Raw genomic sequence first — 71,936 nt, 5'->3', positions numbered from 1 at the left:
TGGGACTAACCTATTAACCGGAGGCCCAGCCCAGAATTGCTGTTTTTTGCCTGTTTTAGGGTTTCGAAGAAAAGGAATATCAAACGGAGTCCAAATGGAATAAAACCTTCGGGAACGTGATTTTCTCACCGAATACAACTCAGGAGACTTGGATCCTACGTCAAGCCAATTAACAGGAGGCCACGAGGTAGGGGGGCATGCCTGCCCCCCCAGGCGCGCCCTACACCCTCGTGGGCCCCCTGTTGCTCCACCGACGTACTTCTTCCTCCTATATATATCCACGTACCCCCAAACGATCAAATACGGAGCCAAAAACCTAATTACACCGCCGCAACTCTCTGTATCCACGAGATCCCATCTTGGGGCCTGTTCCGGAGCTCCGCCGGAGGGTGCATCGATCACAGAGGGCTTCTACATCATCATCCAAGCCCCTCCGATGAAGTGTGAGTTGTTTACTTCAGACCTACGGGTCCATAGTTAGTAGCTAGATGGCTTCTTCTCTCTTTTTGGATCTCAATACAATGTTCTCGCCCTCTCTCATGGAGATCTATTTGATGTAATCTTCTTTTTGAGGTGTGTTTGTTGAGACTGATGAATTGTGGGTTTATGATCAAGTCTATCTATGAATAATATTTGAATCTTCTCTGAATTCTTTTATGTATGATTGGTTATCTTTGCAAGTCTCTTCGAATTATCAGTTTGGTTTGGCCTACTAGATTGGTTGTTCTTGCCCTGGGAAAATGTCGGATTTCGGGTTCCGGCAGACCCTTGAGGTTCGAACACTGGGGTGCGCGCGGAGATCTCTCCCCTACCGATCTACGTCCGATCCTCTCGTGCGAACCAAGATGAAAATGATGAACAACACAAGAGACACGAGGTTTATACTAGTTCGGGCCACCGTTGTGGTGTAATACCCTACTCCAGTGTGTGGTGTGGTGGATTGCCTCTGGGGCTGATGATGGATAGTACAAGGGAAGAACAGCCTCGCGAGAGGTGTTCTTGAGCTGGTGCGATGAACTGCTAGGGTGAGTTCCGTCGCCTCTCTCTCTCTCTACTAGGGCTCTACCAGATCTCTCGCCGTCTTCTCGATGTCTCGAGGTTTTTCTAGATGTCCCTACTCTGTGGTGGCTAGCTCTATTTATATAGAGGCCCTGGGCCTCTCCCCGAATAATTGAGCGGGAAGGGCGCCAACAATTGGCCATTTTGAAGGGGAACATCTAGTACAAGTTATCCTGACCAAAGGTGGTCTTCGGCTGCCAAAAGCACTGGTGATGACGCCGTCTTGGGCTCCACGGTGACCTTCGTCCTGCCGCTCTGCAGGTCTTGGTCTTGTTGCACCGGAATGGCAACCTTTGCCTGATACCTTGGCCTGTGCTTGCCCCCTTTGCACCAAAGGGGAAACAAGGACCCTACGCAGGCTGGCACCTGCCTGGCCTTGATCGTCATGGCTTGCGTCATGGGATCCTCGCGAGGTAACCTTGCATTGATCTCTCCGCCTCCTCGCGAGTCTGCCTGATGAGGCCGCTCTTGAGGAAGCTTCCCATCGTCCGCCCCGCGAGGCTCGGCCCCTCGCGAGGGTCTTGATCTTGGGCTGATGAAGATGGGCCACACTGGGCCCCTACTTGAGCCACGCCGCAGGCTGCAGGCAGGCAAGTCTAGGGACCCCCATTCCCAGAACGCCGACAGTAGCCCTCGGGCCCAAGGCGCGCGGGGGCTTGGCTTAGCAGAGAAGCGAAGGGGCAAGCGCGAAGCGCCGCGGGCCCTAACAGCCTGCGGCCTTGGGCGCCATGTGGCGGTTGATTGGACATGGGCGTCTGCACTTCCCATGACGCCTCGGCAACTGCACGACTGACAAAAAGGGGGTTCCCGAGCCAGGCTTACTTGCCCTGCTCTCGTCCGTCTTGCCCTAGATCCCCTTTCTCGCTTTCCTCCCTCTTACTCCCGAAATCCTCCAGATCCGTCTCAATCCTTCGCATCCGGGACGCCATGGCGACTCACAAGTCCCCGGCTGATGCTTGGTACTCACCGGCCCTGGATTCCCCGAATTTTTCAGAGAAGAACCTCGCCCTCACGCGCCTGATGATGGTGGCGCAGGGCAGCGAGGGGGCGACTGTGCTCAAGGTCGGCTCTGACCAGCCCAAGGGCAAGGGGAGCACCTTCTACCCGTTCTTCGTGAGCGCCATTGTCGCCGGTCTGGTGCCTCCTTTCTCTGAGTTCTTCCTTGCCATTCTCCGCCAATAAAACTTGCAGGCCTTGCATCTCCACCCCAACTCTGTCCTTCTCCTAGCGATTTTCGCCTACTATTGCGAGGCTCATGTTGGTGTGAAGCCCTCGGTGGCCTTGCTACGCCACTTTTTTTCCCTTCGGGTTTCTGGCGCTCAGGTCTCCGCATGCGTGAGCTTCATTGCATATTCCAGCTCCAACGCCATCTCGAAGCCTGGGAAGAGGATCGAAGGCTACCGGAGCAAGTGGGTCATGATGGATGTCGGGCGCCTCCACCCTCGTCTGGTATTGCCCATGGGGCAACCTAAGTCCGTTGACTCATGGTACCGCGCGGAGCTCGTCGACCCTCGCATGAAGGCGGTGTTGAAGTGGATGAACGCGGACCTGAGGCCAAGCAACTTGGGGGCGGCGAAGCTGACCGGGGCCACGCTCCTGAGGGAGTTCTTGGAGCACCGGGTGGCTCCGCTCCAGGAGCTCTCGCTCCCACTGTGGAGGCTTGGAGGAGCAGACGCCGCCCTGCGCCTGAGCTCCGAGGCCCTGACCGACGAGGATCTGACTGTGGCCCTCCATTCCTTGGTTGGGGGAGACGTGGTGAGCCTGGTGGGCGCCCCCGTCCCCCTGTTCCTTCGTGACGACTGGGAGCAGGTGGTGAACGCCATGCCCACCTTCAACGGTGAGGGGCTTGTGCCCGCGGCAGCTCCCGAAGATCTGGCGGTCCTGGCGACGGTGAACCTGTCCTTTGGCAGCTCCAGCAGGGGAAAGGAGGAAGAAGAGGCAGAGGAGGAAGCGTCCGACTCGGAGGAGACTGGCGAGGATTGGAGGGAGTCCTTCCCTCGGTGCAGGTCCCAGGCCCTCCGCTCCATGCCGGACGACGATGAGGCCAGCGCCAGGCGAGGAAGGAGGGCTCTTCCTCGGTCACAAGGAAGGGCAGGTCGAGCCTAGTTCCCCCAGGGTCTGCTCTGCTCCCTGGAGGGTCCAAGGCCAGCTCCATCCCTCCTGACGCGCCTTCTGCTTCCGCCCCCCCAAGGCTGACCCCCGCTGCAGGCTCTTGGGCTTCAAGTTTGGCCGGAGGTTACTTGAGTCCATGGACGACGTCCAGTAAGAGCTCGATTCATGCTCTGCTTGGTTTCTACCGCTGAGGCTTGACGTTTGCGCTCTTTTACCAGGCCGGCACCTGCGGCCAAGAGGTTGAAAGAGGCTTCTGCGGCCCCGCTTCGGGCGAATCCGTCTGCCGGGGCGACGCCTTCGGCTGTTGGGGGAGAGGACAGCGAGGCCCACGCCTCTCTGACCCAACCACCCTCGCGAGGCCAACTGGGGCACCCCGGCGAGGAGTCAACCCCCGTGGCCCCGCTGGACCTGGAGTCGACTATGCCCGACGCTGCGGTCGTGGCGGCCAAGGCTCAGGAGGTCCCCTCCTGCCAAGCCGTGGTCATGCTGCCATCTTCTCTGCCTGCTCCACAGGTCCTCGTCTCTTCTGCTCCCTCCGCCACTGTCCTGGACCAGGTTGCCAATGAGCTGACCCAACTGCGGGAGGATCTCCTGAGCGTGGACCCTCGTCTGGTGGCCAGGCGCCTGGAGTTGGCCTCTGGCTGGGCCCGTTCTGCTACTTCCGTCCGAGCGGTGCTGAGCTAGGCCGTGTCGTCCTCCGACGAGGAGAAGTGGGCCGCTAACCAAGCCAAGGCCGCTCGCGACGCTGCCCTGGGCGACGCTGCAACTGCCCAGGGCCGTTGCAAGACGCTTGAGGCTGAGCTGCAAGGCCTGCGCGACGAGCTCGCCAAGGAGGTGCACAGCCGCCAGGAGAAGGAGAAGGAGATGAAGGCTAGGGAGGCCGCCGCCAAGGACCGGGACGCCAAGCTTGATGACCGCCACAGCCGACTGGAGACGCTGGAGCGGTCGCTAAAGGCGGAGAGGACCGAGCTGGACGCCAAGGCGAAGGTCCTGACAGAGGACCGGGTGGCCTTCGCGAAGCTGGAGAAGAAGGCTCGTGGCATACTGAAGACACTGTATGAGAACGGCCGGGAGGAGCCGTTGGCTGATGCGGAGGACGGCCCCGCCAAGCTGCTCCCCTTCCTAGTTGATGCGCTTGAGGACGTCGCAGACGGCCTTGGCCCCACGGTCGAGGCCGAGGCGCGTACCCTATCTTCTGCGGCACTGACGCATGTCCTCAGCCATGTCTACCTGCGCGACCCCAACGTCGACTTCGACAGCCTACTGGAGCCCGTGAGCGGCGACCGTGCCGCTGCCGCCGCTGAGGCCGAGCCGAGGTTTTGCTGGGGAAGTTCCGCTCCCCCAGCGTCCTGCCCAGGCGCGGTGCCGCCGGCCTCGCGACCTCGAGAGGCGAAGCCGTCCAGCGTGACTCCACCACCGGTGACGGAGTTACTGTGGAGTGATCCCTTCGCGCTTCCATCCTGTTTTATTCCTGCACATGCACCATGCCTCGCGGATGCGTTTAAACTTGTATTTGGCATCGTGAAACAATCTTATGGCTTGTAATATTTGCTTTGAATTTCCTAGAATTTGCATTTTCCTCTCCTACTTGCTTACGCTCTGCGTCGGTAGGGCCCGGCCCCGCGCGTACCTCACCCAGCGCTAGCCCCGACTGGAAACCATGGACGGGACTAAGGAGTGAGGGGCTACGTGGCAAGTTAGGCTCCTGAGTCGTGATGCTTAGGAGTCCCCCTTGACGCTCAAACGAGTTTCGTACCTTGGCTCCGCTCGGGGAGTGGCGCGCGACGACCAGGCCCAAGGGACCTGGCTAGGTGGCGTGCACTCGGGCGAGGCCCGGGCGTAGCCCCCGTGTCCAGCCCCCTCGCGCGGCACTCCTGAGGGGAGGCGTTGCGATGGTGCCAGACACTGAGCTCTGGGCTCCCTGATGTTGGTACGGCCGTGGGCCGCCCTCAGTTGTTTATCACCAGCGCGGAGCATAGCGCTTCCGTATGTGTACGGGCATAGCCGCTCCTCGGCAGTGTCGTCAGCTAGCGCGGATCATGGTGCTTCCACTGGTGCGTGTGAGGGGGCTCCCCTCTGGGAGGAGCCCCCGGGGCATGTACAGCCCCGCCCTGACATGTGGCCGGCACGGTAGGGCTAGGAGAGGTGTATCTGGGCACCCGTGAGCCAGTGAGAGCCCATGAGTCGCGATGCTCAGACGCCCCCCTTTTAACGTGCAAGCGCTTTGCATGACGACAAGCAGTAGGTGATAATTATGGGAATCAGATTAAGCGTGAGAGAACAACTTCATCCTAAGGTACATGCTGGAAAAGCAACTGCCGCTGGGTCGGGCCCGAGCGGCGTGGGGATGATGCAGCCCGAGGGGCGCCCGCAACAAGGTAAATAAAGAGCTTAACCAAAATGGATACATGCCGCAGGGACGGACCCATGCGGCCTGGGAATGGTGCAGCCCTGTGGGCGCTCTGTAGGATCGAAAGTATGTCTAGAGGGGGGGTGATTAGACTACTTGACCAAATAAAAACTTAACCTTTTCCCAATTTATTTCTTGGCAGATTTTAGCTATAGTAGGACAAGTCAAGCAATCATCACACAATTCAAGCAAGCATGCAAAGAGTATATTGGCAGCGGAAAGTAAAGCATGCAACTTGCAAGAACGTAAAGGGAAGGGTTTGGAGAATTCAAACGCAATTGGAGACACGGATGTTTTTCCCGTGGTTCGGATAGGTGGTGCTATCCTACATCCACGTTGATGGAGACTTCAACCCACAAAGGGTAACGGTTGCGCGAGTCCACGGAGGGCTCCACCCACAAAGGGTAACGGTTGCGCGAGTCCACGAAGGGCTCCACCCACGAAGGGTCCATGAAGAAGCAACCACCCACAAAGGGTCCACGAAGAAGCAACCTTGTCTATCCCACCATGGCCATCACCCACTAAGGACTTGCCTCACTAGCGGTAGATCTTCACAAAGTAGGCGATCTCCTTGCCCTTACAAACTCCTTGGTTCAACTCCACAATCTTGTCGGAGGCTCCCAAGTAAGACCTAGCCAATCTAGGAGACACCACTCTCCAAGAAGTAATAAATGGTGTGTAGGTAATGAACTCCTTGCTCTTGTGCTTCAAATGATAGTCTCCCCAACACTCAACTCTCTCTCATAGGATTTGGATCTGGTGGAAAGAAGATTTGAGTGGAAAGCAACTTGGGGAAGGCTAGAGATCAAGATTCATATGGTAGGAATGGAATATCTTGGTCTCAACACATGAGTAGGTGGTTCTCTCTCAGAACATATGAGTTGGAATTGTGTATGTGTTCTGATGGCTCTCACCACGAATGAAGAGGAGGTGGAGGGGTATATATAGCCTCCACACAAAATCCAACCGTTACACACAGTTTTCCAATCTCGGTGGGACCAAATCAACAAACTCGGTTGGACCGAAAATGTAAACCTAGTGACCGTTAGAGATTTTCGGTGGGACTAACATGCAACTCGGTAGGACCGATATGGTTAGGGTTTGGGCATAACGTAATCTCGGTGAGACCGATTACACAAACTTGGTGAGACCGAATTTGGTAATTAGCTAACCAGAGAGTTGGTCAGGCAAACTCGGTGGGACCGATTTGCTCTTTCGGTGAGACCAAAAAATTACAAAAGGGAAACACTGAATTTACATTGCAATCTCGGTGGGACCGATTCGCTCTTTCGGTGAGACCGAAAAGTTACGAAAGGGAAACAGAGAGTTTGCAATCCCATCTCGGTGAGACCGAGATCCCTATCGGTAGAACCGAATTGCTAGGGTTTGGCAGTGGCTTATGACAAGTGAAACTCGGTGGCGCCGGATAGAAAGAATCGGTAGGACCGAGTTTGGCTTAGGGTTTAGGTCATATGTGGATATGGGAAAGTAGTTGAAGGTTTTGGAGCATATCACTAAGCACATGAAGCAAGAGGCTCATTAAGCAACACCTCATCCCTCCTTGATAGTATTGGCTTTTCCTAAAGACTCAATGTGATCTTGGATCACTAAAATATAAAATGAAGAGTCTTGAGCTTTTGAGCTTGAGCCAATCCTTTGTCCTTAGCATTTTGAGGGTTCCACTTTCACATCCATGCCATGCCAATCATTGAGCTTTCCTGAAATAATCATCTTGGAATAGCATTAGCTCAATGAGCTATATGTTGTTATGAATTACCAAAACCACCTAGGGATAGTTGCACTTTCAATCTCCCCCTTTTTGGTAATTGATGACAACATATAGATCAAAGCTTCGACAAATGATAATAAGCATGAAATATATCGTCGCTTTGAGAAGTATGTGATAAGTAAGAGCTCCCCCTAAATTTGTGCATATTTAAAATTTGCTTTGGACTGCAAATGCACAAGGAGTTAGAGTCATGGGTTACTCTTCCATGTCACATACATCTTGGTGGAGCGCTTAAAATGATAAGAATGAAATACATGCACTCATCACCAAGAATAGTGAATGATCACATAAGATAAATAGCATTCATCAAGCATTAAGTGTAGCTTATGATCAAACACATGATCATCAATGTCTCACGAGCAATGACATAGTATCTCAAGCACTCAAAAGCAAACAAAGTTCGAAAAACCACCAAATAAAGCAAGAGAGAAAAAAGCAACACTCTCTCTCTCTCGATGCTTACATTTTTCTCCCCCTTTGGCAACAAGTTACCAAAAAGTTCCTAGAAAATACATAGTGCTAGATCGACGCTCAGGCTTGATCTTCTGGTGGTGGTGGAGTCCGGATCACTCCAAGGACGAAGGCTTCTATAGACGCTGAAGTAGACGCTGGAGTTGGAGCTGAAGTAGACGCTGGAGCAGGTTGGGCTGGTGCTACGGCTGGAGCTGAGGCAGTTGCTCTTGTGTTAGGAACTGGCACTACAGACGACCTCGGACCTCGTGGCACTTTGGCAAAGGCATCAGTGGTTGTCTTCCCTTTCCTCTCCTGCATATCATCTTGGAGCTGCTCCACTGCAGTCTGAATCTCTGCCACCTTGACATCCAAGTCATAGAACTTTTGTTCCATGATTCTCTCTAGGCTTGCCTGGTTCTGAGTTAGGGTGGCTAGTCCTTTCTCAATCCGCAGGGTGGATGCAATCAGGTAACCAAGCTTCTCTTGTTTGGTTTTCAAGAAATACTCAGATGCCTCCTCTTGAGTTGGCATCTTGGCAGCTTTCTCCTTCCTTGCCTTCTCCTTCTTTGCTTGTGCTTGTGCAGACGATGGTTCATTTTCAGTCATCACAACTTGATTGTCCTCAAAATTTGGACGGATGGGCAGGTGTTCCTTGTCCAATAAGTATATGCCCGTGCCCATCTTAGAGTTGATGAGCTCCTGAATCTGAGGGGCATATCCACAGCTCCTCTTCTGATCTGCTGCAGTCCTCTTGATTGTCTCTACCATAAGGCTCATCACCTTGAACTTCTGTGGCACATCAAAGATATGTAGAAAGTTGATTGCATGGCCTCTGATCATCTTGCGATCTCCAGACTTGGGCAACAAGGTGTGCCTCAGTATCCAATTTATAGTTGGTAGCCCTGACAGAAGATAATGCACTGAGCCAAATTTGAAAGTGTCAAGTGCTTCATTTGGAATTTCCTTGTACATGTTGGACATAGAGTTGTGGTCCATCTTCTTCTTGGCATAAATGTCCAAGTCATCTGCTTGCTCCTCTGGGGCATTAATGAGCTGTGCCCACCCAGCAACTGTTGACTGATATCTGGTTCCTTCTGACATCCATACAATCCTCCCATCTGGATAAAAATGTGCTGTGGAGTAGAACTGCATGATAAGCTCCTCGTTCCACTTTGTGAGCTTCTGCCCAACAAAGTCTGCAACTCCACAAGCACTAAAGCTGTCTTGCACTCCAGGATAGTGCTCTTCGTTTTCCTTGATGTATTGCCAGTCGACCCATCTCATATCACAGACTATTGGCTTCTTATCAAGCAGCACTGTCTCATAGAAGTCCTGCTGTTCCTTGGTGTGAAATCTATAGTCAACAGCAGTCCTCCTTCTTGAAGCATACAGATCTGCTTCTCTCCATTTCCTCAGCCCTGAGTCTCTCTTGAGCTTCATATCCTCAGCCACAGGATGAGCATCGTTGTGGTCTGGGATCTTGGGCTTGAGCTTTCTAAGAACTTGCTCTTCATCATCTTCTTCTGCAGCTTCAGGCACTGGGGCCTTGTTCTTCTCAGCTGCAGGTATGCTCCTTGTATTTCTCTTTGGTGCAGACTTGGGCTTGGAGGCAGCTTTGGGTGCTTCTTTGGGCTTAGATGTGGCAGCCCCTGTCCTGATAGCATCACCCATAAGCTTAGGTGCCTTACATGCCTTAGGTGCTGGTGCAGCAACCTCTTCTTCTTCCTCTTCTTCCATGATGGAAGCCTTTCCAAGCACTCTGGCTACGGTCTTCTTGACCCTTTCCTTCCTTTTCTTGCCTTCAGCAGCAACTGGCTCTATGGGAGTGGACTTCTCAGGAATCTTAGTTGAAGCTCTGGCCTTTGGCATAGGCTGCCTGCCTGCTGGCCTTTTGATTTTCATCCCTGGCTTTGTGCCTTGTGCTGAGCCATGTTCCTTCTCAAGCACTACTCTCTTTGATGTGGCTTCCTCCTCTGCCACATAATCTTCATCCTCAGAATCTGAAGTTCTTTTCTTCCTTTGTCTGGTGGCAGCTTTTGGCAGATTGCTAGGAGTACTCCTGCTGCCTTCATCAGAAGAACTGGAGGGACTAGTGCCCTCACTCATGTGCACTTGCTGTTCTGACACATTCTGGCTGTCACTCTGGTCTGACATGATGAACAAGCTGTCTGCTGACCCTGTGAATAGTTTATAGATGAGGTAGAATAGATGAGCATCACAAAATGCAGAGATTTTTGCAAAAGAATGATCCAAAAACTTAGTTTTAGTTTCCCACTGAAATCATCTCGGATCTACCAATTTTTAAACTCGGTGATACCGAAGCAGTTTTGGCACCTAAACTAGTGAACTTGGTCAGACCGAGTTACAGTTTGGTGGCACCGAGACTGCTAGGGTTTCACAGAGTTCCAAAATCGGTCACACCGATAAGTAATTCTCGGTCAGACCGAGTCTCACTTGTGCAATGGCATAAGCCAAATCGGTGGGACCGATTTTTTCAACTCGGTGGGTCCAAGATGGTTTCGGCGGAAACCTAACCCTAAATTTTTTGAATTAAACCTAATCTACGAGCGCATTGACTGGATAGGAGTGTTTCAATCGTGGCAAGAATCATGAAGAACACAATGTTCTAGGAATCGGACGGGGAATAGCACTGTGATCGAGTCCATACCCTAGTTCGGCGGAGACTCGCTACGGCGGCAACGGCGGGGTAGAATTCTGTTGACGGTGATGGAGACCAGCGACTGGAGGCGGCTGGCGGCGAGGAGACGATCCGGAGACCAAGTTGGCAGAGCAGGCTATCGCGCGGGCGAAGGGGTTCGGAGAAATTTCCAAATTTTTGCCCGTGACTATATATAGCCCGACACTGTCGGTGTGACCGAGTGGAACGACTCGGTGGCACCGAGATGCAAAACTGTATACAGTTGTTGCAACTCGGTGTGACCGAATGGTTCAAATCGGTTGCATCGAGATCGAAAACATAGATCAACTTAATGATCTCGGTAGGACCGAAAGTGGGGTATCGGTCAGACCAAGAATCATAAAGAGGTTTTGGAAGTTTAAGTCTATGATGAATTGGGGACTCCGAGCGCTCCTCACACAGAGTGGTTCGAATCTGACTTGATCAAATTTTGTGATGTAGCATGAATAGAGTTTGAGACGAGAAAAGCATAGATAGCTAGAGGGGGTTCTTAGGCATTCTTGTCCATCCACTTGGCAAAAGGAGATAAAACCAAACAATCAAAACAACAAGTGGATGTCCTCGAATGAGTAAAATATGCAACCAGCATGCTCACACAATAAGATGGCAAATGAAATATGTGACAAGGCATGCACAACCAATTCTAGCATCTATCAAGCAATTTGCAATGACAAGGTCATCTATATATGAGTATATTGACTTAGGAGTCAAGTGAGAACACTTGATCATAGGTCATACTCATCGTTTAAGCTCAAGTGGGGTTACCACTTTTACATAAAGCATTGTTGTGTTCACATCTTTAGAGTTGCTTTAGCTCAAGTCTTAGAGTAAAGCTCCCCCTAGATGTGATATCCCCCCTTAGAGGGATGAACTAACCTCGGGTTTTGTCGATGATGACTTCATGTAGATGTTGAAGATGTGGATGCTCAATGTTGATGTAGATCACTTGGAGCTATCCATTTGAGTGAATTGCACTTTCAATACCTACATGGGTTAGTCCCACAAGGAACAAACAAGGATATCCATAGACATAGAGTGATGCACACACAAGATGATGTCCATGAAAACTTTTAGGTTACCTTGTCCCTTGTCTTACCAACAAGAGGGTTTGTGACTCCTTGAACTAGTGCAAGATGTGGAAGTTGATTGCACTTGTTCTTGCCAAAATGATAAGAGTGAAGTATGTTGGCGGAGTCACCCTCAAGAACTCTCTAGTTCTTCTTCTTTTGGATCCACACCATCTTGATGGGAATCCTTGGAGTTGTAGTCGTACTTGATGAAGTGGAACTTGAAGTAGTCTTGGGAATCCACTTGACTAAGGTCTTAGGAGCTTCTTCAAATGCATCAATTTCCTCTTGAAGCTTGTCCTTGCCTTTTTGCTTGTAGTCTTGTGGTGGAAGATCATCTTGAGCTTGTGTCCCCTTGAAAGAAGTATCATACTTCTCTTGTTGAGGAACAAACTTTGTCTTGGGGTATTGATCTTCTTCCCACTCAACTCCATTGGCATTGAACTTTCGTTCAAAACCAACACCTTGATTCTTCCGGTGCATTCCTTGCTTGCGCACAATTTCCTCGAATTGCTTACTCCCGGCAAGGCTTTTGTACACTCCTTTCTCTATAATTCCCTTCAATAAGCTATTTTCTTGCTCAAGTGTAACTTGGCTAAGAGAATCATTAGTGGAATCAAGAGAACTACTAGAAGCAACAATATTGGATTTAGCATGATCATTGTTACTGCTAGAGGAAGAATCTTTCTTGTTCTTGTTACTAGACTTGACTTGAGGCATGTAAGTGGATAAGAGTAAACGCTTGGCAATGTAAGAAGAACTTTTCTTGCGGAGATCATCATTGATTGCTTTTAAGAACTCATGCTCTTGCTCAAGATTGAGCTTTTCAAAGCGTAATTTCTCATGAGCTCTTAAAAGTTCTCGATGATCTTCGAAGATAGTTTCATGAGCTAACTTAAGAGTGTTTAGTTCTTTAGTTAGAGCCTCAATCTTCTCCTTATCATTGTCATTCGTTTTATCTTGATTAGCATGATTAATTGACGTTTCATCATAGTATTCATCACTAGAGTTGTCAACAAGCAAATCATCACCTAACAAGTCATCTTCATCACTATTGAAATCAACATACTCGGGGTGTGTTACCTTAGGACCTTTGGCCATGAAGCATCTTCCAATTCCTTCATTTGGTGAGTCAAATATGTCGTAGGAGTTGGTTGACACAAGTGCTAGACCGGCAACACCTTCATCTTGAGTATCTTCGGAGTCGGAGTGATAACTTCTCTCGGAGTGGCTGTCGGAGTCGGAGCCGGATACCCATTCACCAACATGAGCTTGATGTCTTCGTTTTGTGTAGCTCCTTGATGATTTTTCCTTCCTTTCCGAATCCTTGCTTCTCCGTGAGTATCTTCGTTCATAACGATCATCTCTACTCCTTCTCTCTCTTGGTGGTGATTCTTTGCTTCTTCTTTTTGGAGAATCTTCTCTTCTCTTGTAGGGAGCCGTACACTCATTGGAATAGTGTCCGGGTCTTCCACAACTGTAGCAGTTTCGCTCTCGACTAGAAGATCTTTTGTCATTGTAGGACCTTGACTTGAAGCTTCTATCTTTGCTTCTACTCTTGTAGAACTTGTTGAAGTTCTTCACCATTAAGCTCAATTCTTCATTGAAGTTTTGTTTCTCACTTGATGATGTAGGGGCTTCACATGAGGCTTTGTAGGCACCACTTGATTTGTTGTGAAGTTCCTCTTTATCCTTAAGTGACATCTCATGAGCAACAATTCTTCCAATCACCTCCGTTGGCTTGAGATCTTTGTAATTGGGCATCATTTGGATCAATGTGCACACGGTATCATATTTTCCATCCAAGGCTCTTAGAATCTTCTTGATGATGAATCTATCGGTCATCTCTTCACTTCCTAAGCCGGCAATCTCATTTGTGATGAGAGCAAGCCTAGAGTACATTTCAGCGACACCTTCACCATCCTTCATTTTGAACTTGTCAAGTTGACTTTGAAGCACATCCAACTTGGATTCCTTGACGGAGTCGGTACCTTCGTGCATATCAATCAAAGTGTCCCAAATTTCCTTTGCATTCTCAAGACGGCTGATTTTGTTGAATTCTTCGGGGCACAATCCGTTGAAGAGAATATCACAAGCTTGAGCATTGTATTGCAACATCTTCAACTCATCCGCGGTAGCTTCACGGTTTGGTTCTTTCCCATCAAAGAAGTCACCTTGCAAACCAACACACACAATAGCCCAAACGGCGGGGTTATGTCCAAGAATATGCATTTTCATTTTATGCTTCCAACTAGCAAAATTAGTACCATCAAAGTAAGGACCTCTACGGTGATAATTTCCCTCGCTAGACGCCATACTCTCCTAGGTTGTGAAACCAAGGCTATGACCACCAAAAGCTATGGAGATCAAAGCAAATGGAGACCAAAGCTCTGATACCACTTGTAGGATCGAAAGTATGTCTAGAGGGGGGGGTGATTAGACTACTTGACCAAATAAAAACTTAACCTTTTCCCAATTTTAGTTCTTGGCAGATTTTAGCTATTGTAGGACAAGTCAAGCAATCATCACACAATTCAAGCAAGCATGCAAAGAGTATATTGGCAGCGGAAAGTAAAGCATGCAACTTGCAAGAATGTAAAGGGAAGGGTTTGGAGAATTCAAACGCAATTGGAGACACGGATGTTTTTCCCGTGGTTCGGATAGGTGGTGCTATCCTACATCCACGTTGATGGAGACTTCAACCCACAAAGGGTAACGGTTGCGCGAGTCCACGGAGGGCTCCACCCACAAAGGGTAACGGTTGCGCGAGTCCACGAGGGCTCCACCCACGAAGGGTCCACGAAGAAGCAACCACCCACAAAGGGTCCACGAAGAAGCAACCTTGTCTATCCCACCATGGCCATCGCCCACGAAGGACTTGCCTCACTAGCGGTAGATCTTCACGAAGTAGGCGATCTCCTTGCCCTTACAAACTCCTTGGTTCAACTCCACAATCTTGTCGGAGGCTCCCAAGTGACACCTAGCCAATCTAGGAGACACCACTCTCCAAGAAGTAACAAATGGTGTGTAGGTAATGAACTCCTTGCTCTTGTGCTTCAAATGATAGTCTCCCCAACACTCAACTCTCTCTCATAGGATTTGGATTTTGTGGAAAGAAGATTTGAGTGGAAAGCAACTTGGGGAAGGCTAGAGATCAAGATTCATATGGTAGGAATGGAATATCTTGGTCTCAACACATGAGTAGGTGGTTCTCTCTCAGAACATATGAGTTGGAATTGTGTATGTGTTCTGATGGCTCTCTCCACGAATGAAGAGGAGGTGGAGGGGTATATATAGCCTCCACACAAAATCCAACCGTTACACACAGTTTTCCAATCTCGGTGGGACCGAATCAACAAACTCGGTCGGACCGAAAAGGTAAACCTAGTGACCGTTAGAGATTTTCGGTGGGACTGACATGCAACTCGGTAGGACCGATATGGTTAGGGTTTGGGCATAACGTAATCTCGGTGAGACCGATTACACAAACTCGGTGAGACCGAATTTGGTAATTAGCTAACCAGAGAGTTGGTCAGGCAAACTCGGTGGGACCGATTTGCTCTTTCGGTGAGACCGAAAAGTTACAAAAAGGAAACACTGAATTTACATTGCAATCTCGGTGGGACCGATTCGCTCTTTCGGTGAGACCGAAAAGTTACGAAAGGGAAACAGAGAGTTTGCAATCCCATCTCGGTGAGACCGAGATCCCTATCGGTAGAACCGAATTGCTAGGGTTTGGCAGTGGCTTATGACAAGTGAAACTCGGTGGCGCCGGATAGAAAGAATCGGTAGGACCGAGTTTGGCTTAGGGTTTAGGTCATATGTGGATATGGGAAAGTAGTTGAGGGTTTTGGAGCATATCACTAAGCACATGAAGCAAGAGGCTCATTAAGCAACACCTCATCCCTCCTTGATAGTATTGGCTTTTCCTAAAGACTCAATGTGATCTTGGATCACTAAAATATAAAATGAAGAGTCTTGAGCTTTTGAGCTTGAGCCAATCCTTTGTCCTTAGCATTTTGAGGGTTCCACTTTCACATCCATGCCATGCCAATCATTGAGCTTTCCTGAAATAATCATCTTGGAATAGCATTAGCTCAATGAGCTATATGTTGTTATGAATTACCAAAACCACCTAGGGATAGTTGCACTTTCAATCTCCCCCTTTTTGGTAATTGATGACAACATATAGATCAAAGCTTCGACAAATGATAATAAGCATGAAATATATCGTCGCTTTGAGAAGTATGTGATAAGTAAGAGCTCCCCCTAAATTTGTGCATATTTAAAATTTGCTTTGGACTGCAAATGCACAAGGAGTTAGAGTCATGGGTTACTCTTCCATGTCACATACATCTTGGTGGAGCGCTTAAAATGATAAGAATGAAATACATGCACTCATCACCAAGAATAGTGAATGATCACATAAGATAAATAGCATTCATCAAGCATTAAGTGTAGCTTATGATCAAACACATGATCATCAATGTCTCACGAGCAATGACATAGTATCTCAAGCACTCAAAAGCAAACAAAGTTCGAAAAACCACCAAATAAAGCAAGAGAGAAAAAAGCAACACTCTCTCTCTCTCTCGAAGCTTACATTTTTCTCCCCCTTTGGCAACAAGTTACCAAAAAGTTCCTAGAAAATGCATAGTGCTAGATCGACGCTCAGGCTTGATCTTCTGGTGGTGGTGGAGTCCGGATCACTCCAAGGACGAAGGCTTCTATAGACGCTAAAGTAGACGCTGGAGTTGGAGCTGAAGTAGACGCTGGAGCAGGTTGGGCTGGTGCTACGGCTGGAGCTGTAGGATCGAAAGTATGTCTAGAGGGGGGGTGATTAGACTACTTGACCAAATAAAAACTTAACCTTTTCCCAATTTTAGTTCTTGGCAGATTTTAGCTATAGTAGGACAAGTCAAGCAATCATCACACAATTCAAGCAAGCATGCAAAGAGTATATTGGCAGCGGAAAGTAAAGCATGCAACTTGCAAGAATGTAAAGGGAAGGGTTTGGAGAATTCAAACGCAATTGGAGACACGGATGTTTTTCCCGTGGTTCGGATAGGTGGTGCTATCCTACATCCACGTTGATGGAGACTTCAACCCACAAAGGGTAACGGTTGCGCGAGTCCATGGAGGGCTCCACCCACAAAGGGTAACGGTTGTGCGAGTCCATGAAGGGCTCCACCCACGAAGGGTCCACGAAGAAGCAACCACCCACAAAGGGTCCACGAAGAAGCAACCTTGTCTATCCCACCATGGCCATCGCCCACTAAGGACTTGCCTCACTAGAGGTAGATCTTCACGAAGTAGGCGATCTCCTTGCCCTTACAAACTCCTTGGTTCAACTCCACAATCTTGTCGGAGGCTCCCAAGTAACACCTAGCCAATCTAGGAGACACCACTCTCCAAGAAGTAACAAATGGTGTGTAGGTAATGAACTCCTTGCTCTTGTGCTTCAAATGATAGTCTCCCCAACACTCAACTCTCTCTCATAGGATTTGGATCTGGTGGAAAGAAGATTTGAGTGGAAAGCAACTTGGGGAAGGCTAGAGATCAAGATTCATATGGTAGGAATGGAATATCTTGGTCTCAACACATGAGTAGGTGGTTCTCTCTCAGAACATATGAGTTGGAATTGTGTATGTGTTCTGATGGCTCTCACCATGAATGAAGAGGAGGTGGAGGGGTATATATAGCCTCCACACAAAATCCAACCGTTACACACAGTTTTCCAATCTCGGTGGGACCGAATCAACAAACTCGGTCGGACCAAAAATGTAAACCTAGTGACCGTTAGAGATTTTCGGTGGGACTAACATGCAACTCGGTAGGACCGATATGGTTAGGGTTTGGGCATAACGTAATCTCGGTGAGACCGATTACACAAACTTGGTGAGACCGAATTTGGTAATTAGCTAACCAGAGAGTTGGTCAGGCAAACTCGGTGGGACCGATTTGCTCTTTCGGTGAGACCGAAAAATTACAAAAGGGAAACACTGAATTTACATTGCAATCTCGGTGGGACCGATTCGCTCTTTCGGTGAGACCGAAAAGTTACGAAAGGGAAACAGAGAGTTTGCAATCCCATCTCGGTGAGACCGAGATCCCTATCGGTAGAACCGAATTGCTAGGGTTTGGCAGTGGCTTATGACAAGTGAAACTCAGTGGCGCCGGATAGAAAGAATCGGTAGGACCGAGTTTGGCTTAGGGTTTAGGTCATATGTGGATATGGGAAAGTAGTTGAAGGTTTTGGAGCATATCACTAAGCACATGAAGCAAGAGGCTCATTAAGCAACACCTCATCCCTCCTTGATAGTATTGGCTTTTCCTAAAGACTCAATGTGATCTTGGATCACTAAAATATAAAATGAAGAGTCTTGAGCTTTTGAGCTTGAGCCAATCCTTTGTCCTTAGCATTTTGAGGGTTCCACTTTCACATCCATGCCATGCCAATCATTGAGCTTTCCTGAAATAATCATCTTGGAATAACATTAGCTTAATGAGCTATATGTTGTTCTGAATTACCAAAACCACCTAGGGATAGTTGCACTTTCACGCTCCCAGCTGAAAGTAGAACTCTGAAAGATGTCACCTGGTGCTATTGCAGATGAAGTGATGCCGAGGAAGTGAGCGATGCGCAGTGAAGACGTCGGCCCTCATGAGCCCCCAGGCCCAGGGGCCTTGGGAGGCTCCGGTGGCACGTGCAGGTCTTCGGGGACCATCGCCACCTCCGCCAGGACCCCGCGATGCCTGACCTCCTGAGCCTCCAGAATGCTCCTCAACAGGCGCTGATGTGCGGCGACCGTGCTTGGCAGGCCGAAGGGCATGCGAACGTAGCTGTGGGGTGGTCCCTCGCAGCGCCCTACGGCCGAAGGCCATAGGCGCCTTTGGGACGCAGCTCGGTTGAGCCCTGGTACATCGACGCAGATGCGCAGTCCTCCATCCTCGCCTAGATGTGGGGCCACGACAGGTAAGCGGCGGCTGCCGCGCATGACTCTGGGTGTTCCTTGCGATGAACTCCTGAGGGTTTGGTCTCCTTTGACTTGTACCTTCCTTAGGGAAGCGTGCTTGAAAGTACCCCTCCAAGTGGTGCCCGAGCGCCTCCCCCGCGACCTTGGCAAGGTCGACGGCTCTCTAAGAGAGATCCCCCGAGCCCTGCCTGAGGAGGGTGCCAGGCACGCCTTCCTATGTGTGAGAGGGTGGCGCTCCCTGATCGGGCGCGAATCCTAGCGCGGTACCTCCGGAGGTGCCTGCCTCCTTGTGGCTCAGGCCAGGTGAGGTCTTCTTCTTCTTGAGGGTCACCTCAGGAGGCCTCCCGCTGTCGTGATCTGGCTCTTCAATTGATGTGGCTTGGAACACATGCTCAAGCGAGCACACTGCGTCCCTTTCTTCACAGGGTACGGTGATGACTCCACCGCTTCCTGGCATCTTGAGGACATTGTTACCATGGTGATACACTGCCATAAACTTGGCTAGGGCTATGTACCCGAGGATGGCGTTGTACGGCAGGCGGATGTGAGCGACATCGAAGTCGATGAGCTCGGTGCGGTAGTTGTTGCATTGCCCGAAGGTGACCGAAAGGCGAACCTGCCCAATTGGAATAGTGGAACCGTTGGTGACTCCTGAGAAAGGCTTGGTCGGCTGAAGCTGGTCGTATGGCACTTGGAGATTGTCGAACGTTTCGATGGACAGGACATTGAGTCCTGCCCCGCCATCGATGAGGGTCCTGGTGACCTGCACGTTGCTGATGACTGGGGAGCAAAGCATCGGGAGGACTCCGGCCGTTGCCGCACACTTGAGCTGGTCTGCGGAACTGAACATGATCGCGCACGAAGACCACCTGAGAGGGCGCGTGGCCTCAAGCTTGGGAAGGACTGCATTCACCTCATGAGCAAACTGCTTGAAGATGCGCTGTGAGGCTGGGGCCTGGGCGCCACCCAAGATGCAAGCAATTGCATGCGGCTCTTGGAAGCCCCCAGCCCCATCGTCTTGGTGTTGGTCTTCGTTCCTCCTTGGTGGAGGCGGCAGAGGAGGGAGGCCTGCGTTGCCGTGCGGGTGGCCCTCATGAGGTTGGTCCCTCCAGCCTCCCTCGCGAGGCTGGTCCTGCCAGTGGTCCTCGCGAGGGCGGTCACGCGCGCCATCCCTGGCGAAGGCCACGGTCTTCCCATCGTCCGCCACCTCTTCCTCCTCCTCGGCCATAGCCCATGTCGTTGCGCTCTGGGCGTCGGCCGATTCGCCCATCTCGCACGGCTCTGAGCTCTTGACATTCGTTGGTGTTGTGGGTGTGGAGGTCGTGGTACACGCAGTACCGTCCGCCCTTGGATGACTCACGCTGATCCCTGCCTCGCTTGGTGTCCGGTTCCGCTGCTAGCACAGTAGCCCCCTTGCGCTTCACGTCTTTGGCCTTGAGCTTCTTTTCTTCTGGGTCGGCTGCCGGGAGCTCGAGGAGGGAGAGACGCCCTTCCTCGGCCCTGGCGCACTTGGTCGCTGAGTTGAACAGCTCCAGGGATGTGCACATGTCTTCATGGATTGCTAGTTCTTCCTTCATCTTGACGTCGCGCACGCCGTCAGAGAAGGCTGAGATGATAGCTTCTTCAGTTACCTTGGGGATCTTGAGGCGAGCATAGTTGAAGCGCTGGATGTACTTCTGCAGGGTTTCTCCTGGCTGTTGCTTGATGTGGCGCAGGTCGCTCACGGCCGGGGGCCGGTCGCGAGTGCCTTGGAAGTTGGCGATGAAGCGGGTGCGCATCTCGCTCTAGGAGGAGATCGTGCCGGGAGCCAGGTTCAGGAGCCAGGTGCGGGCGCCGTCCTTGAGCGCCATGGGGAACCAATTCGCCATGACCATTTCGTCTTCGTTGGCGGCTACGATGCCCAGCTCGTAGAGCTGCAGGAACTCTGCGGGGTCCGCTGTGCCATCATAGCGGGGAGGGAGGTCAGGCTTGAACTTGCCTGGCCATGTGACGCCGTGCAGCTCGGGGGTGAAGGCGAGGCAGCCCGCCGTGGCCACCGGTGCCCTTTGCTGGTGCTGGACTTGTTCTTGCGGGTCACGACGTGCCGCCACTGGGAGCAGCGCGGGGTTTTGTGTGGAGGCGCTGGGGCACGATCCTGGCGCGCCGATGCTGGGAGCGCACGAGCACCTTCACGGGGACGAGGGATCTCTTGGCAGCTCCCTTCTTGCTGCGCAGGCGCCGGACGTGGAGAGTCCCGCCCTGGGGTTGCGCGCCTTGGAGCCAAGGCACCTTCTTGGGGAGGAGGTGGCGGAAGGGCCTCCTGATCCTTGCCCCATGCGCGGGACGGAGGGCGAGGCAGTGAGAGGGACCACAAGGGGAAGCCCCCTGCGGCACTGACGAGCTCGATGATGCGGGCGAGCTAGTTCTTGTAGAGGTCGTCGACGGGGCGATAGTGCAGGAGCTCCCACGCCAAGAGCAGTGAGGCGTGCGCATCCATGGGTGTGCGATGGGCATGGGACGACGAGCCAGCTGGAGTCAGCGACGGGGTGGTGGTGCAGCCATCCCGCTGCACCGAAGGATGCTGGGACGAGGCGTGCTGCTCGTTCCCCGCCGGGCCGGTGGCGGCGTTGGCGGCGGGCGAAGGGGAACGACGAGGGGGCCCGCCGACGGGCGCCGTTTGGGCGACGCGAGTGGCGCGAGCAGCCCGGCGCTCGGCGCGAGCCCGACGAGCGTCAGCCATGGACACGACGGAAGATCACACGCGAACAGCGGAAGAAAGATTCCGGTGCACCCCTACCTGGCGCGCCAAATGTTAGATTTCGGGTTCCGGCAGACCCTTGAGGTTCGAACACTGGGGTGCGCGCGGAGATCTCTCCCCTACCGATCTACGTCCGATCCTCTCGTGCGAACCAAGATGAAAATGATGAACAACACAAGAGACATGAGGTTTATACTAGTTTGGGCCACCGTTGTGGTGTAATACCCTACTCCAGTGTGTGGTGTGGTGGATTGCCTCTGGGGCTGATGATGGACAGTACAAGGGAAGAACAACCTCACGAGAGGTGTTCTTGAGCTGGTACGATGAACTACTAGGGTGAGTTCCGTCACCTCTCTCTCTCTCTCTCTCTGCTAGGGTTCTACCAAATCTCTCACCGTCTTCTCGATGTGCCGAGGTTTTTCTAGATGTCTCTACTCTGTGGTGGCTAGCTCTATTTATAGAGGCCCTGGGCCTCTCCCCGAATAATTGAGCAGGAAGGGCGCCAACAATTGGCCATTTTGAAGGGGAACATCTAATACAAGTTATCTTGACCAAAGGTGGTCTTCGGCTGCCAAAAGCACTGGTGATGACGTTGTCTTGGGCTCCACAGTGACCTCCGTACTGCCGCTCTGCTGGTCTTTGTCTTGTTGCACCGGAATGGCAACATTTGCCTGATACCTTGGCATGTGCTTGCCCCCTTTGCACCAAAGGGGAAATAAGGACCCTGCGCAGGCCGGCGCCCGCCTAGCGCCCGCCTGGCCTTGATCGTCATGGCTTGCGCCATGGGATCCTCGCGAGGTACCCTTGCATTGATCTCTCCGCCTCCTCACGATCCTACCTGATGAGGCCGCTCTTGAGGAAGCTTCCTGTTGTCCGCCCCGCGAGGCTCGGCCCCTCGCGAGGGTCTTGAGCTTGGGCTGATGAAGATGGGCCGCACTGGGCCCCTACTTGAGCCACGCCGCAGGCCGCAGGCAGGCAAGTCTGGGGACCCCCGTTCCCAGAACGGCGACAGAAAAGTGCTTAGCTTTGGGTCCGATCTTGCGGTGTCCTTTCCCAGTGACAAAAGGGGCAGCAAGGCACGTATTGTATCGTTGCCATCGAGGATAACAAGATGGTTTTTTTTATCATATTGCATGAAACTATCCCTCTACATCATGTCATCTTGCTTAAGGCGTTACTCTGTTTTTAACTTAATACTCTAGATGCATGCTGGATAGCGGTCGATGAGTGGAGTAATAGTAGTAGATGCAGGCAGGAGTCGTTCTACTTGTCTCGGACATGATGCCTATATACATGATCATACCTAGATATTCTCATAACTATGCTCAATTCTATTAATTTCTCAACAGTAATTTGTTCACCCACCGTAGAATACTTATGCTCTTGAGAGAAGCCACTAGTGAAACCTATGGCCCCCGGGTCACTTTCTCATCATATTAATCTCCATCACTTTATTATTGCTTTGCTTTTACTTTGCCTTTTACTTTTTTACTTTGCATCTCTATACCAAAAATACCAAAAATATTATTTATCATCTGTATCAGATCTCACTTTCGTAAGTGACGGTGAAGGGATTGACAACCCCTAAGCGCGTTGGTTGCGTTGAGCTATTGTTTTTGTGTAGGTACAAGGGACTCGCACGTAGCCTCCTACTGAATTGATACCTTGGTTCTCAAAAACTGAGGGAAATACTTACGCTACTTTGCTGCATCATCCTCTCCTCTTCGGGGAAATCCAACGCAGTGCTCAAGAGGTAGCAAGGCCGACAAGGCTACCGCTGAGTAGGCCGGCAAGGGGCCTGCCGGGGAAGCCGGCGGGACCGTTGCCGAGGAGGAGGAGGAGGAGGAGGCTGGTAACTAGCCTTCCTCCTCTGCTGCTTCCGACTCCAGCAAGTACCTGAGGGTGAGTGACTGTAACACCCCGGATGTAACTTTCCCTATTTGTACTCCAACTCTTGCTGTTTCCGGCGTTAAGTTATGTTTATTTCCTCGGGTTCGGGTTTTGTCTCCGTGTGTTGTTGTCGTTGTCATGCATCTCATATCATGCCATCATGTGCATTGCATTTTGCATACATGTTCGTCTCATGCATTCGAGCATTTTCCCCGTTGTCCGTTTTGCATTCCGGTGCTTCGTTCTCCTCCGGTGGCCATTTCTAGCTTTCTTTCGTGTGTGAGGATTAAACATTTCTGGATTGGACCGAGACTTGCCAAGCGGCCTTGGTTTACTATCGGTAGATCGCCTGTCAAGTTTCGTACCATTTGGACTTCGTTTGGTACTCCAAGGGTTAACCGAGGGACCGAAAAGGCCTCGTGTGTGTTGCAGCCCAACACCCCTCCAATTTGGCCCAAAACCCACCAAACTCTGCTCCATGTCCTAGAGCGTTCGATCACGATCGCGTGGCCGAAAACCGCACCTCATTTGGACTCTCCTAGCTCCCTCTATGCCTATAAATAGACCCCTTCCCCGAAATCCGGATCCCCCTCTCCGAAACCCTAAATTTTCCACCTCGCGCGGCCGGACATTGTCCGCCCCGCGCCGGACGTCGCCGCCGCCCCAACCGGGAGCCGCCACGTGGCGCTCCACCGCCAGCCGCCGCCGTGGCCCGGGAGCCCAGGTCCGGCCCCCGCGGCCCGCTCCCGCTCCCCGCCGCCTCGCGCCGCCCCCGCCGCCTGCCGCACTCCGCCGCCTCGCCAAGCCTGCCGGCCGCCGCCGCCCGCTCCGCCGCGGCCGGGACGCCGCGCCGCGCCGCCCCTCGCGCCGGCCGGCCCCAGCTCTGGCCCGGCCACCGACGACCTCCCCCTCGCAGGATCCGGCGCCTCCAACCCCGGCCGCCGCCGTCCTTGACTTCTCCGGCGAGCCGCGCCGCTGTCCTCGGATTCCGTGCCGTGAACAGTAAACCCTAGATCCAGATCCGGAGGTTGAAATTTTTCCTAAGTCCCTAGAATTTTTAGTTCATGTGCGCATGTTCGAGGCTCCGTAATTTTGCATCCGTAGCTCCGATTCATGCATATAGCATATCAAAATGTTCATCTCAGAGAGTACATCATTTCATTACATTGTATCATTTTCATTTGAGCTCATCTTGATGCCCGAAATGCTGTTAGAAGTGGGCTACTTGAGTTAATTGTCAGATATGTTACTCCGTTTAGCACTTTTGTCATTTTTGCCATGATTAATGTGTGCATGATATGCCCGTGAGTTCTTCATATGTTTTGTTAAGGGTTTTATCATATATCCAGAGGTGCAACCCATGTATTTTTAGGATAAGTGTGGTGACTTGTGCAAGCTTGCAAAGTGGTGCACTTGCTAATTCTGTTTTCAGGGACTTGGTGATTTCACCAAGTCCTGGGATTGTTTATCTCATGATGCCATATGTTCATGTTGTTTCCTAGTGATCCGTGCCTCTTTTGAGGATGATTAGTAAGAGAGTTTTGTTAATCTTGTAGTGCTCTATCCATCCATGTCTTTGTTTGAAATTATGGAGTACCCTAGCTTGAGTCAATCGAGCTCTACTTTTGCTTCGTTGCGAATCTGGGCAGATCGTCAACTTGTTTGCGATTTTGCCGGTGATGTTGTAGTTGATTCGTGCATGCTATGCTATTGTTCTTGCCATGTCTAGCTTGTATTTTGTGCCTTATTAAGGGATGTATACTTGTCTTGCCATGACTTGCACCGTGGTGAGTGCATCGAGCTCGTAAACATGCCTTCGTGAGTTATGTTTCAGCATGTCCCAGTTTTCACTAAGTCTGAAAACTGATTATGTTTTTGCTATGTCCGTGTGCTTGTTAGTATATTTTGTGATCCCTTTTGGTCAAGGTCACTAAGGGACTTTTGTTAAGCTTCTTGAGAAGCTCCATGCCATGTCTTTCTTTGTCATGTTCAGGTCCTGTAGCATGTTGTTTTGTTGCTCCGAAGAGGGCTATATGATCTGAAATTCCAGACAAGTGTTAATTTCACTAAGTCTGAGATCTGTTTTACCATTTGCGTTTTTTCCATGCTTGTTTGAACCTCCTAATGGATGAATTGGCCGTAGCTCAGTGCTAGACTTTTGTTAAGCATCTTGTGTGCATCCCTGATATGAATTTTTTTGTCATGTTTGGGTGCTGTAGCATGTTCATTTCGTTGCATTTAGATGCCTACTTGCTATAAATCGCAGACCGGTGTCATATTTGAATCGCTTGCCATTTCCAAACCGTAACTCCGATTCCGGCGTTCTTTATATCGTTTTCAAGCGATTTCATCTCATCTTTCCAGTGGCACACTTGGATTTCCAAGTTGAGGCCAGGTTCATGCATTTCCTGTCATATCTTGCATTTTGCATCCCGCATCGCATCCCGCATAGCATATCATCATTTCATCATATTGCTTGGTCTTGCACGTGGTTGATTGTATCCTTATTGCTTGTTTGTCTTGTTTGGGTAGAGCTGGGAGACGAGTTTGCTAACGAGGAGCCCATTGAGTTTGCTTTTGAGGATCCAGTCAACTCTGACAACTGTGCAGGCAAGATGATCATACCCTCGAAATCACTACTATCTTTGCTATGCTAGTTTGCTCGCTCTTTTGTTACGCCAATGCTATGATGCCTACCACTTGCTTGCAAGCCTCCCAAATTGCCATGTCAAACCTCTAACCCACCTTGTCCTAGCAAACCGTTGATTGGCTATGTTACCGCTTTGCTCAGCCCCCTCTTATAGCGTTACTAGTTGCAGGTGAAGATTGGAGGCCGTTCCTTGTTGGAACATCTTTTATTTACTTGTTGGGATATCATTATATTGCCATGTTATCTTAATGCATCTATATACTTGGTGAAGGGTGGAAGGCTCGGCCTCTCGCCTAGTGTTTTGTTCCACTCTTGCCGCCCTAGTTTCCGTCATATCGGTGTTATGTTCCCGGATTTTGCGTTCCTTACGCGGTTGGGTTATAATGGGGACCCCTTGATAGTTCGCCTTGATTAAAGCTTTTCCAGCAATGCCCAACCTTGGTTTTACCATTCGCCACCTAGCCTCTTTTTCCCTTGGGTTACTGGAGCCCAAGGGTCATCTTATTTTAACCCCCCCCCCCGGGCCAGTGCTCCCTCTGAGTGTTGGTCCGAACCGGGCAGCCTGCGGGGCCACCTCGGGGAAACTTGAGGGTTGGTTTTACTCGTAGCTTGACCTATCTAAGTGTGCCCTAAGAACGAGATATGTGCAGCTCCTATCGGGATTTGTCGGCACATTCGGGCGGTGTTGCTGGTCTTGTTTTAACCTGTCGAAGTGTCTTGAATTACCGAAAAACCGAGTCTGATCGGAACATCTTGGGAGGAGGTCTATTCCTTCGTTGACCGTGAGAGCTTGTCATGGGCTAAGTTGGGACTCCCCTGCAGGGATTGAACTTTCGAAAGCCGTGCCCGCGGTTATGGGCAGATGGGAATTTGTTAATGTCTGGTTGTAGACAACTTGAACCTTAATTAATTAAAATGAATCAACTGAGTGTGTTACCGTGATGGCCTCTTCTCGGCGGAGTCCGGGAAGTGGACACGGTGTTGGAGTAATGTTTGCGCAGGTTGTTCTCTAGTTTCTCGCTCGCGCTTTGCCTCCTCTTCTCGCTCTCCTTTGCGAATAAGTTAGCCACCATATTTGCTAGTCGCTTGCTGCAGCTCCGCTCATATTGTACCTTGTCACACCTATAAGCTTAAATAGTCTTGATCGCGAGGTTGCGAGATTGCTGAGTCCCTGTGGCTCACAGATTACTATTACACCAGATGAAGGGCCTGATGATTCCGCTCCAGGAGACGCGTACGAGCTCAAATGGGAGTTCGACGAAGACTCTCAACGATACTACCTTTCCTTTCTCGATGATCAGTAGTGGTTCCCAGTTGGGGGTGATCGGGACCGTGTCGCATGTTGGGTTCTCTTTTATTTTGGTGCCGTAGTCGGGCCTTGAGTATATGGATGATGTAATGTTATTAATGTACTTGATTGACGTGGCGAGTGTAAGCCAACTATGTTATCTCCCCTTTTATTATTATTACATGGGATGTTGTGAAGATTGCCTAACTTGCGACATATGCCTTCAATGCGATTATGTATCTAAGTCGTGCCTTGACACGTCAGAGCTATAGTCGCATCAAGGGTGTTACAAGTTGGTAATCAGAGCCTTCCCCGACCTTAGGAGTCCCATTGCTTGATCGTTTTTAGCGGCTGAGTTGTGTCTAGAAATTTTTTTTGAGTCATTTAGGAATTATATATCGGAGAGATTAGGAATTCTTTTTACTTCCCAGTCTCCTCATCGCTCTGGTAAGGCATCCTGACGTAGAGTTTTGACTCTTCTCTTCTCAAATTTCACTAATTTCTTTTAGGATCACGCGGGTATCTTGGAATCGTTCCGATGTTTTTATGATGAGAACATTGTCTTGGTGCCTCCTGTCAGGGGTTTAGTGGAAGTGTCCCGGGGAGTTGAGCTCTGAGGTGTTGTCATCATAATTTTATCGTTGCAGTTCTGGAATACCTGAGTTTAGTACGCCGACATCGAAAATCTATTTTATGCAGTTCGTTGGTGAGATAACCTCGACGCCACCCAGTACTGGGGCGGGAGTTCGGGAGTATCGCCATAACTTGTATAACGGATGCTTTTCGAAGGTTGAGGTAGATGGTTTTCGAAGGTTTCTTGGTTATGTGTTGAAGGATGGATACAGCTGGATGTAGGATTTGCTAGTTTGGGTGAGATATTATGCTTCCCCTGTATCCCCAACACCTGATTGCATAACCGGAAAGGTTCGGGAGTTTCATAGGTGGGAATTCTAGTAGCTCTAGTTTTTCTTCCACGGATATTGGTTTGAGATTGGGATTTCTTACCGATTATTCGTTCTTGATCCGTACCTTGTTGGTTTATTTCTCTACCTTAATTCTACGTGGCTTCTCAATTTATGGATATGTGACCATTTCAAGAGGAATGCATTCGTTCATTTTGTTCGGATGTGAAGACTATATGTTGCAATTTTCATTCCGTTGGATTCAGCTTCAAATTTATCTGTCAATGTGCTAATGGTGGTCAACCTCTTCAGGAGGCTCCCCCAACGCGCACAACTCTGAATCCTGATCTGCCACCACCTCCACCTCCTCCAGAGGGATGGCAAGCTGTGATGGCCGCAACCAATGCAAACACACAGCTGATCATGCAAATTCTTCAAGAGCGCAATCAAGGCAGTCAAGGGAATCAAGGAAGCAATCAGAGTCACTTTGCTACACTCAACCAGTTCCTTGCTAACGGGCCAAAGACTTTCAGCAATTGTGTTGAGGCAACCGATGCTGATGATTGGCTTGTGGATCTGTGTAAGCATTTCGAGTGCAGTAACGTCAGGCCTGAGGACTTTGTCAAGTTCTCTTCTTTCCAACTCAAAGATCAAGCCGCAGAATGGTTCCAGCAGTACAAGGACTCCAGAGGTGGACGTGTTATCACTTGGGATGATTTCCGTCGAGATTTCCGAGCTCATCATATTCCGCAGAGCGTGGTTGAAAGCAAGCGTGAGGAATTCCGCAATCTGAAGCAAGGCTCTTTGTCTGTCTATGACTACAACAAATTGTTCCAGAAGCTCGCCTGCTTTGCCAAGCAGGACGTCCCTGATGAGAAGAGCATGATATACCAGTTCAGGGGTGGTCTCAGAGAAGATATTCAGCTCGCTCTTGTTCTCTTTGAGCCCTTGAGATACGATGAGTTCTACAACATGGCACTGAAGCAAGAGGCTGCTCAGTTGAGGTGTGATGCTTCCAAGAAGCGAGTCAGAGATGCTACTCCTTCTTCCTCTACTCAAGTGGCCAAGCAGCAAAAGTTTTGGCTTCCTCCTCCTCCGTTCCGTCAGCCGTATCAGCAGAAGAGCAAAGGTGGCAGTGGTTCTTCCCACCCCCCAACCCTGGCTTTCAGAACAAGACTTCGTCTCAAGCTCCAAGATCGAGTGCTCCGTATCACCGTCCGCTTTCAGAGGTCACGTGCAACAAGTGCCAACAGAAGGGTCACTATGCCAACAAGTGTCTCAACCAGAGGCGTCTTCCTCCTCCTCCTCCTGTCAGATCGGCAAGTACAGCTGTGGTCAAGCATAACCCCAAGCACGCCAAGGTCAATTTGATGAATGCAGCTCAGGCAGAGGACTCGTCAGATGTGATCATGGGTAACCTTCCTGTTAATGATATTCCTGCAAGAGTTCTTTTTGACACGGGTGCATCACATTGTTTCATGCCAAAGCCATTTTTTACCAAGCATGAGTTCGTTTCCTCTCATTTGGGTAAACAAATGGATATCGTTTCTCCTGGCAAACGTTTGAGTGCTAGTCTGGAGGTGCCAGATGTTACTATCACGTTGGGCGACTACAAGTTCCTTTCTTCCCCAATGGTTCTTGGTATCTCGGATATTGATCTTATTCTCGGGATGGATTGGCTTTCTAAGCACAAGGCTCAGCTTGATTGTGCCGCCAGGCAGATTCAATTGACTCATTCGTCTGAGGATGTAATTGTCTTTGCCGCTCGGATAATACCATCCGCCTGTTTTCTCTCAATGAGAAGGGTGAATTGGATGCCATCTCTCAAATTCCAGTCGTTTGCGAATATCAAGACGTCTTTCCAGAAGAGCTTCCCAGGAATGCCTCCGCACCGGCCAGTTGAATTCGTTATTGATCTTGAGCCTGGCACGGAACCTGTGTGCAAACGTCCTTACAAGCTCGACCTGAAGAGTTGAAGGAGCTGAAGAAGCAACTCGATATGCAAGAGAAAATGGGTCTCATCCGGCCTAGTTCTTCTCCGTGGGGTTGTGGTGTTCTTTTTGTGAAGAAGAAGGATGGAACGGACCGACTTTGTGTTGATTACCGTCCAGTGAACAAGAAGACCATCAAGAACAAATACCCACTTCCCAACATCAATGAGCTGTTCGAACAACTCAAAGGTGCCCAAGTATTCTCCAAGCTTGATCTCCGTATGGGTTATCACCAGATTCGCATTCGTGAAGAAGATATTCCCAAGACAGCATTCAGAACAAGCTTTGGTTCATATGAATACACTGTCATGTCTTTTGGCCTCGCCAACGCTCCTCCGACGTTCTCTCGCATGATGAACTTCATCTTCAACGCCTACACCAATGACTTCGTTTTGGTCTATCTCGACGACATTCTGGTTTTCTCCAAGAACAAGGAAGATCATGCCAAGCACTTGCGTTTGGTTCTTGATAAGCTCAGAGAACATCAGTTCTACGCCAAGTTCTCCAAGTGTGAATTTTGGCTCGATGAGGTTCTTTATCTTGGTCATATCATCTCTGCCAAGGGCATTGCCGTGAATCCTGAGAAGGTGTCTGCAATTGTGAATTGGGAACCTCCTCAGAACGTGAAGCAACTCCGCAGTTTTCTCGGTCTCGCAAGCTATTGCCGAAGATTCGTTGAAAACTTTTCTAAGATCGCGAAGCCTCTCTCTAATCTTCTCCAGAAGCACGTCAAGTACGTTTGGTCTCCGGAGTGTGATATTGCTTTCAACACTTTGAAAGAGAAATTGATCACTGCTCCAGTTCTGACTCCACCTGATGAATCCAAGCCGTACGAGGTCTTTTGTGATGCCTCTCTCCAAGGTCTTGGCGCAGTATTGATGCAAGAGAAGAAAGTTGTTGCTTATACATCTCGCCAGTTGAAGCCTAATGAGAAGAACTACCCCACTCATGATCTCGAGTTGGCGGCAGTTGTGCATGCTCTTTTGACTTGGAGACATCTTCTATTGGGAAGAAAAGTGGACATTTTCACTGATCACAAGAGTCTCAAGTACATCTTCACTCAGCCTAATCTCAACCTCAGGCAAACTCGATGGGTCGAAATGATTCAAGAGTATAATCCGAGTATTGAGTATACTCCAGGCAAGGCCAATGTGATTGCTGACGCTTTGAGCAGAAAGGCTTACTGCAACAGTCTGATTCTCAAGCCTTATCAACCCGAGCTTTGTGAAGCTTTCCGCAAACTTAATCTGCAAGTTGTTCCTCAAGGTTTCCTCGCCAACCTTCAAGTCTCTCCTACCTTAGAAGACCAGATTCGCCAAGCCCAGCTTCTTGATGCTATGGTGAAAAAGGTGAAGATTGGGATTGCCAAGAGTCAGTCCAAGTACAAGTGCTACCGCCTTGATGACAAGGACACTCTCTTCTTCGAGGATCGTATTGTTGTACCCAAAGGTGACCTCCGTAAAGTGATCATGAACGAGGCTCACAATTCTCTCCTCTCCATCCACCCTGGGAGCACGAAGATGTATCAGGACCTTAAGCAAGCTTATTGGTGGACTCGAATGAAGCGCGAGATCGCTCAATTCGTGAATGAATGTGATGTCTGCAGAAGAGTGAAGGCAGAACACCAAAGGCCAGCAGGTCTCCTCCAACCTCTTGCCATTCCAGAATGGAAGTTTGACCACATTGAAATGGACTTCGTGACTGGGTTTCCAAAGTCCAAGCGTGGCAATGATGCTATATTCGTTGTCATCGACAAACTCACCAAAGTGGCTCACTTTCTGCCTATCAAAGAGTCGATCACTGCAGCTCAATTGGCGGAACTCTATACCTCTCGTATTGTCTCTCTGCACGGTATTCCTCAAGTGATCTCTTCAGACCGTGGCAGCATCTTTACCTCGAAGTTTTGGGATTCTTTTCAGAAGGCCATGGGCACCAACATCCGCTTCAGCACAGCTTTCCATCCTCAAACAAGCGGTCAAGTCGAGCGTGTCAACCAGATTCTTGAAGATATGCTCAGGGCTTGTGTGATCTCCTTCGGCATGAAGTGGGAGGATTGTCTTCCTTATGCTGAATTCTCCTACAACAACAGTTTTCAAGCAAGTTCGGGCAAGGCCCCTTTTGAAATTCTGTATGGCAGGAAGTGCCGTACCCCTCTCAACTGGTCTGAAACCGGTGAACGTCAGCTTTTGGGTAATGACTTAATCACAGAAGCAGAAGAAATGTGCAAAGTCATTCGTGATAACCTCAAAGCAGCCCAATCCCGTCAGAAGAGCTACTATGATAGTAAGCACCGTGATTTGGCTTTCGAGATCGGAGATCATGTTTACCTCCGTGTCTCTCCTATGAAAGGTACTCGTCGCTTCGGTATCAAAGGGAAGCTTGCCCCTAGATACGTGGGACCTTTCAAGATTGTCAGCAAGAGAGGCGACCTCGCCTATCAACTCGAGCTTCCTTCAAACTTGGCAAATGTTCATGACGTGTTCCATGTCTCTCACCTTCGAAAGTGCTTCAAGACTCCTGACCGCACCGTCAACTTCGAGGACATTGAGCTCCAAGAAGATCTCTCTTATCGTGAGCACCCAGTTGCTATTCATGAAGAGACTGAATGCAAGACTCGCAACAAGTCATTCATATTTCTCAAAGTCAAGTGGTCACACCATTCCGACCGTGAAGCTACCTGGGAACACGAGGATCACCTCCGTTCTGAGTACCCGGCGTTCTTTCAGTCCTAGATCTCGGGACGAGATCCTTTCGTAGTGGTGGAGTGTTGTAACACCCCGGATGTAACTTTCCCTATTTGTACTCCAACTCTTGCCATTTCCAGCGTTAAGTTATGTTTATTTCCTCGGGTTCGAGTTTTGTCTCCGTGTGTTGTTGTCGTTGTCATGCATCTCATATCATGTCATCATGTGCATTGCATTTTGCATACGTGTTCGTCTCATGTATTCGAGCATTTTCCCCGTTGTCCGTTTTGCATTCCGGTGCTTCGTTCTCCTCCGGTGGCCATTTCTAGCTTTCTTTCGTGTGTGAGGATTAAACATTTCTGGATTGGACCGAGACTTGCCAAGCGGCCTTGGTTTACTATCGGTAGATCGCCTGTCAAGTTTCGTACCATTTGGACTTCGTTTGGTACTCCAAGGGTTAACCGAGGGACCGAAAAGGCCTCGTGTGTGTTGCAGCCCAACACCCCTCCAATTTGGCCCAAAACCCACCAAACTCTGCTCCATGTCCTAGAGCATTCGATCACGATCGCGTGGCCGAAAACCGCACCTCATTTGGACTCTCCTAGCTCCCTCTATGCCTATAAATAGACCCCTTCCCCGAAATACGGATCCCCCTCTCCGAAACCCTAAATTTTCCACCTCGCGCGGCCGGACATTGTCCGCCCCGCACCGGACGTCGCCGCCGCCCCAACCGGGAGCCGCCACGCGGTGCTCTACCGCCAGCCGCCGTCGCGGCCCGGGAGCCCAGGTCCGGCCCCCGCGGCCCGCTCCCGCTCCCCGCCACCTCGCGCCGCCCCCGCCGCCTGCCGCACTCCACCGCCTCGCCGAGCCTGCCGGCCGCCGCTGCCCGCTCCCCCGCGGCCGGACGCCGCGCCGCGCCACCCCTCGCCCCGGCCGGCCCCAGCTCCGGCCTGGCCACCGGCGACCTCCCCCTCGCTGGATCAGGCGCCTCCAACCCCGGCCGCCGCCGTCCTCGATTTCTCCGGCGAGCCGCGCCGCCGTCCTCGGATTCCGTGCCGTGAACAGTAAACCCTAGATCCAGATCCGGAGGTTGAAATTTTTCCTAAGTCCCCAGAATTTTTAGTTCATGTGCGCATGTTCGAGGCTCCGTAATTTTGCATCCGTAGCTCCGATTCATGCATATAGCATATCAAAATGTTCATCTCAGAGAGTACATCATTTCATTACATTGTATCATTTTCATTTGAGCTCATCTTGATGCCCGAAATGCTGTTAGAAGTGGGCTACTTGAGTTAATTGTCAGATATGTTACTCCGTTTAGCACTTTTGTCATTTTTGCCATGATTAATGTGTGCATGATATGCCCGTGAGTTCTTCATATGTTTTGTTAAGGGTTTTATCATATATCCAGAGGTGCAACCCATGTATTTTTAGGATAAGTGTGGTGACTTGTGCAAGCTTGCAAAGTGGTGCACTTGCTAATTCTGTTTTCAGGGACTTGGTGATTTCACCAAGTCCTGGGATTGTTTATCTCATGATGCCATATGTTCATGTTGTTTCCTAGTGATCCGTGCCTCTTTTGAGGATGATTAGTAAGGGAGTTTTGTTAATCTTGTAGTGCTCTATCCATCCATGTCTTTGTTTGAAATTATGGAGTACCCTAGCTTGAGTCAATCGAGCTCTACTTTTGCTTCGTTGCGAATCTGGGCAGATCGTCAACTTGTTTGCGATTTTGCCGGTGATGTTGTAGTTGATCCATGCATGCTATGCTATTTTTCTTGCCATGTCTAGCTTGTATTTTGTGCCTTCTTAAGGGATGTATACTTGTCTTGCCATGACTTGCACCGTGGTGAGTGCATCGAGCTCGTAAACATGCCTTCGTGAGTTATGTTTCAGCATGTCCCAGTTTTCATTAAGTCTGAAAACTGATTATGTTTTTGCTATGTTCGTGTGCTTGTTAGTATATTTTGTGATCCCTTTTGGTCAAGGTCACTAAGGGACTTTTGTTAAGCTTCTTGAGTAGCTCCTTGCCATGTCTTTCTTTGTCATGTTTAGGTCCTGTAGCATGTTGTTTTGTTGCTCCGAAGAGGGCTATATGATCTGAAATTCCAGACAAGTGTTAATTTCACTAAGTCTGAGATCTGTTTTACCATTTGCGTTTTTGCCATGCTTGTTTGAACCTCCTAATGGATGAATTGGCCGTAGCTCAGTGCTAGACTTTTGTTAAGCATCTTGTGTGCATCCCTGCCATGAATTTTTTTGTCATGTTTGGGTGCTGTAGCATGTTCATTTCGTTGCATTTAGATGCCTACTTGCTATAAATCGCAGACTGGTGTCATATTTGAATCGCTTGCCATTTCCAAACCGTAACTCCGATTCCGGCGTTCTTTATATCGTTTTCAAGCGATTTCATCTCATCTTTCCAGTGGCACACTTGGATTTCCAAGTTGAGGCCAGGTTCATGCATTTCCTGTCATATCTTGCATTTTGCATCCCGCATCGCATCCCGCATAGCATATCATCATTTCATCATATTGCTTGGTCTTGCACGTGGTTGATTGTATCCTTGTTGCTTGTTTGTCTTGTTTGGGTAGAGCCGGGAGACAAGTTTGCTAACGAGGAGCCCGTTGAGTTTGCTTTTGAGGATCCAGTCAACTCTGACAACTGTGCAGGCAAGATGATCATACCCTCGAAATCACTACTATCTTTGCTATGCTAGTTTGCTCGCTCTTTTGCTATGCCAATGCTACGATGCCTACCACTTGCTTGCAAGCCTCCCAAATTGCCATGTCAAACCTCTAACCCACCTTGTCCTAGAAAACCGTTGATTGGCTATGTTACCGCTTTGCTCAGCCCCCTCTTATAGCGTTACTAGTTGCAGGTGAAGATTGGAGGCCGTTCCTTGTTGGAACATCTTTTATTTACTTGTTGGGATATCATTATATTGCCATGTTATCTTAATGCATCTATATACTTGGTGAAGGGTGGAAGGCTCGGCCTCTCGCCTAGTGTTTTGTTCCACTCTTGCCGCCCTAGTTTCCATCATATCGGTGTTATGTTCCCGGATTTTGCGTTCCTTACGCGGTTGGGTTATAATGGGAACCCCTTGATAGTTCGCCTTGATTAAAGCTTTTCCAACAATGCCCAACCTTGGTTTTACCATTCGCCACCTAGCCTCTTTTTCCCTTGGGTTACCGGAGCCCAAGGGTCATCTTATTTTAACCCCCCCCCCCCGCGGCCAGTGCTCCCTCTGAGTGTTGATCCGAACCGGGCAGCCTGCGGGGCCACCTCGGGGAAACTTGAGGGTTGGTTTTACTCGTAGCTTGACCTATCTGAGTGTGCCCTGAGAACGAGATATGTGCAGCTCCTATCGGGATTTGTCGGCACATTCGGGCGGTGTTGCTGGTCTTGTTTTAACCTGTCGAAGTGTCTTGAATTACCGAGAAACCGAGTCTGATCGGAACATCTTGGGAGGAGGTCTATTCCTTCGTTGACCGTGAGAGCTTGTCATGGGCTAAGTTGGGACTCCCCTGCAGGGATTGAACTTTCGAAAGCCGTGCCCGCGGTTATGGGCAGATGGGAATTTGTTAATGTTCGGTTGTAGACAACTTGAACCTTAATTAATTAAAATGAATCAACTGAGTGTGTTACCGTGATGGCCTCTTCTCGGCGGAGTCCGGGAAGTGGACACGATGTTGGAGTAATGTTTGCGCAGGTTGTTCTCTAGTTTCTTGCTCGCGCTTTGCCTCCTCTTCTCGCTCTCCTTTGCGAATAAGTTAGCCACCATATTTGCTAGTCGCTTGCTGCAGCTCCGCTCATATTGTACCTTGTCACACCTATAAGCTTAAATAGTCTTGATCGCGAGGGTGCGAGATTGCTGAGTCCTTGTGGCTCACAGATTACTATTACACCAGATGCAGGGCCTGATGATTCCGCTCCAGGAGACGCGTATGAGCTCAAATGGGAGTTCGACGAAGACTCTCAACGATACTATGTTCCCTTTCCCGATGATCAGTAGTGGTGCCCAGTTGGGGGTGATCAGGACCGTGTCGCATGTTGGGTTCTCTTTTATTTTGGCGCCGTAGTCGGGCCTTGAGTGTATGGATGATGTAATGTTATTAATGTACTTGATTGACGTGGCGAGTGTAAGCCAACTATGTTATCTCCCCTTTTATTATTATTACATGGGATGTTGTGAAGATTGCCTAACTTGCGACATATGCCTTCAATGCGATTATGTATCTAAGTCGTGCCTCGACACGTGGGAGCTATAGTCGCATCAAGGGTGTTACAGTGACGATTTGTTTGTCCACCTTCCAGGCGCGTGGAGCACCAGGACACCCATTGAGGGAGAGGTGTTCGATGACGAGGTGCTTGCCGCTGCCGGGTTTGAAGTCGTCGATGAGACGATCGTTGGCGGTGATGGCTCACAGGAAGAGCGGCTCCTCCACGCCTTGGGTGCCAGCTTCCGGAAGCTCCAGGCGCTTCGTTGCGCCCGCCTGGACAAGGCTACGTCCAGGACGACGGTGGTGGAGAAGGTAGAGGCGGACCTCCAGAAGCGCGTTGCCGAGGCGCAGGACTGGTTCCACGAGGCCCACAAGGAGCTCAAGGCGGCCCAGGGTGAGCAGGCCAAGCACGACGTGGAGCTCACCATGAAGCTCGCCGATGTCGAGAAAGCTCAGGAGGCAGCGAAGAACTTGGCCAAGGCCGCCGAAGCCGCTCGGACCCAACGCGAGGCCGCGCTGAACTCCCAGGAGGAGGACCTCACTGAGTGTGAGGAGAAGCTTGTCGCCATGCTTCGCGGCAAGGATGCAGATGTGGAGAAGCTTGTCTTGCAGCGGACCAGCAAGCTGGAGCAGAGGCACAAGGAGGCACTCAATGCCCAGGCCCAGGTTCACGCCGGCAAGGTGGAGGAGCTGGAGGCAGACAGCGACAGGCTGAAGGAGCAGGCCCTGAAGCTGTCCAAGGAGCAGGACGCACTCAACAGTGCCCTAACAGAGGCGCCGGGCGCGGTCGTCAGCAAGGCTGGGGAGCTCTCCGAGGCCAAAAACTCCATCAAAGACCTCAAGATGAAGCTGGAGGGTCTCGAGAAGGTGTTGTCGGAGGCCACAACCCGAGAGGGGACCCTGGCCAAGGAGCTGGAGGCCGAAAAGCTGTTGCGGAATCACGAGGGCCTCAACTTCGCGGACCACGTGGAGGGCGAGAACCGTTGGCTCGAGCGCCTTGCCACCGTCGCCAACCAGGCCGCCGCATAGCTGGCCATCATGGGGATGCCGGACGTGAGGTATGTCCCAGAGCGGGGCGTGAGCGCCAATTGCAGCCTGACCATGTTCTTTGAGAAGGTCGTCGGCGCTCTGGAGAGGCTCCACGCCAACCGGGCGGCCTCACTGGCCAACGAGTCCAGGAGGTTTTGCCAGGGTGCCATGACCAATGTTCTCACCAAGGTGGTGCACTGGTACGCCGACCTCGACTTCGACGTCGTGCTGGAGAGCTTGCCGGAGGGAACCGACATTGCACCGCTCAGGGAGTGCATCGAGCCCATCATCAGCCGAGTCGGCAGAATTCAGAGGGTGGAGGGCCAGCGCCGGGATTAGGCATAACATTTTTTATCGCCGCTGCAGGTTCATAACCAAGACAATTGCTATCTCTAGTTAGAACCGCTGCAACAATTTGATGTAACATAACTCTGCAACACTTTTTAGTATCATGCATGTTATTTTCCTGTTCGATTTTTCCTTGTATGTCCACCCTACGTAACTAGGTAGGCTTGCCGGCGCGTACACCCAGGGTGGCGTCGTGGGGACGGATCCCCATTGGCCTGCCAGGTGTGCTTGCTGCCGGGCAAACCACCTTACCGCCCTTAGCACGGCCGCCCGAACCTTTGAGTTTGACTCGAGTCAGAGTCAGGAGCATTGCAAAGTGCGGAAGGCTTCCCTGCCACTCTCGACGTGGCAGCTTTGAGCTGTTGAGCAGACTCGAAATAGAACAAAGGCGTTGCCAATCGCGGGGGGCCCCTTGCGTGCAGGTTTCCCATACATAGGCCAGATCTCCGAGGATGATAACCTTAAGTTTAAGAGGAAATAATCCAAGGCTCTGAATGACTTAGCTTTTCTGTCTCCGAGACGGCGTCATTCCTCCAGCCGCCTTCTTCTCAGAAACCGAAAGCGATGAAGAACCGCTAGGCTAACTACCAGACCAGATTCTCACAATTGCACCCCTACCTGGCGCGCCAAAGATGTCGGTGTGGAACGGCACCTATGGGATCACAAGAATCCCTACTACGGTTGCCAGGGCGCAGGGTTGCGAGGAGAGCAGAGCTAGTAGACAGCACAAGGATCATTTACCCAGGTTCGGGCCGCGAGGATGTGTAAAACCCTAATCCTGCTTTGGTGGGTGTATTTCTGAGAGTTCTTGAGCTCTCTAACTAGCTGTCGTCAGCGTGTGGTTCGAAAGAGCTGAATCCCTCTCCTCGTCGCCTCGGGCCTCCTTTCATAGGAAAAAGGGGTTGCCACAGTGGCACACAGGAGGTGTAAAGGTCTACAGTGGCACGAGGTTATCCCTTGTATTACAGGACAAGGTGCATTTAATGCACCGCTTAGGTGTCCTCTTGCTTTATCGGGGACAGGGCGAGGCCCGTCCCGTCCGTCGTCGCTCCTCCTCGCTTCGACACGCGCCTCGGCCATGGATGCGTGCGGTGCCATGTAGGTAGGCAGGCGGCTGAGTTGGCGCACAAGATCTGCATGCCGCCACGCAGGAGCTTGATAAGTTGGCCTGGGAGCTGCATGTTGCCACGCAGGTGCCCGCCCAGCTGGTTGGGCTGGCAGATGCATGTGAATGACGGTGGAAGCTTGGTTGACGTGGGCTTGGCGGTGGCCTTGCCGACGTCTTTGGCGAGGGCCTTGCCGGGTGGCCCGGCAAGGGTCTCGTCGTGGTGTGTTGTCGTCCCTGGAAGGATCTTGCCGGTGGTCTGGTGGCCTTCCTTGGCAAGGATCTTGCCGACAATCATCGTCTTCTAATCTGATCTTGAATATGTCTCCACAAAGATATGCATGCCACCACAGAGGTGCCTTCCCGAGCCCTGGCCCCACGCTGATGTTGGCACTGGGGGCCGTGGGCTCAAGGGTGGCTCACTCTGTTGGTGTGGGGCGAGCTGTCCCGGCAGGGATCTTGCTGGGGTTGCTGAGGCCTCCCGTCAAGGGTCTTGCCGGGGAACTTGCTTCATCCCTCTGGTCATTGTGGTCTTGGCCTTGGCGTTGCTTTGATTGTCATGGGCTTCGATCTTACCTTGGCTCACCTCCCTCGTTCTGCTTGGTGTGGCCGTGGGCGCGGCATTGACTGCCCGTGCATAGGAAAAGGGGTACAAAGATGCACCCCTATTTTTGTACACCGACATCCGGAAAAGGCCCCAAGATGGGATCTCGTGGATACAGAAAGTTACGGTGGTGGTATTAGGGTTTTGGCTCCGTTTCTGGTAGTTTGGGGGTACGTAGGTATATATAGGAGGAAGGAGTACGTCGGTGGAGCAACGTGGGCACCACGAGGGTGGAGGGCGCGCCTGGGGGGGGGGAGGCGCGCCCCACTACCTCGTGCCTTCTTGGTTGATTGCTTGACGTAGGGTCCAAGTCCTCTGGATCATGTTCGTTCCGAAACTCATGTTTCCGAAGGTTTCATTCCGTTTGGACTCCGTTTAATATTCTTTTTCTGCGAAACCGTAAAATAGGCAAAAAAACAGCAATTTTGGGCTAGGCCTCCGTTTAATAGGTTAGTCCCAAAAATAATATAAAAGTGTATAATAAGGCCCAATAATGTCCAAAATAGGATGTAATATAGCATGGAACAATCAAAAATTATAGATACGTTGGAGACGTATCAAGCATCCCCAAGCTTAATTGCTGCTTGTTTTGATGTGGAATGCTACTTGGCATAATTTCAATGTAATTCTTCTTAATTGTGGTATGAATATTCAGATCCGAAAGATTCAAGACAAAAGTTTAATATTGGCATAGAAATAATAATACTTCAAGCATACTAACTAAGAAATTATGTCTCTTCAAAATAGCATGGCCAAAGAAAGTTATCCCTACAAAATCATATAGTCTGGCTATGCTCCATCTTCACCACACAAAGTATTTAAATCATGCACAACCTCGATGACAAGCCAAGCAATTGTTTCATACTTTTGGTGTTCTCAAACTTTTTCAATCTTCACGCAATACATGAGCGTGAGCCATGGACATAGAACTATAGGTGGAATAGAAAGGTGGTTGTGGAGAAGACAAAAAGGGGGAAGATAGTCTCACATCAACTAGGCTTATCAACGGGCTATGGAGATGCCCATTAATAGATATCAATGTGAGTGAGTAGGGATTGCCATGCAACGGATGCACTAGAGCTATAAGTATATGAAAGCTCAAAAAGAACTAAGTGGGTGTGCATCCAACTTGCTTGCTCACGAATACCTAGAGAATTTTAAGGAATCCCATCATTGGAATATACAAGCCAAGTTCTATAATGAAAATTTTCCACTAGTATATGAAAGTGATAACATAGGAGACTCTCTATGAAGATCTTGGTGCTACTTTGAAGCACAAGTGTGGTAAAAGGATAGTAGCATTATCCCTTCTCTCTTTTTCTCTCATTTTTTTGTTTGGCCTTTTCTCTTTTTTTATGGCCTCTTTTTTTATTTAGTCCGGGGTCTCATCCCGACTTGCGGGGGAATCATAGTCTCCATCATCCTTTCCTCACTTGGGACAATGCTTTAAAAATGATGATCATCACACTTTTTTATTTACTTACAACTCAACAATTACAACTCAATACTTGGAAAAAATATGACTCTATGTGAATGCCTCCGACCGCTCGTCCCCGACCGCCACTCATAAGGAAGACAATCAATAAATAAATCATGCTCCGACTTCATAAACTTTAACACAAGTATTTCTCAAATTCACAACTACTCAACTAGCATGACTCTAATATCACCATCTCCATATCTCAAAACAATTATCAAGTATCAAACTTCTCATAGTATTCAACACACTCATAAGAAAACTTTATTATTAATCGTGAATGCCTAACATAATTAAAGCAATTTACCATGCTGTTTTGTAGGACTCTCAAAATAATATAAGTGGAGAATGAGAGAACAATGGTTTCTATAAAACAAATCCACCAACGTGCTCTAAAAAATATAAGTGAAGCCCTAAAGCAAAAACTATATAACTCAAAAGATATAAGTGAAGCACATAGAGTATTCTAACAATTTCCGAATCATGTGTGTCTCTCTCAGAAGGTGTGTACGGCAAGGATGATTATGGAAAACTAACAAATAAAGACTCAAATAATACAAGACGCTCCAAGAAAAACACATATCATGTGGTAAATAAAAATATAGCTCCAAGTAAAGTTACCGGTGGAAGTAGACGAAAGAGGGGATGCCTTCCGGGGCATCCCCAAGCTTTGGCTTTTAGGTGTCCTTAGATTATCTTGGGGGTGCCATGGGCATCCCCAAGCTTAGGATCTTTCCACTCCTTGTTCCATAATCCATCAAATCTTTACCCAAAACTTGAAAACTTCACAACACAAAACTTAAAGTAGAAAATCTCATGAGCTCCGTTAGCGAAAGAAAACAAAACACCACTTCAAGGTACTGTAATGAACTCATTCTTTATTTATATTGGTGTTAAACCTACTGTAATCCAACTTCTCTATGGTTTATAAACTATTTTACTAGCCATATATTCATCAAAATCACGGAAACCTAGCAAATCACACAAAGTCTTAGGAATCGTGGAAACACTAGCACCCAAATCACACAAAGCATAGCACTCATGATCTTTAATTTTAATTTTAATAGTAGGTTCCCACTCATCATAAAGTTTTCTAGGGATAGAAACTTCCAACTCAAGTTTTTCTTCATAAGATTGCATCAAAGCATCAATGATACGTTTGGTAAAGGCTTTATTTTGACTATAAGCATGAGGAGAATTTAGCACGGATTGCAACAAGGAAATACTATCTATCAAAGAGCAATTATCATAATTAAATTCCTTGAAATCCAAAATAGTGGGTTCATCATTATTTAAAGTTTTGACTTCTTCAATCCCACTTTTAACAATTTTAGCATCAAGATCTAAAGACTCCGAATTTTTGGAATGTCTTCTAGGTAAAGGTGGACCATATTCAGTCCCATCATTATCAAGATTCATATTACAAAGCAAAGATTTAATAGGGGACACATCAATAACTTTTAGATCTTCATCTTTGTCTTCCAAAAAAAATTCGGCTTAGCGGCCATCTTATTAACTACGGTGGCTTGCTTATCCGAAACTTCAGCTATTAACTTCTCAAGATGAGCAATCTGAGATTTCAAACCATCAAATTCTTTAGACATATCATCGAGCTCTTTATTCATATAACTCATAAAGCTTTTTTGTTCTTTAAGCTCATTTCTAAAGAAATTATTATGCTCAAATTGTAAGACCATAAAACTCCTGACGTTGCTTTCGATCTCTTCTAACCTTTTAAGGTGGAGATCACCAAATCTATATAGAGATATCGTGACAAGCAAGCAATCCAACACACAAGCAAACAAGAGATGGGCAAAAAGAGGCGAATAGAGAAAGAGGAGGAGGATGGAAAGAGAGAGGGCGAATAAAACAGCAAGGGTGAAGTGGGGGAGGAAAATAGAGAAAGATGATGGAAAATAGACCTGGGGGCCATAGGTTTCACTAGTGGCTTCTCTCGAGAGCATAAGTATTACGGTAGGTGAACAAATTACTGTTGAGCAATTGACAGAATTGAGCATAGTTATGAGAATATCTAGGTATGATCATGTATATATGCATCACGTCCAAGACAAGTAGACCGAATCCTGCCTGCATCTACTACTATTACTCCACACATCGACTGCTATCCAGCATGCATCTAGAGTATTAAGTTCAAGAGAATAGAGTAACGCTTTAAGCAAGATGACATGATGTAGAGGGATAAACTCATGCAATATGATATAAACCCCATCTTGTTATCCTCGATGGCAACAATACAATACGTGCCTTGCTGCCCCTACTGTCACTGGGAAAGGACACCGCAAGATTGAACCCAAAGCTAAGCACTTCTCCCTAGAAAGATCAATCTAGTAGGCCAAACCAAACTGATAATTCGAAGAGACTTGCAAAGATAACCAATCATACATAAAAGAATTAAGAGAATATTCAAATATTGTTCATAGATAAACTTGATCATAAACCCACAATTCATCGGTCTCAACAAACACACCGCAAAAGAAGATTACATCGAATAGATCTGCATGAGAGAGGGGGAGAACTTTGTATTGAGATCCATAAAGAGAGAAGAAGCCATCTAGCTAATAACTATGGACCCGAAGGTCTGAAGTAAACTACTCACACTTCATCGGAGAGGCTATGGTGTTGATGTAGAAGCCCTCCATGATCGATGCCCCCTCCGGTGGAGCTCCGAAAAAGGCCCCAAGATGGGATCTCGTGGATACAGAAAGTTACGGCGGTGGAATTGGGGTTTTGGCTCCATTTCTGGTAGTTTGGGGGTACGTAGGTATATATAGGAGGAAGGAGTACGTCGATGGAGCAACATGGGCCCCACGAGGATGGAGGGCGCGCTTGGGGGGGTAGGCGCGCCCCCTACCTCGTGCCTTCCTGGTTGATTGCTTAACGTAGGGTCCAAGTCCTCTGGATCATGTTCGTTCCGAAAATCACGTTCCCGAAGCTTTCATTCCGTTTGGACTCCGTTTGATATTCTTTTTCTGCGAAACCCTAAAATAGGCAAAAAAATAGCAATTCTGAGTTGGGCCTCCGGTTAATAGGTTAGTTCCAAAAATAATATAAAAGTGTATAATAAAGCCCAATAATGTCCAAAACAGGATGTAACATAGCATGGAACAATAAAAAATTATAGATACGTTGGAGACGTATCAGTAGGCGAGGGGGGGCCACATGGTGTGGCCCTTGTCGCGAGCATGGGGCGGCTAAGACACTTCACCACAGCGCGTGAGAGGGGCGGCGGGTGTAGATGGCCTCAGATTCGACCAGCGCCAGGTGGCGGGGAGATGTGTTGGGAAGGGGCGGTCGGAGGTAGAAAACCGACAGCCACAGATTTAGCCGACGCCAGGCGGCGGGGAGGCGTGCAGGGAGGGGGCGGCGGACGCAGATGGCTGCGATGGACCAGATTCGGGTGGCGATAGGCGGCGGGAAGGTGTGCTCAGAGGGACGGTGCCAGGCGGCAGGCAGGGGCGGCGCTGTTGGATGACCAATGGTGAGGGAGAGAGATGTGTGGGGAGGAAGGAGAGGCGAGAGGAGATAAGAGGTGTGGCTGATGAGTGGGACCCCCGTCCACCTCTGTAGGTCAAACATGACTAGGACTAGTTTTCGCCACATCAACCCAATAGATGGTCCCACTGGTCAGTTCTACAGTTAGACATCCTCGGTTTTGAATTAGTCCGATCTGTTACTTACTTGCCACGGAAGCGATGGTGATTTGTTATTTTTAGCAATGGTTTGGGAGTACCCTAGCCGCAAATGTCATGGTTTTAAACAATTTACTCACCTCCGAGACACCACACAGAGGGCACAACCCATTTGCAGGGTCGTTCTCTTGATCACCTCCCTCCCAGATGGGAGGAGATCCCTTAACAATTGCCAAACAAAAATCTTTATCTTCAAGGGAAATGGTGCTTTCTAGAGCGGAGAAGTCCACACACTAAAGCAAACATCGACATAGGACATGTTATGTCAGGCTGATAGAGAAGATACCTGAAGGGGACACCCAATAGGATAAGGTGTCCGGATAATCCACGAGCACCGGTGGGAGGGCAGCCCGCAAGTTAGCCCACTCTATGATCTACATTGGCCCAAATTATCATGGAATAAAGACGTTCCAATGGCCACTGTTGGGAGTCATGGAGACCAACACCATTTGAACTGAGCAGATGCCAAATAAGTTTGGAAACCCCATACATAATGGGGCTCTATTCACGCACGGTCAAGCCGGAATAGGGTTCCCTCACTATTGCCAATGGAGAAGGACATCCCCTGGCCGATCTCTTGCTTGATATGCTGGACGGACTGCCAAAACTAGGATCCATCAGTAGGGGAACAAGCAAGCGGTGACTGGCCTCGGAAGTACTTTGCTTGAATAAGTTGCAACCATAAGCCCCCTCCCCTCAAATGATCCGCTAGACCCATTTGTAGCATAAGGGCCACATTCATGCACTCTGACACTAGGATGCCTATCCTCCCAAATCCTTTGGCATGTAGATGTCAGTCCATTTCACCATACAGTATTTTTGTGGGCCATCCATCGTCTGCCAGAAGAATCAAAAGAGGTCTTTAGAAAACGAGCTATGTACCAAGTATCAACCAAATCATTATAGCGGTTAGTTAGGATGTGCAAGGTAAAGCTTCTTAGTTTCCTTATCTAGGCTTGCATCTCGTTAATTTGGTATTGCTTCTTGTGTGGCTCTGTTAGCACATCATCTAGCTTCTCTCTCACCGATCGATACTAGTAGTCTAGCATCTGGTTTACGTAGATATTTACATCTCTCTCGAAAAGGCTATCGCCCCGCTTTATAAATAAAACAACGGTCCAAACAACCAACATCTCAAGAACGATGGCTGGGACCATAGCACATGCAAGCCCAAGAAAACATGATAGAAATAGAAAAAAGCCACCTAGTGGCAGCCGCTAAGGGGCACTACGAGGATGAAAGCCGACCCGCTGAAGCCAAGAGCGCATCCATCATGCAGCCAAGCCGGTTGCGATGACGCTGCCTCGAGAGTGGGTGCTAGTGATGTAGAAAAGCAAGGAATTTGAAGGAGTCATACGCCTTCCTCGGGAAGACCTTCTCAATCACCATCTTATTACGAGTCGTCCAAAGTGTCCAGGTCATCGCCGCAAATATAAGCCAAAATAGGTTGCGATGCCTCAACTGTTGTAGAGCTCTATAGTGGAGGAACTCAGCCATATCTATGTAAATCTTTACATGATCGATCCATATCTGTGTGTTGCAAGAGAATCATCTGTAAGAGTAATGTTCAGAGCAACGGGGTTTGTATACTGAATTGGAAACATAGAGGGGTTTGTGTTATACCTTGCTTTCACGTGCGCCGGCAAACAAAGATGTATTATTTGCGATCGAGGTTTTTTATACAACGGTTGAAAGTGAGGTTTTTTGAGAAATGGAGCACTTGCAGCTGCAAAAGGAGAACATGGGCTTGTTGGATTTGGGGCGGGATCACCGCGACGGTGTACGATTTGCAGGCGGATTCAATGGACAAGCTACTATTGGGCGATGATTCACCGGAATGTATAGGCCACAGCGGGGAGCTCATGGCCAAGCCGACGAGAGTGGCGGGGAGCTCAGCCATCGAGGCGGTGAAGAAGGCCCATTCCCGCACTGTCAGCCTGCGTGGGCTCGCACACGGGGCTCCTACCGCTTTCCCCAAGCTCATGTGGCTTTGTTTCCGGCCACATCAAGGAGTGCTAGCGACAGATTGAAGCTTTGAGACATCGGCAGTGATGAATCTAGCAGGTTGTAGCACTGGCGACAAAAGAGAAGGGGAAGGAGGCGAGGCTATGGGAGGGAGGTTGTGCAGACTGATTCTAGTGTCGGGGGCTCTTTGTGATGATGTGGGTGGAGGCTCGAGACCAAGAGGGACAGTGTGGTCTCCTAAATTTCACCGAGAGTTGCCCTTCATGGAGCAAAAAATGTGCTAGAGGGTGGCTTCTAGAGATAAAAAAAAAACTATAATTTTGAGGGATATGCTAGCTAAGGGTTAATCTCCCAACCCAGAAAGTATATATTTTTTGGGATTAGGAAAATGATAAGATCAAGGTGGTTGTGCTCTTACGAAAATGGTGGAATGAGAAGAATAGAATCAAGGAGAAGGTAAACATGGAGATAATGATGTGATGTGTCTTATTGCTAAAACCAAACTGACAAATAGTTCAGGTTGTACAAAGCATATGAACCCCTCCCAGTGAGAATGAATTGAAAACCAACATCATGGTGCTTTTAATTTTGAATCAAGCGCTGCAGGGTGGGTGGGGTGCTATTATCAGGAATCACAAAAGGTGAGGTAGAAGCTTGTGGTGCAGGAACATTGGCGAAAGTCCTTGATCCTTTCCACGTTGAGGCCATGGCTGTCTTGCGGGGTAACCAACTAGAAGCAGCAAGAGGCTTAAAATATGTGTGCAACTTTGCTTGCTTCGATCAGCTCTTAATCGCGTTCAGTCCTATGAGGTTCATGATGAGCAGATCCTAGCTTGGGGTGGGTGTCTTCAGTTCAAGGCGAGTGCGGTGTACCGCATGATCAAACTCTCTAGCCATGAGCTCCCATGCATGACCTCAATTGGGATGGCTTCATGCCCATCAAGGTCAAGGTGTTCGCCTGGATTCTAAGACATGGTAACACTCGTGTGCAGGACTTCCTACATCGGATTGACTTCCTCAAACATGATGACTGCCCCTTTTGCCCCACTCGGTCTGAGACGATCGTGCACCTATTCTTTGAGTGCCCCCATTTACATCCGATGTGGGCTCGCGTCCTCGGCCGTCACAGTATGCTTGTCAATTGTTGTGTTGAAAATGTTTGGTGTGTCTTCTCCACCTGTCACCCCTCCTGGAGCCGTCCACTTCTCAGCACGGCGATGTGTTGTGTCCTTTGGGTTACCTGGAAGAACCAGAACCAAATGGTGTTTGATCACATCCGGACCTCGAATCTTGACTTGCGGCATTCGATCCAGGAGCATCTCCGATTATGGGTGGTCCAAGCCCCCTTCCGTGTAGATTGTACCCCATTGCTACACTGTGTGAGGCTATCTGTAGTTGATACCCGTCTCTCTCTCTCTCTCTCTCTCTCTCTGCTCTACCGAGCTATGTAATAATCAATCCGATGTCATATTATTAAGAGAATACATTGACGTTGCAACAGATGAACAACAAAGACTTTGATCGATCACCTACTTGCTGACGCTGGAGGAATTAAAGGATGCTTAAAACAAAACTCTTAAGTTTCTTTACCTTGGCTAGGGAGAATAGTAATAAAGTGTCCTGTAGTTTACCCAATTAGGGGAGCACTCTGAACTTGTACGCGCCCTTGCAGAGTGATAATGTAACTTCTGTTGTACTGAACTTAGTGTGTGAACCTAAGTCAGTACAATCACTTGATTGAGGGAGTGATGCTGAAAAATACACGAATGCCCATGTGCCCATTATGGAAGTACTGAACTTGAAGAAAGTATACATTCCATGGTTGTTGAAGCACACAATGTTCTTATTTAAGCATCAGATCAGAGATGGAACCATAGTTCACAAACAAACCATACTGGCCAGCTGAGCCAACAAAGGAGTAGAACCCAGTCATTCTTAGGTTCATACATCCACAAAATTTTGTGCTCAATTGGAATTGCTTTGTCAGTGTCATTGACGCCCATAGACATGCTAGGACTAGGAACCATCAGGATATGCAATTGCAATGCTGTGGTGTCCTACACGGAGTAACAACATTATCGTGGTCAACTGGAGATGGACTCGTTTAGGAATACCGAAAGCACTAAAGCACTGGAGAAGGTAGCATAAGGCCAAAGCATAAGGGCAGGCGGAAGGGGCTTGGTGCTGCACACTTTTAGGTGTTGCTGGATGGAGGAGAGGTGGATAGTAATGAAGAAAATTCTAGAGAAACTGGTGCTGCTGCTGTGAACTAAAACCAGAGTTAGGGGGTGAAGAAGAATAGTGAAAGCGCTGGAGAAGGTAGCAGAAGGCCAACGTACATCGGCATGCGGAAGAGGCTTGGAGCTGCACAACCCTTTGAGGGGCTGGCGGATGGAGGTGAGGCAGATAGCAAAGATGGCTATGAGCTGAAATTGACGAGCATGGGAAACTTCAATGTGCTGGCGGAGGATAATTCTGAAGAATCAAACTCTAATGATGGATATCAGACGCAAAGTTGTGGGTTTGATCTACTTCCCGAAGAAAACTGAAGAGAACTCAAGAAGCAAAGGAGGGTAGTCATGGTGCAGTGATCCGGATGCAGGCAATCCTTGACTGAAGTCTCTTAGGGTCCCTTTTTCCGATAAAGGGCGCTTTTCTTATCTCAAAATGTAGCATCAAGCGAATACAAAATATTATGAGTAACACCCGATCTCTGCATAATTAGGATGCACGCAGCCAAACAACAAAAGTCTGACAAATGAAAAAGTAACAAAAACGACAAGTCGGCAACAGTAAAGTCCTATAGACCGACACTATGCCTATGTAAAAATGGAGGTAGAGCTTTTAGGGACTAATATTGCAGATTTTGTAGTCCAATTTTTAGTAACTACCTAAAATTGACATGTAGTAATCTCTGTACCACTCGAATTCCCTACCCGTATTGCATCCATTTTATGGACGTGTGAACTACACCTATGGTGATCTGCAATTGATGTTTATGTGTCATGCAATCTTGTGGAGTGTTCTTCACCTTCACCTCTACTGCTTATTGTCTTTTGTTATTGGTGCATGACCTGCCATTTTTTGTTTGTTTATGTTTCCGCTGATGATTTTCATGAGAACGAGAAGGGTCATGGTTCTAATGTCCATGGTACAACGGGGTGTTCTGATGTCCATGGTAGAACGGGATCATTACATTTCGATCATCATCGAGTGCTAAGTGCTAACTCTACTACACCGCATTGGACGCAGTCTTTAAGGGACGCGTTGGACACAATCTTAATCCTGTTAGATTTGGTTTTCCCTCTTCTTAACGATTCTCTCGAGGTTGTTAGTTTCTATCTTTTTTCTGGCTCCCTATGCAGCGTTTGAGATTTGTTTCCTCTAATTTCACCCTTTAGTATTCCTTGATGCCATGGCTATTTTTATAGGAAAGAAGAATGACCCCCGGCCTCTGTATCTGAGAGATGCATGCGGTCACTTTATTGATTATTCTCGAGGACTTTACAAAGTATTACAACAATATGTCTGAATCCGCCATCTTCGCAACCTTTGCCGTTACTCCTATCCAAATGATGAAGGCGTGCTAGCTGGGCCACTACCCAGACCACTCATCTAAGCCTAACATCAAAATGATGAAGGGGTGCTAGCTCGGCCACTACCCAGACCACTCACCTAAGCCTAACATCAAAAGCCGGAAACACCAGCCGAGCCACATACCGGGTCTGGGATACAAACCGGTCCGACGCACTCGTGTGTCGTCGCCGCCATCTTCCACAGGTCCGTCTTCAAAACAAATATTGAGGCTTCTACCTTGTCTAGCCACTCAGCCATCGACGTCACCACGACACTAGACAGCTTCGTCCTCCTGCGCGAGTCCATCGCCACACATCGGACGCCGAATCTCCACTGCGCCACGCCGCCGAGATACATCGTCATCAATGAGTAGGATGAAGCACCGCTCCGCCGAGTCCGGCAGGGCTGTTGAAGACCAAGCACCGTGGAAGGACTCCGAGGCTGAGCACATAGGCGGCAGAGCGCCAACGCACCGCCACCAGACAAACTCCGGCCACGCCACCAACCGCCGCCAAGCAACCAAAGCGTCACATCCACTCCAAGCTCACCATGAACGACACCCTCAAGAGGGTGACGACGCCTGGAGCACCGCTGTCGCTCGCCCGGCACGGATTTGGGCTTTCGCCCGGCATACGATGCCATGGCTATTTGAATACATTAGTATAATCTGATCTGTGAAAATGAGCTTCTGTGCAAACCGTTTGGTTTCACGGAAGAAACACAAATCAAGATAGAGTAGGGTCGAGCAGTTCAGATTGCGGGGAGAAAGGCGTTGAGAGTTCCTGGTGGGAAAATAATCGTGTGTGTGGAAAGTCGAAAACTAGTCACTCCTCTGCTACTACTTCGTTTAGGCGATAGCACTATCAGATTCAGCTACCAATAACATTGCAGTATATATAGCGGGATAATGTGGTTTACGGTACGGGCGAACTGAACAAAACCAAAGCAACAGACAGCTTCATTCACAACGTAATCCGAATTTCACATCACTTGACCAAAAAACGAAGGACCAAACGCCTTATTTCGCATCATATATTACTTGGCCACATCTTTCCTGATGCAGCTCCCGTATAGACGTACTCAGTATGGCGGGTCGTCGTAGTTGCCGCCAGGGGAGTAGCTGCAAACAGCCACGGTGTCGTTGCTGCCGCGGCAGGTGCGGCAGGCGCAGCCGAGCTCTCGCGTGGTGTTCCGCACCACCAACTTGTAGGACCCGCATTCCTTGCCGGGCGCGCACGCGTTGGCGCCGTGGTCGTACCACCGCCGCTCGTACACCCACGAGCCGGTGGCGGCGGCGCCCTCTTGTTTCCCGCTGCCCCAGTACCTGTTCCGCGCGTAGATCGGCGGGATGTACTTTGGCGGCTCCAGCTTGCAGCGGGCGGCGAGCTGGGCCGCGTACCGCTTGGCGTCCTGCCCCAGCATCCAGTTCCACTCCAGGGGTGCCACGCCCACCTCGCGGCGCGCGTCGTTGTGCCCCTGCAGGAACTGGAACGCCACGGGCACTCTAGGGGCCGCGACGGTGACGCCATTGTTGTCGTTAATGCTGGCTGATGCCAGTGACGGTGAGACCAGTGCAAGCAACAAGATGGCGAGGCAGATGGAAGGAGACATGGTCGTCTGTTGCATCTGTGACTCTGAGCTCGGTTGATTTGGTGAAGTTTGAGAGGAATTGACGTGATTATATAGGCCAGCACGGCGTTAACTTGCAGAAGCGTTTTGGAGGCAAGTGTGCTGCGTATGCGTCAGTTTGGACTTCGGAGAATTTACATGAAGCGTTCATCTCCGAGTAGTCAATGGCATTCATTAGTACCAACATCACATACTTCCTTCTCAAAAGGAGTACTGATATAGGACAACACGAGGGGTTAACTTGCACAAGCGTATGCGTCAGTTTCGAATTCGGAGAATTAACATGAAGCGCTCATCTCCCAGTAATTAATGGCGCTCACTGCTAGTACCGATAATTAACAGGTTAGCCGTTTTGCATGTACTACGTACGGCTTCCTTCTCCCTGATATATACTTGCACAACAGACCTTCCTTTCCTACACACAAAAGTAAAAAATGTGAGGACAAATGAAATAAATTTGTTCGCCTGTTGAACATTTCTTAAACATTCCGTTTCTCGTAAGAGACTTTCGCCGAGTAGGGCATTTTGGAGACCGAGCTCCATATGAAGGACTTAATTTTGAGAACTCCAAATTTCAAACTTTTCAGTTTCAAAAACATCTGAAAAAATACACATGTATACAGGGAAGTAATGTGTACGTGTGCAAAATTTCATGATTATATACATTGAATTGCAAGCTGCAAAAAAACAAAAAAAAATCATGGACTTTGAGGATAAAAAGTACACATATGTTAGAAGAGCCACCGATTTGTTTTTTTTAGCTCTCATTTTAATCTATTTCGACCTGAAATTTTACACATGTATAATATGGCTCTAGGTATATGTGTATTTTTTTCAGAATTTTTTGAAACTAAAAAGTTTGAATTTTGAACTTTTCAGATTAAGGCCTCCATGGAGCTCGGCTTTCATTTGGCATTTTCTTTTATTTAGAGAAAAGGCCAAAGCCCGACTTTATAAATAAAGCCACATGGCAGCGTCACGAATACCCAAGGTTCACACAGTCTCAGAAACACAAAGAGAAGTTAAATAGGCCCAAATTCCTAACGAAACAGGCAGCTGCCAAACACGGCACGCAGGCCGGGGAGAGAAGGAGACCTAATCCCGCAAACTACAGCACCAGGCTTATACGCCATGATTCGTCTCGGAGATCTGAGAGGTTGAAGCCCGAATTTTGGCGATGAGCAGGTCCAGGGCGTCCCGATCTGGCTCCTTAGTCAATAATCTCCACTGCTGCAAGAATATACATGATTTGAAAAGAACGTCAGCAGGCTTAGATGGGAAGGTAAGTTTAATAGTAAATTTGTTTCTAATGGTCCAAAGAGCCCAACATAAGGCTCCCAAGCCAACCCAGAATACCCTCTTGGTGACCCCTACTAGAGATTTGGCTAGGGTTCTAGTGTCTGCGAAAGAGGAGGGATCCCAGGAGACCCGAAGCCATGATCTTACGCAAGACCAAACTAATTTGGCAAGAACACAGTTGAAAAAGATGTGATTAGAGTTTTCCAAAGCCCCACACAAGTTACAGAATTCCGAGCCCGGCCCATTGCGTTTTTTGATCTGATCAGCAGAAGGAAGGCGACCTCGGAAGGCTTGCCAGAGGAAAATCTTAATCTTAGGAGGGACCTTAGATTTCCAAATACAAGAGAAGCGAGCCGAAGTAGTACCACCAATGAGTCTAGAATACAACGATTTGACCGAGAATAGCCCAGAGGCCGTAAGTGGCCAAACCACAGAGTCAGCCTCCTCCGAGAGCACAGGGAAGAGGGCAGAAAGACTTTGCCATTCTTCCAACTCTTCAGGAGACAGGGCCCGACGAAAAGCCAAGTCCCAATTATTAGCAGCCACCTCCGCGATGGAGATTTGCGGATTGGGGCAATAAGAGAACAGAACCGGAAAGCTAACAGCCAGGGGAGCATCCCCGGACCACCAATCTAACCAAAAACGAACAGCAGACCCATTACCCACACAAAACTTAACGTGCTCCAAAAAAATCGGCCGAACTTTAACAAGGGCTTTCCAAAACTGCGAACCACGCCGCGCAGGGGCAAACATAGGGTTGGAGTTAGGAAAATATTTAGCCTTAAGAATCGAAAACCACAGCACATCGGCCCCAACCGTCATAATTTTCCACCACCACTTAATGAGCAGACAAATATTCATCACCCGAGTATTAATAATGCCTAACCCCCCAAGGTTTTTAGGCTTGCACATAAGCTGCCACTTAACCAACCTATACTTCCTTTTGTTATCTGCAGAATTCCAATAAAAGCCACCCCTATGTTTGTCGAAGCCAGCATGCACACCATCCGTGAGACGGTAAAAGCCCATAAGGAACAACGGGAGAGAGGATAAGCAAGAATTGATTAGAGCCACTTTGCCAGCATTGGTATTATACCTACCCCTCCAAGGAAGCACCCTATTCCCCACTTTAGCAACCACCGGAGCGAAGTCTTTCGCGTGAAGCAGACCAGGAGAGATAGGAAGACCTAAATATTTGAAAGGAAAGGAACCTAAGGAGCAGTTGAGGAGTCTGGCCACCCGCAAGGCCTCCGCCCGGTCAACCCCCGTCACCATAACCTCACTCTTGGCGAAATTGATCTTAAGACCAGAAACAGCTTCGAAGCACAACAGAATAAATTTCAGATTGGCAATACAGGCATTGTCCAACTCTACCAAGATGATTGTGTCATCCGCATATTGCAAATGAGAGACCCCTTCCGGAAGTAGGTGAGAGACCACAGGAATAATGTGTCCACATCGAGCCGCTTTGGAGAGCATACAGGAGAAAGCGTCAGCCACAAAGTTGAAAAGAACAGGGGAGGCCGGATCCCCTTGGCGGAGGCCCCTCCCATTCGCAAAGAAGTTGCTAATAGCGCCATTTACGGCAACTGCAGTGTGGCCACCCGAGACCAACTGCATGATACGGTGAACATAGGCACCGTCGAAACCTTTGGCAAGAAGAATCTGCCTGAGAAAAGACCAGCTAACCGAGTCATACGCTTTTTCGAAGTCTAGTTTGAGAATGATAGCTTTGGATTTCCGCACATGGAGGTCATGAACTATCTCATGAAGGGAGAGAATGCCATCTAAAATAAAGCGCCCTTTGATAAAAGCAGATTGGAAGGGACTAATAACTCTGTGAGCTACCGGAGACAGCCGGTTCGCAAATCCTTTGGAAGGGAACTTGGCAAAGTTGTTAATCAACGCTATAGGCCGGAATTGGAAAATGACATCAGCACCCTTAACCTTAGGGATCAGGGATATAACAGCATAGTTCAGGCGAGAGATGTCGACAGTACCAAGACAAAAACCCTGAATAACGTTACACACCAACTGTTTCAACTGGGGCCAAAATTTCCGAAAGAAAGGGATGGAGAAGCCATCAGGCCCGGAAGCAGCATTAGTATTGGCAGAATCAACCACATCCCAGATTTCCTGATCGGAGAGCGGAATCATCAAGGAAGCATTCTCCTTAGGAGAAATTTTAAGACCAGAACTCCAGAGGTGGGGGAGATGGACAGGCCCGATGGAGGTTTAGCCCCTAACAGAGACGAAAAGAAGTCCACCACGTGAGCCATAATCACAGATTGGTATGTAGAGCGCATACCATTAATCAATAGGCTATTAATCTCACAACGCCTACGCCTACCGTTTGCAATCGCAAAGAAATAAGCAGTAGGAGCGTCTCCTTTGAGAGTCCAATTGAGGGTGCCCCTCTGACGCCAGTAAATCTCAGCCTGATGATGCAGCTGCAGAAGAGCGGCCTCCAGATTATAGCGAACAGCCCAACCATCATCCGAGAGCCCAATAGAGTCCGCAGTACGATCCAGCTCCAGGATCTGATTTTCAAGGAAGGCTTTGGAGCGGCGATCCTCCGCCGCACGGTTACGCGACCAGCCTCTAAGAAATTTTCGTAAAGCATAGGCACATGACTGCCAATAATCCAGAGGGCCAAAAGAGCGGGGGTTGTGAGAGAGGGATTGGGAGACTTTCACCGCAACCATGTCAACAAAGCCATCAACAGACAACCAAGAAGCATCAAACTGAAATCTAGTCGGAGGACTATTGCGAATGGAACCATCATCCAGAATCAAGGGGGTGTGGTCTGACCCCACAATACATTTAGCTACAAGAGAGGACCTAGGAAACAAGGCATCCCAACTGGGACATAGGAAGACACGATCAAGCACGGATCTGATAGGGTTCGCCTGATGATTAGACCAAGTAAAGCGGGCTCCCCCCCCGAGGAAGCTCCCGAATGGCATTGACACTAATAAAGTCGTTAAAAGCATTGGCTAAAGACCAGGAAAAAATATCATTATTCTTGTCAAGAGGGCATCGTAGAAGATTAAAGTCTCCCCCAATCTCCGTCGGGAGAGAACAGGACTCAAGCTTGATCGAAAGTTCATCAAGGAAAAGGTGCGAAAAGGAGTGATCCGTGGGCCCATAAACAACTATAAATTCACAGAGGGCATTCATAGATCTATGCGAGAGAACAACACTAGCCCAATAAAACCCATGATCAAAAGCAACAAAGTCAAAAATATCCTTATTAGAACCGATCAGAATCCCACCAGAATGGCCCGAAGCCGGTAAAGATTGCCACTGAAATCTATCCATACCCACGATAGCAGAAAGCTCACTGGGGGTAAAGGAATCCTTAAACGTTTCAACCAGCCCCACAAAGTCAATAGAGTTAGAACGAACCAAATCTTTCAGTTGGTCACGGCGCCCCCTAGCACCGAACCCTCTAATATTCCAGAATAAGGCCCTCATTTATACGAAAGGTTCTTGATACGGAGGCTCGACCTGCTGGGGGCCACACAGGTTTTAGATCATTTATTAGTACCCCTCTTAGCAAGGCAGGATGAGGATGAGGGCTGGCCACTACCAGCACCCGAAGCCTCCCCCACAACACAACCAGCATCCGCCACCCGCGAGGCAACAGCCTCTTTGGCTTTCGCAATGGTAGCTTGGGCCAATTCATTAGCCCGAATAATAGCAAGGAGCGAACTGGGAGAGCCAACAGAAGTATCAACCACCAAACCCACGTCCGACATAATGTTTAAAAGATGATCATCAGACATCGAAGGTAAAACCACCCGAACCGGAGAAACAGCGACCGATGGGGATGGGAAGGTACCTGGGGGAGGGAGGTCCTTCGCCGCAGCCCGCTTCTCCGCCCTTTCCAGAATCGAGCCACCAGAATGTGAAACCCGCCTACCTTTGCGGGCCGTGGACACCGGGGAGCGGATAGCAGGCGACCGCGCAGCAGGAGAGCCAGCGTGGGGGCCCGAGCGGGACATGGAGCCCAGATCATGATCAAGACGCCGACAGATCCCCGTCATAGATTGCTTCAAGCCCGAGGAGGTCTGGCTCTTAGCCGAGTACTTGCGAACTGAGGATTTCTTCTTCGAGGGGTGTTGTGATTCCATCATATCACGAGCAGGAGAGCCAGGGAGATCTTCAATACCCGAACGAGTGGGGGAGATAGGGCGAGCCGGGAGGTTGGAGCATGCAGCAGACACAGGAGTAGCCGAGCAGGGCGGAGCTTTAGGCAGATCAGCAGCAGCAAAGGGGGCCATCTGGACTGAAGGGGGAATCACTACATCTTCACGAGGAGCATCACCACCAGGCGCTTGAGAATGAAACATCTCACGTTCTGAGTCTGCCAGGTTATCCCATTCAGATTGAGTGAAGCGGAGATTAGACCCAAAACTCTGATTGGGGCCACCAAAAGAACCATCCCCTTCCTTGTCATGTTTATCCGAAGGGTTAGCAGGGGGAGGGGGGGAAGGTGGAGCAGCCGCCGTCGCCCCCTCCACCCGCACCCGCAACCTGATGCCATTGGGAGAGGGATAGACATCAATGAAGCCATGCACCCGATCAGGATCAACACACCAGACCTTCAACCGAGCAGGATCAACCTTGTTCAAAGACTCCTCATCCACCTCGATGGGTTTCCCAATCAAAACCCCAAAGGACATGAGGAAAACAGACGAGCGCAGACTAGCAGGTAGATCTTCAATCAACACCCACACTTGAGACAAAGGACCAACAGCAGTACCGTTGGATGCAGCCGCTTTGACAGAAACCACCAGTTGATTAAGAGGTAAGGTGAAGCTGGTGCAGGAAGCAATCATTCGCAGGCAATCTTTGGAGGGGAACACCACAGAGAAGTCAAACTCTGACAACTGCACAACTTGCCAGTCCCAACTAGCCACATCCCAGATGCGAAGCCCTTCCAGCAGAGTTTGGGGGGAGATCTTTTGGTCTTTGACAGAGACAATAGCCGCATTGGACAGCGTAGGAGCCACCTCCCGAACAGGCAGGTCACCATCAAAAGCGAAGAAGGAGCATCCAGGAAGACCCAGACCAAACTGGATGACCGCAGGAGGTTTCTGTCTATCCATGCAATTGACCGTGAGGTGACCATCAGAGCGACAAATCAAGCAGAATGGTGGATTGGTGCAGCGAGACTGAAAGTGGCCCGGTCTGTGGCAAGCGAAGCAGGTAAGCGCCGAGGGGTTGCTGTGGGAAGAGGGGGAGGGGTGGGGTTGCTGCTGCAATTGGGGAGGGGGAAGGATCCCATCCCCAGAAGCCGAACCGGGCGGCCGACGCGCCGGCCCCGCGAAGGATCGAGGCGGCGGACGAAAACCAGATCCGGCCCCAAACGAGCGAGGAGGAGGGGGAGGTAGGGGCCGAGACGGGGCCGACGGACCACGCCCAACCCCCGGAGCCGGGAGGGAAGCTGAGGACGAAGACATCCCACCGCCAGAAGCCTCCGCCGCCTCCCACGGGTCCACCACCGGGGAAGGAGAGGGACCAGACCCAGAGCCCTGCAAGCCAGATCCAGTCACACCCTCCTTCACCCGCTCCGGACCCGGAGCCCAGGCCTCGCGGGCACGAGCTGCCTGCTCGCGCGCCGCTTGCTCCGACTCCAGCTTGGAGCGGAGCGAAGCCTCAAGCTCCAGCTCCACCGCGGAGGCGGGGGAATCCTCGCGGTGCCGTTTGCAACCAGAAAGCGCCTCGCAGGAAGAACCCCTAGATTTGTCCATGGAGATCACCGCAGCAAAAGGAAGAAGGAGGGGTGGAGGTGGGGGGGATCTGATGATGCGACGGATGGAAAGACGATAGCGGCGCAAGTCAGCGGCGGACGTAGTAAACCCTAGCAGGGGGGTATCGAGCCGCGAGGGATCCATAAATAGCCCGAGCGAGCCGTGCCCCCTGGGCCCGGCTCGCCAAGTGGGCCGGAGAGGGACGGGGAGCCAGTAACCGGGCGGGGGGCCCACCTGGGCCTAGAGAAACCAGCGGGGGGACATCGATAACCAAGGAGAGGGAGGGGGAAGGCCCGCTAGCCAGCACCGCCCTGACAGGCCCAGCAGGCCCACACGGGGAGCTGGCCCGTGAACCGGCGGCCACTACACAGAGATCTGGATCTAGGGTACACGGAGCGACCAGCGGCCCCGCCGCCGCCACCGCCGGCGACGGAGCCCCCGCAGCCGGAGACGGAGAGGGAGATGGAGAGCCTCCAAGCTCCCCATCAGGAGCACGACCCAAGACACCAAGCGCAGGAGACGTGGACGCAAACTTACTAGATCTACGCCGACGCCGCGAGACCCGGAACCAGCCGTCGGCCGACGGAGACACCCCCAACGGCCGGCCCCGACCCCCGGGGGCAAACTTACGAGGGCGAGGGGCGGCGCAGGCGACCGCCACCTCCCCAGCGCAGGCCACCGCACCACCGGGGGAGGAAGGCAGAGACCGCGAGTCCTCCTCATCCGACAACAACGCCCAAAAACGAGATCCAAGAACCGGCAGCGAAGAGAGGGAAGGGGAGGGAGCCACCTGCGAAGAAACAGGGGAGGATAGGGAAGGGGGAGCTACACCTGAAGGTGAGGGCGACCGGACGCCAGTCACCGGGGAAGGGCGGGGCACAGATCTGCCGAGCCGAGGAGGAGAAGGGGAGGAAGGGTGGGGAGGGAGAGAGGGAAGAGGAGCCATCGTTACCGTCTGAGGGTTGTCCGCCTCCATTTGGCATTTTCGGCTTTCGCCCCGCTTTATAAAGTCAACTACACGTCCATACAATAAGCTCAAGTGTCCTAAGATAAACTAGTCTCTCGGGGCATCAACACAAACACGCCTAAGAAAAAGCATGAAAGAAATAGGAAAAAAAGACCACTAAGTGGCCGAAGTCTAGAGGGCATGCAGCGAGGCTAGTTGGCGAACGAGAGTAGTCATCACATCCATCATAAGACCCACGCGATCACGATCTCCCTATCTAGATAACAGGTGCTAGTGCTAGCGTTGCAGACACCCACGCGTTCCCCTTGCTATGGCATCATGATGGACATCCATAAAGGCTATGACCACATTCTCGGAATGCTCCACAAGATATGCTGAAATGAGCAGAAACTCGCTCGCGCATGGTCTGGTTGCGCTGACTAGGAGTCAAGGAGATTGATGTTTGATTGCAGATGTCCAAGCTAGTTTACGATCTCTGTTGGTATCTGGATATCCTAGTCTCTCTGAGTATACCTGTCTACTCTAGATCTAAAAAAATTGCAAATAATTTGAAGATAGAGGCAAAGGCCCGCATAAGAAAGACCCGCTCAATCACCATATTGCATATTATTGTACGTCGTCCACAAACTATAAGCTAACGTCGCAAACACCAGCTAGAAGATGTCACAGACCTAGTATTATTCTAGTGCCAATATGTATTTTAGTGTGAAACATCCATGCATCATGTTTATTTCAAATAAATTTGAATTGGGAAAAAATTGAAGCCTCAAAATTTAAATAAAAAGGGTAAAAGAACCCTGAAAATCTCATGAAATGTTTCCAAAAAAATGCCTTCTTTAATATCTGGCAATTGTTTACAATGTTTATGCCCAATAAATTTTTTGAACGTTTTTAAAGAATATTTTTGGCACTAAATTTAGATCATATTGTACTTGGATTTGAAGTTATACTCATATATTATAGAATATAAATTCAAGAGGCTCTGAAATAAATTATGTGCATTTGGCTAGGTCCATTATTGGAGGTAAAATTATAATTTTGAGGGATTGACCATTTGAGGTATATGTATTTTTGGATTCGGAAAAAGATAAGATCGAGGTGTTGTGCTCCTACGACGGTGGTGGAATGAGAGGAATAGAATCAAGGAGGAAGGTAAACATGGAGATAATGATGCTATGTGTCTTATTGCTGAGAACCAAACTCGTTAGTAGTTCATGTTGTACAAAGCAGATGTACCCCTCCCAATGAGAATGAACTGAAAACCAACATCGATGGCACTTCTAATACTGAATGAAGCACTATAGGGTGGGTGGGTTGCTATTATCAGGAATTGCAAAAGGTGAGGTAGATGCTTATGGTGCAGGAAAACTGGAGAAAGTCCTTAATCATTTCCATGCTGAGATCATGGTTGTCTTGCGGGGTGCCCATCTAGAAGCAACAACAGGCTTAAAATATGTGTGCTTTGAAACTGAGGATAATTGCTCAATTGGAATTGCTCTGTGAGTTTCATTGATACCCACGAACATGCTAGGACTGAGAACCATCAGGACATGCAATTACAAGGTAGTAGATGGCAAAAGTACGACGGCAGACGGTGAGTCTTGGAGCTGCACAACACTTTGAGGGGTTGGCGGATGGAGGTGAGATAGACAACAATGATGGCTATAAGCTAAAATTGGCGAGCTTGAGAAACTTCAATGTATTGGCGGAAGAAAATTCTGAAGAATTAAACACTACTGATGGATATTAGCCGCAAAGCTGTGGGTTTGATCTACTGCCTGAAGAATACTTTAATTAATGGCACTCACTGCTAGTACCGATAGTTAACAGGTTAGCCGTTTTGCATGTACGTACGACTTCCTCTCCCTGATATATACTTGCACAACAGACCTTCCTTTCCTACACACAAAAGTCAAAAATGTGAGGACAAATGAAATAAATTTGTTCGCCTGTTGAACATTTCTTAAACATTCCGTTTCTCGTAAGAGACTTTCGCCGAGTAGGGCATTTTGAAGACCGGGTTCCATAAAGGCCTTAATTTTGAAATTTTCAAATTTCAAAATTTTCAGTTTCAAAAACATCTGAAAAAATACACATGTATACAAGGATGTAATGTGTATGTGTGGAAAATTTCATGATCATATACCTTGAATTGGAAGCTGCAAAAAAAATCATGGACTTTGAGGATAAACAGTACACACATGTTAAAAAGCCACAAATTTGTCTTTTTTGTGTAGCTTTCATTTTAATCTATTTCGACCTGAAATTTTACACATGTACAATATGGCTCTAGGTATATGTGTATTTTTTCAGAATTTTTTGAAACTAAAAAGTTGGAATTTTGAAGTTTTCAGATTAAGGCCTCCATGGAGCTCGGCTTCCATTTGGCATTTTCGGCTTTCACCCCGCTTTATAAGGTCAACAACACGTCCATATAATAAGTTCAAGTGTCCTAAGATAAACTAGTCTCCTGGGGCATCAACACAAACACGCCTAAGAAAAGAATGGAAGAAATAGGAAAAAAAAGACCACTAAGTGGCCGAAGTCTCAGAGGGCTTGCTGCGAGGCAAGTTGGCGAGTGAGAGCACTCATTGCATCCATCATAAGACCCAGGCGATCGCGATCTCCCTGTCTAGATATTAGGTGCTAGTGCTACAAAATTGCTAATTAATTTGAAAATAGAGGCAGAGGCCCGCTTAAGAAAGACCCGCTCAATCACCATATTACCTCTTATTGCACGTCGTCCACAAACTATAGGCTAAGTCGCAAACACCAGCTAGAAGATGTCACAGCCCTATAATTATTGTAGAGCCAACACTTTTTTTATTGGGAAGCATCCATCATCATTTTTATTTCAAATAAATTTGAATTGGGGAAAAACTGATGCCTCAAACTTTAAATAAAAAGGGCAAAAGAACCCTGAAAATCTCATTAAATGTTTAAAAAAATGCCTTCTTTAATATTTGGAAATTTTATAAAATGCTTTATGCCCAACTAAAAATTGTGAACATTATAAGGAATATTTTGTGCACTGTATTTAAATCATATTGTACTTGGATTTGAAGTTATATTCATATATTATAGAATATAAATTCAAAAGGCTCTGAAACAAATTGTGTGCATTTGGCTAGGTCCATTATTGGAGATAAAACTGTAATTTTGAAGGATTGGCCATTTGTGGGATATGCTAGCTAAGGGTTAATCCCCAAACCAGAAAGTATATGCATTTTTGGATTTGGAAAAAGATAAGATCAAGGTGTTGTGCTCCTACGACGATGGTGGAATGAGACGAATAGAATCAAGGAGGAAGGTAAACATGGTGATAATGTTGCTATGTGTCTTATTGCTGAAAATCAAACTGGTTAGTAGTTCAGATTGTACAAAGCAGATGTACCCCTCCCAATGAGAATAAACTAAAAACCAACATCAATGGCACTTTTAATACTGAATCAAGCACTGCAGGGTGGGTGGGTTGCTATTATCAGGAATCCCAAAAGTGAGGTAGAAGCTTGCGGTGCGGGAAAATTGAAGAAAGTCCTAAATCATTTCCACGTTGAGATCATGGTTGTCTTGTGGGGTTCCATCTAGAAGCAACAACAGGCTTAAAATATGTGTGCTTTGAAAGTGAGGATACATTGTTGTTTTTTTCTTTTAGAACGAAGGGCCACGGAGAGCTCGGCTTTGAACTAAAAAAGGCATCAACCGGCGAGGAGTTGGAACAAACAACCCAAATTACAACGGCCAGAACGATACAATGAGGAGCACTCGAAAGCAAACACTAACTACAACCTCCACAAGCAGCTAAAGAATGGAAAATAAGATTACAACTTGCAAAAGGCCGAGTACTCCAAACTAGGATCATATGTAGCAGAACGGAGCAGCAGGGCAGGACATAGCCAGCCTTCAAAGATGGACCAAGCTCCAGGAACACCTAGGGAAGAAGGGAAAGAACATCTTCCTTCTCTATCACCGAAGAGGGGCCCTACCCCCTCGCCATGGCTCGTAAGCGGCACACCATCGGGATTTCGAGAAGCTAGCCCTAGAGCTAGAAGAATGTCGCCCTCACATCGTAAGGTGGAATAGGGTGATCACTTCGATTTGGGATATTCCTAGCCGGTCGCCTCACCACGGTCCACGCCCAACTAGTTGGAAAGGCTAGCTTCCTAGAATTGGAGCCAAAGAGGAGCCAGCTGGGTACCAAGCACAAACTCAAAACAAAAGCCAACCTCAGTCCCTCTCCTGTAGAGCCTCCCGACTGAGCCCAGCACCCCTGACGACGCCTCCAGCAAGGTCACGACATGTAAGCCGTTGCCGCAAAATCCGTGGTGGATTAAGGGTTTTCACCCGGCCAGGGGGTCGGGGTGGAGAACAGGGGACCTCGGCTACGCCCCCATGGAGGAAAGCAGCACCCTTGGGCATTGCCGCCACTGGGCCAGCCAGACCGGCCAAGGTTTCCCCCATCCCCTAGCTGGCCACCAACACCCACCAATGCCAGAGCCAGAAAACAAATCGCTAACCCCTGTCGATGGCGAGAGAGAGGCAGCGAGGAAGGGGGATTTCGAACCTCCAGATCTGACAAAGAAGAGACTTCGCACTGCGGCCGGACTCCACCAGCCACCCGTCGCCCGCATGGCCGAGCACGCTGGCCAGCACCCCCTATGAATGCCACCTGCTGCCCAACGCCGCCGCATCACCGGCTAGGGCCGCCACACAGAAACCACTGGCCTCCGAGAGGGTATGGAGCACCAAGATCCCCACCGCCACCTTCACCGGCGGCCGTCTCCGGTAGCAGCGAGGGTAGGAATGAGGTGGAGGGGGTGGCGGCGGCCAGGGAACCCTAGTTGCCCTCGAGTCGCCCGAGGGGGCAACAAGAGGGCTGTCGGTGTCAAAACCGGCGGATCTCGGGTAGTGGGTCCCGAACTGTGCGTCTAGGCCGGATGGTAACAGGAGGCAGGGAACACGATGTTTTACCCAGGTTCGGGCCCTCTTGATGGAGGTAAAACCCTACGTCCTGCTTGATTAATATAGATGATATGGGTAGTACAAGAGTAGATCTACCACGAGATCAAGGAGGCTAAACCCTAGAAGCTAGCCTATGGTATGATTGTTGTATATGGAGTTGATTGCCTACGAGCTACAACCCTCCGGTTTATATAGACACCGGATAGGGTTAGGGTTACATAGAGTCGGTTACAATGGTAGGAGATCTTGAATATCCGCATCGCCAAGCTTGCCTTCCACGCCAAGGAAAGTCCGATCCGGACACGGGACGAAGTCTTCAATCTTGTATCTTCATAGTCCTGGAGTCCGGCTGAAGGTATATCCGGCTACCCGAACACCCCCTAATCCAGGACTCCCTCAGTAGCCCCCGAACCAGGCTTCAATGACGACGAGTCCGGCGCGCAGATTGTTCGGCATTGCAAGGCGGGTTCTTCTCCAAATTTTGTGTACCTGTAGGAATAATGTCCGATTTTTGTAATGTAGTGCTCCTCGGCTTCCACGCCCAATAATGGTCGTCTTCCACATGTCAAACGAATGCGAAAAGTCGGGGCATTTTTACATCCACACCCCTAGCCGTATAAACGAGCTGCCTATTTAACGGGATGGGGATTTAGGTCCAAACCACATCTTCTCCTTTCCGCGAGTTATCATCAGAGCGCTTCCAGCAAAGGTCCATTCCAACATGACCAGCCGTCGCAGCTCCTCCCCTCGCCCCTCCGGTCCCAAACCCGGGGACTGGGAGAGTTGCACCATCCCGCATAGCGAGTTAGTGTCGCTTCAGGCCAAGGGATTTCTCCCTCAGGCATACATGGTCCCGGTCCGAGCCGGTCTCGCCACCTACAATGGCGGAAAACAAGCGGAGAGCACCCCCAATCCTTCTAAAGGAGAGCGGGTGTGCCTCGTCCCCTATCTGATAAGGGGACTGGGATTTCCAATTCATCCATTTCTCCACGGGCTTCTGGAGTTGTACGGCCTCCAGCTGCACAATCTCACGCCCGCCTCTGTATTGCATATTGCGGGTTTCGTCGCCCTTTGTGAGCTATTTTTAGGCGTTGAGGCTCATTTCACGCTGTGGAAGAGGTTATTCTGCCTGGCGCCCCGTTCTCAAGAGGGGTCTATATACCAAGTGGGCGGAGCCGAAGTATGGCGCATCGCCGGGACCGGATACCTATCTGGAACCCCAAAGAAGGCGTCCGAGGACTGGCCTTCGGAATGGTTTTACATAGATGACGTCCCGCTATCGGACCCTATCCGGGTCGGTCTCCCTGAGTTTAACAGTGCTCCATTGAAGAAACGCTTGAGCTGGCGTCCGCGGAGCTCTCAGAGAGAAAGCGACAGAGACGTCCTTTACATGATGGGCCGGATAAGACTGTTGGCTCGACTAACCATGATTGGAGTCATGCCCGCATGCATTATGCGGGGGGTGCAGCCGCTTCAATATAGAGGCCACCCCATGTGGGATTTCAACGGGGAGGATGACGCCACACGTTACGGTCGTAAGGGGCCAGCCTCAGCCGCCGCCTTAGTAAAGATCTTATCCTCTTTGTACAAGGGAGAAAAGGAGGAATTCCTTCGCGTCAACCCGCGGGCCGGATTCAGTATGTACGATCCTCCAAGTTGGGTAAGTGAACAATTGCGCTTGCCCGTTTGTTTTATACTCCCATGGTTAGATAGGTAGTCTAACGAGTTCAATGCAGGAACTGCGACAGGAGGTAAAGGATATAAACAGCCGCCCTCCACAGCCCGAGGACCCAGAACGGTCCCTCAATCCGGACTCCGAAGAGGATCCGGACATATCGGTGGAGCTTATCGACGGGGTGTTCCATCAGCTAAGCAAGGACAATACCTTGGTAGCCATTACGGCGGATTACCCAGGGTTAATCCCAGCCTCCTAGGTGACAGAAACCGGGGTCTTATTCCCTTGAAAGAGATTCCACCCTCACGTAGCCCGGTGTTTCTGACGACAACCGTGTTTTGCAGGGGAGATTTCCGAGGCAGGAGGCCGAACCTACGGCGGCTAGCCAACGAGGGGCCGCAGGGCCCCGTGGGGCAAAAAGGAATGTAGTCCGGATTGAGATGCCGGCGCAAAGGTATAGTGCACCCTTTGTTTCCCTGGAGTTATTCTGTCAGGGCATATTAACGTTCGTGCTATCTTCAGAATGAAGAGACCTCACTGGACTACATCCGGAGAGGTTGCCAATCGCGCCTCCACCAGCCAGACTCCAACGTCTGGCCAGGAAGCGGAGGCGAGCACAAGGCACGCACCGGACGCTCCTCCGACAAGGGATGCGGATAGGCTGTCTGCCACAAATTCTGAAGTGGAGAGTGCCATGAACCACAGGCGTCGCCGGACAATTCTATGCGACGCTTGTTTCTCCCAAGAGGCTTTAGATGCCTTTAATTCGGGAGATGAGTACCTCTGTGCCGCTCAAAATGGTTTAGCCAGAGCCACGGAGCAGTATGTAAAAGACATACAGGTAAGAAAATTTTGGTTAAGTATATATATATGCCAGTAGCCCCGAGACTTGAAGCAGTTAGAGCAACTGATTTAAGGATCATTTAATATGCGGGTTCTTACAGAGAAGAATACCGTACTGTCCCAGGAGCTGGAAAAGTGCAAGGCCCAACTAGAGGCCGCACTAGCCGCAGCAGGGGATTCCAAAGAGACCCCCTCAGGTAAGATACACTTCGAAAGATTAGTATTGTGCAGTGTGGGTGCAAATCTGACAAATCATATTGCAGATGGCGCCGGACTCGATTCGGACAAGCAACAACTCTTACGCCGGCTAAAGGCCGGTGAGAGTACGTTGACAAAGGTGAGGCGAGAGAAGAATGATCTTCAGAATGCCAATACCAAGCTGGACGTCGAACTTAAAGATGTTCGTGGCCAGCTGTCGGACTCCACGAAGGAGAATCAGCGGCTTCGACGCGGCATTTTTAGTAAGTGCTTGAACGAACTTTGAAAAAAGAGTTCGGCGAGGAAGTCGACTAATAGAGTAATATCTGTAGGTATGCTCACAGGTCTCCTGCAGAGGAGATGCCCGGTTCTACGGGTGACCTTCTTCCCAAACTCTTGCAACTGCACGAGCGAATTCGGCAGGCGATGCGGGGTATTGCCCAAGCCTTATGGCCTGCCCACTCCGTGCCCGAGGACCTTGGAGAGCTTGCGGAGAAGCTGAAGGGAGCTTGGCGGCGCTTTCGGTTGTGGAATATATCGGCCTGCTGACAAGGCGCTAGGGAGGCATGGGCCATGGTGAAGACCCGTTTTACAAAGTCTGACCCAAACCACATGGCCGAGGTCGGACCAGTGGGGCCTGACGGGAAGGAGATCCCTGTAAGCTTAGTATACAGCCAAGTAGAGTTGGCCGCGAAGTATTCCCAGCAGGACTGTAAATTACACAGCCTGTTAGATGGTATAGAAGAGGAATACAATCAGTCAGAATGACTGTGTAATTTTGAATTGACATGTGTAATGCCTTCTAGCCGGATTGTAGATCGTTTTTCGTTGCCGACCTTTTCGCTTCAACCTCGGGACCTGACGGTCTGGAGTGTGTCCGAATACCCTAGCGGTTATATAAGAACCGGGGTATGCGTGGAGACCAGGCATAGGGGTCATCAGTGCTTTATCAGACAAGTGCCCAACTAGTTATGTTATATTACATGGTTAGTAAGAAACATCTTCCAGAGAGAATAGTTCCGTTAAGGGTTCCTTTCGCTGGGAGGCATGCCCTAAGGTGCATGTCCGGACTGCGTGAAGAGACGCAGAAAAAAAGCATCTGGGGGCGCATAAAATGAGTAAAAAGATCATCTTTTATTTCACCGACCGAATATTCCCTTAAGAACGCTAGCTTTAGGCTTCACCCAGTCTGAGGTACACATCCGGCTGACCCGGCAGTAACAATCGCAGAGGTGCTCCCTTTACCGCCTAGCCGAACAATCGGGAACGTAGGGGTAAGCACAGGAGCCAGGCAACCCAGCTTAGCCAAAACTTAAGTCATATCGATGCATATAATGGTGAATAAAAAAGGTACATGCAGAAGTTTGACGCATGTGTTGGGCGTGAAGCCCGTATAAATAAGCTTCTGTTAAAGAAGCCCCCAGGTTTAATGAGCGCGAGTGGCGCGTCACTAGATGAGCCTTTAAGGGCTATGAAAGAAAAAAATGGGAAGGAGAGAAATGTAAGACAGAAAAATACAAAAAGGGATGGACAGAGGAAGGAGACGAACACAGAGTCCGGCGCTAGGCATAGAATCTTCGGAGACGGGTGGCATTCCACGGGTTCGGCTCGAGTCGGTTGTTCGACGCATCTCGCAGGCGGTACGCCCCACCAGTCAGGACTTGGTCGATTATGAATGGACCTTCCCACTTGGGCTTGAGTTTGTCCTTTTTCTTATCCGGCAGGCATAGAACTAGTTCGCCAACATTGTAATTTTTGTCCCGTACTTCTCTGCTTTGATATCTTCGGGCCTGCTGTTGATAAAATGCGGAACGGGCTTTTGCCACATCGCGCTCCTCCTCCAAGGCGTCCAAGTTGTCCTGCCGATCGAGCTAGGCCTCTCTTTCTTCGTACATGCGCACTCTAGGTGAGTCATGAATTATGTCGCAGGGCAGAACTGCTTCTGCGCCGTACACCATAAAAAATGGTGTGTATCCGGTGGTGCGATTTGGCGTGGTCCGCAGCCCCCATAGCACGGAGTCGAGCTCCTCTACCCAGTGCGTGTTAGATTCCTTGAGGGACCGCACCAGTCTGGGTTTAATGCCGCTCATGATAAGACCACTTGCACGTTCGACCTGGCCGTTGGTTTGTGGGTGATAGACGGAAGCATAATCGAGCTTGATGCCCATGTTTTTGCACCAGAGTTTTACCTCGTCGGTGGTAAAGTTTGTACCGTTGTCGGTTATGATGTTGTGGGGGACGCCATAACGGTGTACAACCCCGGATATGAAGTCTATCACAGGTCCGGATTCGGCCGTTTTAACAGGCTTGGCTTCTATCCATTTGGTGAACTTATCCACCATGACCAGTAAGTATTTTTTTCCTATGGGTTCCACCTTTAAGGGGTCCGACCATGTCAAGCCCCCAGACCGCAAAAGGCCAGGTGATGGGTATAGTTTGGAGTGCGGTGGGTGGCATATGGCTTTGGTTGGCAAAAAGTTAGCAACCAGCGCATCGTTGGACTAGGTCCTGAGCGTCTGCTCGGGCCGTCAGCCAGTAAAAGCCTGTGCGGAAAGCCATGCTAACAAGGGACCGAGCAGCGGCGTGGTGACCACCGAGTCCGGCATGAATTTCAGCCAGGAGGTTCCGCCCTTCCTCTTCGGAGATGCACCTTTGAAGGACTCCGGTAGTGCTTTTCTTATAAAGTTCTCCCTCATGGACTCTGTAGGCCTTAGATCGCCGCACTACGCAGCGGGCCTCATTTTGGTCCTCCGGGAGTTCCTGCCTAGTAAGGTAGGCTAGGAATGGTTCTGTCCACGGGGCGATAACCGCCATTATTACGTGGGCTGAAGGTGTAATTTCGTTGGCAGAGCCTCCAATTGTGTCAGATTGTTCGGCGTCGAGTGGTGCGGCTGGGTTCGGGCTGTTATTTGCGGGTTCCCCCTCCCATGCTACGGATGGCTTGAACAATCTTTCCAAAAAGACGTTGGGGGGGACTGCATCGTGTTTTGCTCTGATGCGTGCTAGGACGTCCGCCGCTTGATTGTTTTCTCGGGCTATATGGTGAAACTCCAGCCCTTCGAACCGAGCTGACATTTTTAGGACGGCGTCGTGATAAGCTGCCATTTTTGGGTCCTTGGCGTCGAAGTCTCCATTTATTTGGGATATCGCAAGGTTTGAATCCCCGCGTACCTCTAGGCGCTGGATACCCATGGATACTGCTATCCGGAGGCCATGTAGGAGGGCCTCATATTCGGCTGCATTGTTGGAATCCGTGTACATGATCAGGAGCACATATTGGACTGTGTCTCCTATGGGGGACATCAGGACGACGCCGGCCCCCAGTCCGGCCAACATTTTGGAGCCGTCGAAATGCATAATCCAGTTTGAATATGTGCCGTACTCTTTAGGGAGCTCGGCCTCCGTCCATTCTGCGACGAAGTCGGCCAAAACTTGCGATTTAATAGCTCGCCGTGGCTTGTAGGTTATATCGAACGGGAGAAGCTCGATGGCCCATTTTGCAATCCGGCCCGTTGCATCGCGGTTGTTGATAATATCATTTAGTGGCACTTCTGAGGCTACTGTTATGGAACACTCTTGACAGTAGTGTCATAGCTTCCGGGATGCCATGAATACCGCGTATGCAATCTTTTGATAATGCGGGTACCGTGATTTGCATGGAGTGAGGACAGTGGACACGTAGTAGACCGGCCTTTGAAGGGGGAATTTGTGTCCGTCCATTTCCCGCTCGACAACAAGCACTGCACTGACAACTTGGTGTGTTGCTGCAATGTACAATAACATTGGTTCGTCGGTGATTGGCGCGGCCAGGACTAGGTTTGTTGCCAATATGGCTTTTATTTCATCAAGTCCGGCCG

The 71,936-nt window shown here is 49.5% G+C and overlaps 1 protein-coding gene across 1 annotated transcript; it reads right to left on the bottom strand.

Moving 5' to 3' along the window:
- Nucleotides 1–51,769: 51,769 nt before the first annotated feature.
- Nucleotides 51,770–52,358, bottom strand: LOC123185990 (pathogenesis-related protein PRMS-like). Its single transcript, XM_044597792.1, has 2 exons — nt 52,102–52,358; nt 51,770–52,059 (listed from the first exon to the last, which is right to left on the bottom strand). The coding sequence occupies exons 1-2, from the start codon at nt 52,356–52,358 to the stop codon at nt 51,828–51,830; spliced, it is 489 nt and encodes a 162-aa protein (XP_044453727.1). The 3' UTR covers nt 51,770–51,827.
- Between the last annotated feature and the right edge of the window lie 19,578 nt (nt 52,359–71,936).

This window comes from Triticum aestivum, chromosome 2A (assembly GCF_018294505.1).
Source record: "Triticum aestivum cultivar Chinese Spring chromosome 2A, IWGSC CS RefSeq v2.1, whole genome shotgun sequence".
Taxonomy (NCBI): domain Eukaryota; kingdom Viridiplantae; phylum Streptophyta; class Magnoliopsida; order Poales; family Poaceae; genus Triticum; species Triticum aestivum.
The sequence above is the reverse complement of the archived record's forward strand: the minus strand, read 5'-3'. Positions and strand labels throughout refer to the sequence as shown.

Bases quoted from the DNA above. Each gene is read 5' to 3' on its own strand.
- LOC123185990 (XM_044597792.1), bottom strand. From the start codon at position 52,358: ATGTCTCCTTCCATCTGCCTCGCCATCTTGTTGCTTGCACTGGTCTCA. The intron at 52,060-52,101 runs GTACATCCCGCC...GTACTGGGGCAG, and splicing joins TGCAAGCTGGAGCCGCCAAA to CGGGAAACAAGAGGGCGCCG.